Raw genomic sequence first — 58,224 nt, 5'->3', positions numbered from 1 at the left:
TTGAACCTGTGGCCCCTTCAGTGGAAGCACGGAGTCTTAACCACTGGACCGCCAGGGAAGTCTCCCACTCATTAATTTAAAAAGTCACTCATCCAGGGATGCACACATAAGGACTGGCCGCACCTGCGGGGGTTTTAGATTGCTGGAAGGAGAAACCGAGACAGGTAAAAGAGCTGAAATGACTCTAAGGTGACACCTTAGAGGAATTAAGCTCACAAACAGCACATGGGCCCACGATACAGTTTTCAGTAGTAATTTTATCCTGACAAACCAACTTTAAAATGTGGAATCGAGTTTCCCAAAAAGAAGGAAAGAGGAGCATTAAACAGCCAACCTCCAACTAACACCAGAGTCAGGTTCATGTATTTACAGAACTTACACTTTTGCAAGTACTTACTTAATTGGGAACTAAAGGAAATCCCACCCTGAAATGGCCAGGATGGAGCTCTTTCAACATTCCAAAACTGGTTTTTGCATTCTTAGAGAAATCGGTTTGATAAAACATCTTTTCAAAATTCTGAACCTAACAGAACAAAAGTCCTTCTAGGAGGAGCTTGCATTTCTCTCCCTGTGCCTTTGAGATGTAAATGTTCTACCAGGGCTCTCAGGAACTCTCATCTATCTAGACCGTCTCTAATTCCTGAGACTGGAGGGGAAAAAATGGAAAAGAGGCCTTTTTAAACTAAAGCAGGTAAACAACTTATTCTGTTATATAAACAAATGAGTTTTATATTGTAATATCCAATTCATGACTACATTTTAAACGAAGCTTTGAGATCTCTGGTTGTGTTGTCTACATGTTTGTGTGTATGTTATAGATATGATATGTTTCTACCTGCAGGTGGTATTGCCAAAATTAATTTGTAAATGAGTTCTATTTAATTGGCTTAAGTGAAATTAAGCACTTATATAAATTCTCAGAAATATAAATAAACTAACCCAAATGGATTTCAGGTTCATATGATCTGGGAAATATTCAGTATTAACTTAATATTTGGTATTAAGTTAGTTTAAGTTTGTTGGTTTAATTAATACTGGTAACTTGGTAACTTGAGATGTCTTTAAAGTAATCAGCATTAAGTGTAATATTTTTATTGTATGTAGGTTTACTAAAAGTCAAATAAGATCTTATTATCTCTCTTACAAAATTTGTCAGCAAGAAAAATAACTTGCTGTAGTAAGATTTTTAAATTAAGTAAATTAAATGTAAATGAGATAAGAGTTTTTAGATGAGCTCTTTAGGAAAAAATATGTTTTATCGTATGTCTTCTTAAAAATAGTTTCTCCAGGTTTTTGGTAACTTGAAACTTTAGAGTTTTGCTAAGTTAAGTTAAAGTTTATTGAATATCTAGAAGTTTATTGACTATCTAGATCCTTTACAAATAAAATAAGATACGGAAACAGTAACATAGGCTTCCCTCTACAGAGGAACTAATGATATTTAGAACTATTAATTGAGACTTTTTTTAAATAGGAAAGCACATGTTTTTAGAAATTATAAATAGAGTTAATAAGTTTGCCATTCTACAGAATGCTAATTAAGAGACAGTTCATAATTGCTTACTTCTTAGCTTTTACTAGAAATTAAGGTTTTTAAAGGTTAAAGAATGTAATTAAAATATATAATTAAAACTTCCAAAAATTAATAAGGAAAAAATATTTGTGTGCAAAGGAAAAAGAAGGTTTAAGGAATGGAAATGAATTTTGTTAAGGGAAAAGGAAGTAATTTTGTCCTAAAAAGAAGTTAGAGAGAGAGAGAGAGAGAGAGAGAGAGAGAGAAAGGGAAAGCATAGGACAAAATCTGAAGGTATAAAAGAAAGTTATAGAAGGTTATCTAGGAAAAGAGTTTTGTATGTGATAAGGACTGGTGAAGACTGGAATGAATTTAATTGGTTGAATGAGTTTTAATATTAAAAATAAGCTGGTACACAATTAGAATTTGGTTTTCTCTCTCTGTTAAGAGGGGCAAAGTTTTCTTGGAATATTGATCTGCTTTCGATAGCAGAATGTAAAGTTTCTCTACCTTTTAAACAATCTGTTGCAACTTTTTGTATTTGCCTTTGAAATCTTCTATTGTCACTTGATTAAGTGAATAAATATTGTTTCACAGTGACCGATGATCCTATTTGACCAAGTGTTTTGAAATCTTTTGATATCTTTGACAAACTTCCGTGCGTGCATCATGGGGTGTCTTACCAGGGAACTCCCAAAGTTCTTTTGACTTCTAGCTAAATTTGGGATACTTCAGAGAATACTAAAACATCTCAAAGAAAGAGATTAAACTAATATCTAACATAATATTTGGTATGTTTCGTGTGTTTTTTTAATTTTTAAATTTTATTTTATTTTTATACAGCAGGTTCTTATTAGTTATCTATTTTATACATCTTAGTGTATATATGTCAATCCCAACTATTTGGTATGTTAAATTACAGGGGAAGCATTGTCAACCTTCTTAGGTTATAGTTTATGGGCAATTGTTATTAACATAAATGTTCTAGAAATTATATGAAATTTGAATGTAGATATAATGTTACATTATAACATTAATAATGTTATCAGTCATAATATGTTATCAGTCATAATTCTAGTTATTATTTCAATATTCTATGTCACAAAAATAACTAAATTTCTCTGACAATTGCATTGTAATCAGGTCTTTAACTATGCCTTTTAAAGTCTCTTGTCATTTATAGATAATTACTGTTTTGCTCTGATGCTTTTGCAAAAATGCTTCATTTTCAAGAAGATTCATAGAAAGGACTTTCTGATAAGTACAGGTTTCTGATAACTTTCAGATTATACTGCTGAATTGGGTAAGAAATTAAAGAATTCGAATGGAAAACCTGACGGCTTCATAAAACTATGAAGTATCAAGATCAACAAGCGTGACTTTTTGTCTGAAATATTATTGACTTTTAATCTTTGTTTTCCAGATATATGCAAACCTTTCCCCTTAAGCTGTGACTTACAGCAATTTGGTAAATTATACCTGTGTAAGCAGAACTGAAACATTTATCTTTTCTCTCTACCTGATCCCTCCAGAATTTGGAAACTCTTAGTATTCTTATTTTCATGGCAATATGGTTATTTGCATAAGTTCAATAAGAATCTACTCTCCTTGGGCTTCCCTGGTGGCGCAGTGGTTGAGAGTCCGCCTGCCGATGCAGGGGACACGGGTTCGTGCCCCGATCCCGGAAGATCCCACATGCCGCGGAGCGGCTGGGCCCACGAGCCATGGCCGCGGAGCCTGTGTGTCCGGAGCCTGTGCTCCGCAGCGGGAGAGGCCACAGCAGTGAGAGGCCCGCGTACAGAAAAAAAAAAAAAAAAAAAAGAATCTACTCTCCTTATAACAGCACACAATTGGAAACATTCGTTATACTATCAAGGCTTTGATTGGAATGTCATAATAGAGAGAGATGTGCATAGGCTCAGATATGACCAGACAGCTTTAAGGAACTAAGATTGACCTTATGGAGCCATAAATCCCTTGAAAAAACAGTCTGGTATCTTGCATACAGGGTCCCCAACAGCCTTATGAGGTGAATAAAGAAAGCCACTTCCTGGCAGATGCAAGGACCTCAAGAAGAAAGAGATTCACCCAAATTTATAGATATTCCAAACAGAATCTGATGGCAAGTCCTTGGCATGTCTTTCCTGGCCTTGAGAGGACTTTTAAAGTTCAAATCTGAGATTCCTTATGAAAAGTTCCAACAAAGCCAATTTAAAACAGCATATATGATCAATTATACTTATGTAAATAATCAGGCCAGGTTTATTGAAACCAGACTCATTTTGCAAGCAAATTAGTCTTAATTTGGCTATATTTGGTAGAGATGAGGGTGGTTTTGGAGATAAGAATTATGTTTCAGTAATATACCTTTGTGGATATTAAGTTCTAGTGCCGTTAGTTGTCTTTGAGTTTTGGTATTTACTGCCGAAGACTCACTTCCTAGATGGCTCCTTTTTACTAAGTTGCATTATTGTAAGGTTTAATTGAACTATTAGAAGGACATTCTAATCTTGTTTCTGAAGCTTACCCTAGTTATGTTTGGATGAAGATCAGATGCCCCATGACCTGCAACAAGGAGATTGTGCATACTGGAAAAGACATCATTTAAAGAACTCTCTCCAACCTAGACGAAAGGATCCTTATCAGGTACTCTTAACTAGCCCATGTGCAGTGAAACTGAAGGGAATTGACTCTTGGATTCATTATCTCCCACTTTAAAAAGGGCCTCTGTACCAGACTGGTCTATAGAGAGGACTGCTGACCTCAACATCAACTTAAAACGACACTCAGAGGAGAAACTACACCCACACCAGAAAAAAAAAGACAACACCAGAAGTAGACAGCTATTCCAAGATGCTGGGCCTGACCTGTGTGATCATTTATAATGTTTTCTTGGTTTCTACAACTGATACATAAGTCCTATGCAGAGTTTAAACATCAATCCAGTTGTTGGGTTTATGGTCAATTACCTATGTCCAGTACTTCTGGTTTACCTTGGTGGATTTCTCCACTCCAAGGCTCTGATTGAATGACCCTTAGGAAATTTTTTCTAGAAGAAAGAAGTTATAGTTCCATTCAGGCCACTATTGATATTACTAGATGAGACCCCCTCACTTGGCCAATCAATCATACCTGCTCTGACCCTGGCCATAAAATACAATTTTTTTTAAAGGTTACTCACTCAAGCTCAATCGGAACAATGAGCTAAATTTCAGTCAAAAACCATAACCTCCTGCTTATTGGGAGAGACTGTCCCTCAATTATGGGATGGATTTATGTGGTTAACGCCAGGCTACAGTCATTTAAATTTAAAAGCCCCCTTATGTTGGGAACAATTAAATTATACTAAGGATAATCAGATTAATAACATTGGGAAATTGGGCTGAGTACCTTATGAACAATGTCACAATTTATCATTACCCTTAAATATAGTGACTGGTATGGAACAGACTGGGTCAGATGACCAGGGGCTGCAGCTAATGAAAGTTCTTAGTTTAAATTCCTACTTCAGACTTTATTAATGCTGCTAGCTATACTACTTGTACTCCGCCTATTCTACAAGATTGTTATTTCTTGTATTACCCAATGTGTAATTGAGCCTCCAACAAAAATAATGATGACTAAGCAACTTGAAACAGTTGACCAAATACATAGTTCTATAAAAAATTAAAATGATGGTAACAGTGTAACTCTAGATATGGGAAGAAGCAACAAGAGAGAATCATTTCCTGAACTATAACAGACTAGTAATACAGGTGGTTCAGATACTTCTATGGCTACAATTAACAGGGTCTAGTCCAGTAATTTCACATTAGGCGGCATATCCACGAAATCCTCGCCTGACCTAGAAATAAGCCTTACTGGCCCCATGGGACAAATTGGTTATGAAATGCCTCCCAAACCTTGGTTAAATTTATGACCACAGGGGGGCACTGTAAAACAAGGAATGCTACTCACCATCCAGTTCCACAAGTCTACTAAAGATTAGTCTGCTAGTCCTTAGCCACTGTACTTGTGGAACTACAGTACACCCTGAAGGGAATTCAGGGTGAAGGACAGGATGATCTACTCTGTGCTTTGAGAAAACAGGTAAAACAGGCCCTTAGATAGTTAGACATGACAGGAAAATTTTTTATGAACCCAAATTCTTGCATCTTCCCATACTTAGAAAAGCCCTAAAATCATGAACTGAGATACCTGTTCCTCATGGCTAGCGGTAACCTTCTGCTGAGACGTATGCTGGATTGCACATACCCTTTAGCCAAAGTCACAGATATACTGGCCTCTCCCACTACCTCTTGGGATCAATTCCTCAGAGCTATGGAAGGCTGAATTAGACAGCTGATTCAGGGAGGGAGGGAAAAAAGAGTTCTATTTTAGAGTGTTGAGTTTCAGAAACTGTTTTAACATCAAAGGGGAGCCTGCCTATGGCAGCCAATGTGATAAAAGCATTTGGACAGCTACTTGGATGTTTTTAAAAACATGTTCATTCCCCTTCATTGAATCGCCACACCTACTGTGCATTGAAGAAGTATTTTTAGGACTTTCTAGTACTTTATACAGTTAAAAAACAAAATTCAACCCAGTAAATTTCAAAGATCTAATTGGCTATAAAAGATTCATGAATCAGGCAGCATGCCATCTCTCCAGAGGGCTACAGTAAGGGAAGGGTTTTTAAAGGCAGGACATGGAAGTCATAAACAGAAAAAAGGAGATTATTTTAGGCATAGGTAACCTATCCATGGGGAATGGAAGGGGTCTATATAGCAGATTATCTCATCTTCCTTTGGGGGCAATAGAGAGCCCATGTGACAGATTGCCTCATTGGTGCTGACGAAAAAATTCCTGACTGACTAGTTAAGACTACATTTCTGGGGGAGGTTGAAAGTTCAACTAGGTCAGGTATTAATCCCCAGTTTGGGGGCTTGTCCTAGCAATAAGTGACTCCATTTCGAGCCTATAGTTTTCTTTCTAACAATAGCAAAGTTGAAACAAGGAGATCCAGAGAGATGAAGTGACCTGCTAGAATCACAAAGCAGACCAAAGATCACTTCATTCCAAATCCCCTGGCGTTCCCCCTCATAATGCTGCCTTTTAAAATATATATATAGAAATGGGTCTGGGAGTCGGTTTCCTTCCCTTTCTAAAATTCGGAGAATATTTAGGAGCCATCTGCAGAGTTTGGGTGTGGAAATGCTCTCAGAAGGAAAGGATGCATTTTCCCCGTTGTGCGCCTCTTACTGCTCCTCTAACACCCTTTCCCCTTGTGCCTTTTTAGCGCGAAAAGTTTCTCAAAAGACCAGGTGCTCTGATTCGCCTCTAGAACTACATTTCCCACAATGCCACAGGAGGCACCACGTAGCTGGAGAACTACATTCCCCGAAATGCCAAGGGGATTTTTTTAGAGGCGGATAAGCTTCCACTCCAAATTCAAGATCCAGTTTACCCACTCTATAGCCCAGATATAGTCACCTCTTTCCCCTTTCCTGCCAGAGACTTCCGTTCCCAGCTCGAACTTCCGACCCCATTCTTTCCGTGGGAGTGCTTGGGGAAAAAAAGGTAATCAGAGGGTAGGGCGCATGCGCTGACCGGCACGAGGTTTGGGCTGTGAGGGAGGCCGGCCGCCGGTCCTTGGGCGCATCCCGCCTAGCGCCTGCGCAGACGATAAACCAACGCCCCAGTATTGAGGCGCGGCTTTAGTGGCGCGGCTTTAGTGGCGCGTTTTAGTGAAGTTGCACGTGAAGAACAGCTGTGGCCGGAGCCCGGTGAGTGCGACCCGAGACCAGGGCTCCGGGGCTGTACCCGGGACTGGGTTGCGGCGGCGGCCGCTACAGGCGGGACCAGGGAGGAGCCGCGAGGCCTGGCGAGCACCAGTGGAGAGGGCTCCGACGTTGCGCGGCGGGGAGACTAACTGGGGACTCGGATCCTCGTTGCTATGCAACAGGGGGCGTCGTTAGTAGGTAACAGGGGAGGCGCGCGTTTCCGTGGAGAAGAGTTCCCAGCGCTGCTCCGAGGTCCGGTCAAGGACGGGTGGCTGTCAGGCTGGGGGACGAGGCCAGCGCTGACCCCCTCGCCCCCGACTCCCGCCCACGGCCCAGCCTGCCGGGGCCCCGCTCCGAGCCCTTTGGGGTACCCCGAACCCCTGGGCCGCGCCGCATCCCTTGCCGGTGACGCCACCCAGCAAGCTTGGCAGGGGACACGCGGTTCGAAATAGCACATGCATGCCACTGACACCCTGTCTCGGGGAGGATGGGTCCGGGGGGAAGGCGTCGTGCGCCTGGGAGGCTGCCCCTTTGCCCGTCGCCCGGTCCCCAAACAGTTGCTGGGCAGCAGCAGCTGTCAGAGGTTTAGCGGGGGCTGCCCCACCTGCTGGGACGCTGACTTCATTCTTCTCAGGGGCAGCTTCACCCGGTCTAGCAGCTTCCTTTCCACGCAGCTGTGCTTTTCGGGTGGCCGCTGCATATTTGGATCAACTTTAAAATAGCCTCCTCTCCGCACCTCTCCATGGCTCTCCATTGCCGCCCTCACCGCTTCTTGGCGGGCTTCTAATACTCATTTAACAAGCATTTATTAGTCATTGTTCTGTGCTAGGCGCTGGGGATTCCAAGAAAAGTTAAGTCTGACGAGGAGGTGCTCAAAGTCTAATGGGGGAGCCAGGCATAGAAACTGGTCAATGATGCTGCAATGCAATGAGTGATATATTGGCAATTTGTGTACTGCAACGTTCCTATAGATGTTTACAGTTTACAAAGTTCTTGCAGAAACATGTTAACTCCTTGCAATAACTCGTAACCTTGCTTAACCCCATTTTACATTTGAGGAGACTGAAACTCAGACAGGTTAAGTAATAAGACAGAAGCTTTTAGTGTGTGGCAGAATTGAGCCTGGGACGGAAGCAAGTCTAGAGTCCTCTGCCCACTGCTGCACTCTGGGGGCTTTGCCCAAGTAGACTTTTCCCTGCTGATCATTTGTGGCAGCTGTCCCATTATGCATCAGAAACCCCCGGGGAGCTCTAAAAGCAAAAGCCTGAGCCCGTCTCTGGGGAGGGTCGGAGTAAGGAAGCCCCGGGGTGGGGTGGGGCAGACCCTCTAGCTTAAACCGGCTCAGGCCCTTCTGATGGGCAACCAGAGTCGAGAACCGCTGCTCCAAAGGAGCAAGTCCCACAATGATGGTGGAGAACCGCTGCTCCAAAGGGGCAAGTCCCTCAATGATGGGGAAATCAGAGCCGGCAGAGGGTACTAAGTCAGCTGACCCTCCTGCCACGTCGTGATTCAGAGTGCAAGAGGAAGCTACCGGGAGGAAGGAGCCTTGGCAGGGGGTGTGGGGACCCCCCCACCCCGCCCTCTTAGCAAACCACAGCTAAACATATGTGGTTCCTCACTACCATAGTTCAATGAAGCAGTTTCCCCGGCTCAGCCCATCCCTTCCTGAGCCCCGTTGCAGCTGCCTGAACAAAAACGGCGGGTCTAGTCCCAATTTTTTTGCTGTCCTGAACCTCATACATCATGGTTCTACCTCATGTAGAACCATGATGTGTGAGCCCAGCAGGTGGGTCATCTTCTGGTGGGTGGTCTCCTCGTGGGAGTCTGGATAGTCCTGTAACTTTGTGATTGTTGATTTGGGGACAGAACTTTAAGCACCTTGAGGGCAGGGACCATGTCTTACTGAGGCAGAGTGGAGGTGTGGAAGGAGCAAAAGGGCAAGGTTTAGATCCTGGGTTCTGGAGTCAAGTCCCAGTCCCGATGTGTGTACTTTAACAAGTCACTTGATCTCTCCAAGCCATTGTTTTCTGAGTAAAACGTGGAGAGTAGCAGTATCTTATACGATTGTTATAGGAGTTAAATGAGATGGTGAAAGAACAAGCACTTTGTAAATTATAAAGCAACACACACACTATACACATCACACGCACTGTACACACCACACACACACAATTTGTTGTGGTTGTTGAGTGCCTGCTATTTTTCTGAGGTCAGGCATTGCAGGAGGTGAAGACGTTTAAGACATCCTTCCTCTCAGAGCTCAAGACTGCTTCAGCTCCTGACTACCATGGCTTCTCTTTATTAAAAGTATTTGATCGGGCTGAAGTGAGGAGGCGTAATGGTGGTGGGTTAGACTCTCGCTGAAGAAGAAATGAGAAAGATGTTGTAAAGCAGAAACTAACACACCATTGTAAAGCAATTATACTCCAATAAAAATGTTAAAAAAAATGAGAAAGAATCCTGTTAAAGAAAACAATTGGATGAAAGGGACGAGCCAGTAATCTGCTCTCTTATCTGCAAAGGGCACACTCCAGAATCCTGTTGGATTTGGTTTCCGGTGCCCTTTGGAAGGTCAGCTGGCACTGCAATGCCAGCCTCCCCATGGAGAGTTTATTTCAAGGTCCCCCAGCTCCCCTCGACTGGAGCAAATGGCCGCCTGAAAGTCGAGGCTGGCAAAGAACGCAGAAGTCTGCCAAGGGGGCAGCAGCTAGCAGCTCATGTCACCCTGACCTTCCAGAAAGGAGGAGATGACATCTGATCCCTCCTGGTGGAGGTCCTTGGATGTAGAATCCAACCCAAGATAGCAACCCTGCTCTTTATGTCCCCAGTGTGGTCATGACCCAGATAGACCAGGAACTGACCTATGCTTTCCTCATCTCTGACCACTGGCAGGCAGGAACCATCTGGTTCTTGATTTGTGCCAAAAAGAGTAGAAGGCTTCCCAGCCTGAGGTCGTTCCCTATGAACTGCATGTCTTGCAGCCCTGCTTTACCTACAGGCCTCAGGAGGGACTTAGAGCAGCTGTTTCTGGGCCAGAAAGGGCCCCGAGTGTGATATTTTTATAACCCCTTCTTGGACCCCGCTCCTTCCCACTAAACAAGAATGGGAATATCTTCTCTTCGCTCTCCTCCATCCTGATGGCTCCAGATTTCTGGCCGACTCCTGGAGTGCCCTGGTAACTATAAAAACTTCAAACACCTGGCTGCTCCTACCTCAGGGACATGGCTTAGCCTCTCTGCTCATCAGGTCTGAATCACAGAAACACCCTGGAGCTGCAGGTTCATTTCTGAGCCTGGAAGAGAGCGGGATTTGCTGGTGCCATTTGACTTTTCTCAGGCGTGGTGGCAAATAGAAGTTGGAACTGAAAACGTTTTTCTTGGCCGAATCCTCGTGTACTTCAATGAGTCGATACTTCCTGGGTCTTAATTTGCCTACAGTATCACATTACAGATGAGATCAGAGCACAAAGTGGTTAAGTGAATTGTCACCAGTAATTCATGGAGTGGATTGGTAGATGTCAAGTCTGTTTTAGCTCATGAATAATCTATTGTAGGACTTTCCAAATCACTTCTGAGACTGAAGTTGGAGAGGATACAACACAGTGCTGTGTGTGAGCGGGTCTGATGTCAGATGCACCTGGATTCAAATCCTGGCTCTCCCGCTTACTACTTATCCTCCCTCAGTTTCTTCATCAGGAAAATGGGGGATAAGAACAATACCTGACTGATGGGTTGTTGTGAGGATTAAACGAGATAGGTGGCGCATGGTTAGCTTTCTGTTAATAATAATAATATCTTTCTGTAAAAGTTGTGCTTTAACTTCTTGCCTACGTTAGGGGCTGGGGAGTTGAGCTCATCTCTATCAGTGGGTCTCAACTTTGCACAGTGGAATCCCCTTGGGCGCTTTTGCAGGTCGAAGCCCAGGCCACACCCAGATGGTGATATCAGAAGCTCGGGGCTTGGGGCAGAGGTATCAGAACTTCGTGAAGCTTCCAGGTGGTTCCAATGAGCAACCACCTTCACTTCTGCATTTTGGAAGCAGAAGTTTGGGTTTAACGCCTGGCCTTTCTCCTTGGGCAAATGCTTAACTCCTAAGTCTCAGTTTCTTCTCCTCTCTCCCCTTAGCGGTGAGGAGGATAACACCCACCTCATGTGATGGTCCTGCAGAGCGAATGGCCTATGTGCAGTGGGTTCTTATTTGAGCACCTAACTGAGCACTTTTCTTTACATCGTTACATAGCGATAATCCTATTCGAGTGCTATTTTTTAAGGTTTTTTAAAATATAAATATCAGCTTTATCTTAAGTAGATTATAACCTCCTTGAGGACAAAGCTGTATAGTCTTTTTCTTTTTAATAAATTTATTTATGTATTTGTTTGTTTTTATTTTTGGCTGCGTTTGGGTCTTTGTTGCTGCGCGCAGGCTTTCTGTAGTTGCGGCGAGCGGGGGCTACTCTTTGTTGCGGTGCCAGGGCTTCTCATTGTTGTGGCTTCTCTTGTTGCAGAGCACGGGCTCTAGGCACACGGACTTCAGTAGTTGCGGCTCACAGGCTCTAGAGCACAGGCTCAGTAGTTCTGGCGCACAGGCTTAGTTGCTCCGCGGCATGTGGGATCCTTCCGGACCAGGGCTTGAACCCGTGTCCCCTGCATTGGCAGGTGGATTCTTAACCACTGCACCGCCAGGGAAGCCCAAAGCCATATAGTCTTATAATTTTTTTTTTTTTTTAATGCCCAAAGCACCTAAGACACAAAGGCAGGCCTTTGGGTTTTTAGAACTGGAATAAGCCTTAAAGAGATCTTCTCATCCACCTGAAGGCATTGACTGATACTTGCTGGCTAGTTAACATGCAAGTGATAAGAACGTGAGAGAGGAACCCGTGAATGAGACGGTTGTGCCCGGCTTAAGTTGAAGTCCGAGTTCTGCCTCTGTCAGCTAACAGGGAGGGGCGGAGGGGGGTGCTGGGGCCCGTCATGCTCGGGACAGTGGGTTTCTCGGCCAGTTCGGGTCCTCTGCTCACGCCATGCTTCTTCTCTGGCAGACCCAGCCATGGCAGGCTCAGGCAGCACTTCACCGTGGGGCAAGCATCTGTTCAAAGCCGTCCTGGTGTTCCTAGTGGCCCTCGTCCTCCTCCACTCAGCGTCATCCCAGTCCCATCGAGACTTCGTGTCACCAGGCCAGCAGAAGAAGGAGGCCCCAGTTGATCTCCTGAGCCAGATCGGTCGATCTGTGCGGGAAACCTTGGATGACTGGATTGGGCCAGAAACCACGCACCTAGCTTCTGAGGTAAGGAAGGTGTTCCCTGCTGTGGCTACGCGCATTGAGGACAGGGGAGCCATTGTTCATGGCCGCCCGCCTCGGCTCCGCATCCTCTGTGTATCCCAATCCCTGGGGCAGAGCCCCCAGTTCCACAGAATGAAGCCAGACAGCCCCGGCCTTTTGCACTCTCATTGTTTCATTCCTACCCCAGGGCCTTTAGCTCCACCCCCATCTTTGCCTTTTTCCTGCCCTTTCTTGCCAGAAAGGCTGGGGAAAGAGCCATCTTTATCAACCTATGTCACCAGTGACTATAGAGTCTGGCTTTGGTCTAAATCTGACCTAAAGTCTTAAATTGGCAAAATATCAAGACCTGAGTTCATTCTTTCACCTTTAGAGGTGGCGGTGAGGATGACTCAGGGTTCTTAGGTAGGGCTGTCTCTTCTACCTAATGGCATCCCAAGCATGCTGGTGCATACTTTTGATAGGTCGTACTAAACGGCTGAAACAATCATTTATAAAATGCATAATATAGAAGAGCTGATTGACTTCTTTTTCACTGAAACATCCTAGCCCTCCACCGATGTTACTTCACACACCTTCATGATTCCCTGGGAGGCTAGGAGGACCCCAATTTTACAGGGTGATTACTCCAGGGATTGGATGATCCCCCCCACACGCCCACGTTCACCCACTACTACCACCAAAGTATTCCAGCACATCAGTTGAACTAGGGCCCAAGTGTCCTGGGTTCCAGTTCAGACAGGAAGGAGAAATGGCCCACCGTCCATCCCCATGCACTGGAAGGTGGCTGTGGAAGGGACCCCTCAGCCAGGCTGAGAAGCAGGTGGAGATGTTCGTGGGCAGCGGTGGTAAGACTCAGAAGAGAAGAGCATCATTAATCATGGCCTCAACTCATGCCCTGCTCTTTCCACAGACCTTGGCTCAGGTGATCTGGGCAATCTCATCGGCCATCTCTGTGGCCTTCTTCACTCTGTCTGGGATTGCCGCACAGCTGCTGAATGCCTTGGGGCTAGAAGGTGAGTGGCAGAGACCTGGTTAGGTCAGCTGGAGCTTAGCCTGTCCCTTCCTGTTTGTGGGAATTTATCTTTTCAGGGTCTAGACCTTTCCCTGGCTGTTCAGCATCTCCCAGGTCTCCCCAGAGACGAGCATAAGAGCGGGCTGCTAACTGCCGCATCATGCTAAGCCATAACATCTCATCTAACTGTCACCCACAGCCCAGAGATTTACTCCCATTTCATAGATGCAGCAGGCTCAACCAAGGGAAGTAGTCTACCCACAGTCAGCTGGGACCGGAGCTGAGATTTAAGCTCCGTGACCCCGTGGGAAAGGATTTTTCCTTGGCACGGGGGTTTGGCCCCTCCCCCTTTTGGTTCTTGACCAACCCTCTCCTTTCACGGCACCAGGTTGGCTGATTCTGTGACTCTCTCCCCTTCCAGGAGATCACCTCACCCAGGGCCTGAAGCTCAGCCCCGGCCAAGTCCAGACCTTCCTGATGTGGGGAGCGGGGGCCCTGGTTGCCTATTGGCTGCTGTCCCTGCTCCTTGGCTTGGTCTTGGCCTTGCTGGGGCGGATCCTGTGGGGCCTGAAGCTTGCCCTCTTCCTGGCCGCTTTCGTGGCCCTGGTGAGGTCAGTGCCCGACCCTTCCACCCGGGCCTTGCTCCTCCTGGCCTTGCTGACGCTCTACGCCCTGCTGAGCCGGCTCACTGGCACCCGGGCCTCCGGAGCCCAGCTGGAGGCCAAGGTGCGGGGGCTGGAGCGCCAGGTGGAGGAGCTGCGCTGGCGGCAGAGGCGAGCGGCCAAGGGGCCCCGGGGCGTGGAGGAGGAGTGAGAGGGACCCCGGACGCTGCCACCTTCGTCATACCAAAGAGCCGAGCTGCTTCCAGGTCGCACAGCCCTCCTCCCAGCCCCCTGCCCCTTTCTTGTTCTGTCTCCGAACCCTGTCTCTGCACCAGCCCCCTTAGCCGAGAGAGGGAGAGAAAGACCATCCTCCCCCGCTGGTCCTCAGGGGCCCTGTCCTCTGTGGTTCTCTGTCTGGGGTTGGTTCTCCTCACCCTTTCTCTGCTCCCACCTGTCTCAGCCAGGGGAAGGTGGGGGTCCTCCCGCCAGCTTCTGCATCTCCTCTCAGCAGACACCTCTGATCACTTCCAGTGGCCTCCCATGACTCAGCTGCTGCCTTGCCTTCCTCCGACGCTCTTGCTCTCCTGTCCTTCTCTAGCTCCTCCCCTGCCAAGTCCCCAGCTTCCTTCCTGTTTGTCTTCTCCTTCTAGCCCTGTACTCCAACCAGACCACAGTCCCTCAAGGCATGCTCCCGTCCCCTTCATTGCCCAGCGTGGGGAAGAGGCAGGGCATTTGGGGCCTGAGGGGAAGGGAAGTGGGGAAGTTCCCGCCTGGGGCCCGGGCCGGGATGTACATTGAATCTGTTACAAGTGCCTTAATCCGAGCCAGCAGGGCCCTCTGCTTGCCCGCTGCCGTACTGTATGTAGGAAACTGCCCTGTAGCTGCTTTGTGTCAAGAGGAAAGTGTTTCCTCTCAGAATCTTGACTTTCCTTCAGCCAGAGCAAAAGATGACTGCTTCGTAGGCTTGTGCCTGCAAGCAGGACCCTGCAGTGGCCATGAGATCCCCTGTGGGGATTTCAGAGACCCTGAAGGAGGAAGGAGGGTTCATCTTCCTGTCTGCGCAGCTCCGGGCGGTTCTCCATCTCTCTCTCCATCACTGCCACCAGGGAGCTCGCTGATCAGTCGCCTAGGAGGAGCGCAGAGCAGACGGCAGAGATGCACCTCACATCCCCTTCCCTTCTCGTGCTCTGCAGCTGCACGCTCCCCACCAGGGCGCTCATTCTTCCTCCGAGGCTTTGGTGGAGGTGGGTGGCCTCCTCTGCCAGGCCCCACACGTGATGTGAAGAGTAGAGAAATGCCCAGTTCTTACTGTTGAGGTTGGATATGGAATCACAGCTGCAGTGAAATATATTTTTATCAGCGCTTGGTTGGTTTTAAATAAAGTGCACGCTATTTTATTATCTAGTTCCGGATCAGATGTATTTGCTCGAAGTCTGGCTTGCTTTGATTGCTCCCTCTCCAGCTAAACAAACCCATTTCTGTGGAGCTGCTCAGCTTTCACGACTTCTCCCTGCAGGTGTCAGGTAGTGCGAAGCTGGGAGAAAGGGAGGGAGTGCGAATGGAGGCTGGTACCAGGCACCCTTCCCTCCGGGGTGTGAGGAGTGAGGAGGGCACGCGCCCCCATTACCAGACTTCCAGGAACTGACCAGCTCTGTGGCAGTAGTGTGCTTGTGGGGGATGGGGAGGAGGGTACCTCCTCCAGCCCTGTGTGCAGGAGTGGCGAAGGCTGGCCCGCAGCCAGAGAGAGGCTTGCCTGCCCTCCCTGCTTCCCCACCAGACAGGAGTTTCTGCGTTGCGGTTCTCAACCCGGCCCATAGATTGGATCAGGCATTTCGGGGAGGGGCCTGGGTGTGGTTTTTCCTTTTTACGCCGCCCAGGAAAGGCTAACGTGCAGCCAGGTGCCCCTCTCTGGACCTTTCCCAACGCTGCCTGGCGGGCAAGTCTGCGCTGAGAGGCCGGACCTGGGAGGCAGGCCTTCCCTCAGCAAAGATAGCAGCCCTCCCTCTTCATAGACCCACAGGCTTCTCCCAGGGATGGGGCTGCCTGCATCTGGGGCTCTTCTTCTGTCAGACCAGTTGTCACCTGGCCCTACTGGCCCCTCTCATCCCCTCTCCACCCCGAGCTCGGTTCTCTACATCCCCCCCCCAACCCCGAATTCTGGTTCTGGTTCAAGTGTCAGATGCCTTTATAGGAGAGCTGCTTGTGGGGTGGGGGTGAGGCAGAGGAGGTGCTTTTTCCTCATTGGTCAGGAGCTTCCGAAAGGGAGCGAACCGAACACGTCATCGTGTCCCTTTTGGCAGAGGCAAGTCAGTCCCTGGGGAAGTGGCCTTCTGCCCGACCTCTAGCACAGGGGCGCTTGGGGCTTCGGCATCCGTAGGGCACTAGGACCCTGCGTGGCTGAGGGACAGCCCGTGAGCCGCGTTCGCTCCCTCCCACCCTCCTGCTCCAGCTCTAGCTCCCGCTCCATTGTCTGGGAACTGCAGCCGCGGGGCGGGCGGGCCCGGGGATTGGCGGGCGGCGGGGACCCAGCCGGCCCGGTAGGGCTGGGAGATGCCGGGAGGACCCCGGCCACCTGAACCGCCCGCCTAGTCCCGGCCTTGCGTGGGAAGGATGAACGTCTGGATGGCGGGGCGCGTGGCAGCGGCTCCCCGGGGGCCCTGCGGCCCCTGGCTCTGCCTGCTGGTGGCCCTCGTCCTGGACGTCGTGAGAGGTCAGCGGCAGGGGAGGGGCGGGGCGGGGCGAGGGGCAGCCGGGCCCGAGCAGAGGCCGAGAGCGAGGGATGCTCGGGAGCCGGGAGCCCGCGAGTTCTGGGACTAAACCCCGAGCCGGGTCGCCCCGCAGCGTGCCCTGAGGGTTGGAGAGGTCTTACCCCAGGGATCTGGCCCCCAGCCTCGCGCCTCTGGCTTTCCTCACTTGCATATCCTGGCAACTTCTTCCTGACCCAAGGCCAGCGGGGTCCCCGGGCTCTCACCGTCTTCCCCCCATCCTCGCCGTGTCCCCGCACCTTCCACGAGTTTCCCCTCCAGTCGCGACGTCTAACCTGCTGCCCCCTGTCCCGCACGCACCAGCTCCCTAATCTGCGGTACAGAGAGCTGTAGCCCCGTGGCTCCTGGCCTCCTTCCCTCAACCATCAACCCAGCCCCCACGGAACGGGAAGCAGCCCCTTTGCCCAGGACCTGCGAGATCCGCAGCCGCCTTCTCCCTGCCCCAAGGAGCTCTTTGACCTTGGAATTACTTCATCGGTGCCTTCCTGAGTATGGGGATCACTGGAGGAAGGGGCAGCGCCTCCCCTGTGCCCCTGCGTGGGAGACAGACTGCCCTTGTCGTGGGCTGAGGCTGCTAGGTGGATGATGCCACAGAGAGCGAGGCATTCTCTGCCCCCTCCCCCCACCAGAGAGCTGAGCTCTGAGTGATGCGAGTCCGTGGGAGTCAGGCCACAGAGCATGTTGTAATTATCCAGGCAGTGGAGTATGGAGTAGGAGAAGGATCAGAAGCCAGGGTCTGCCCCCAGGGAGCCATAGTCACTCACCTGTTACACTTGGGGGTGGGGGGCGCGGGGAGTGCAGCTTCTCAGCCACATGCTCCTTGCTGGGGAGGGTCCAGAAGGAGGTTGAAACCGTCAAGTCCCCCAGCCCAGCAGTGGGGCTGAGAGCGAACTGGCTCTAGGGCTGCTTTCAGCCACCTGCTCCCCTCCCCAGGGGACCCAGCAGGAGCCCTAATAACCCTCACACAGAGAGAAGAGGAAAGCCTTGTCACATCTATTATGCAGCAGCAATAATCCCTCCTCCAGACAGCGCACCATAGTTTACAAAGCCCTCCCCTGTCCACCGTGTCACTAAATGCTCGCTCGTTCTACAGGTGAGGAAACTGAGGCTCCAGGATGTTACATGACTGACCCAAGCCTAATCGAGGAAGAGTTAGGACGTAAACACACGTCTCCAGGCTCCCAGAACATCCTCTCCAGGGATGGGGGATGCTGGGATGAGTAAGACATGGCCCCCAGCCGACAGACAGGAAGATGACTAATTCAGGGGTGCAGAAGACTGAGGGGACTGGTGGGAGGACAAGCAATCAAGGGGGGCTTCCTGAAGAAGGAGGTGACAATGACTCTTGACCCTGAAGGAGGAGGGAGGCGCTGCCCAGCAGAGGAGGAGAGACCCACACTCTAGGGAATGAAGCCTACAGGGTGCACGGTGGAAAGCAGCCCAGGGTGGAGAGAGGTGGAGGGTGGAGAGGCAGGGTGTGTAATGGTTGGTGCCTGGGCTCTGACTCCCAGCTCCATCACGTTCCTGCTGTGGGACCCCGGGAAAGTCCCTGAACCTCTCAGCTTCATTTTCTACAACCATAAAATGGGATTAATATTAATAGAACCTAGTTCTTAGAGCTACTACAAAACCCGAAATAGTTAATACATGTAAAGTATTTAAAATAGTAGCCAACATATAGCTTGCTGTCAAAAAGTGTTAGCTATTATTTTTAGGGCTAACTAATAGTCAGTTGATACAAACCAAATATGGTCTTAGGGGTCCTTTGCCCTTCTGACTGTTGGTTGAATACTTTGACTCTCTCCCCAGGCTTATGGTTCCCGCCCCCCTCCCCCATCCTAGACTTGCACTCCAATACCCAGTTGGGATGGGGTAGAAAGGAGCAGGTTCGGGAAACCAGTGCAAGGTTGCCATGGTGATGATGCAGAGCGAGCGGAGGGGGGGGGGGGGTGGATGCCCAGCCAAGTCTGGCCAAGGATCCAGGGGCTGAGAAAGGGTCTCTACTTCTACAAAGATCACCTCATCACCATCTTTTACTACATAGACCCTGTCTTGGGAGGTCTGTACCCCACAAATGCCTTGGTGTCAGAGGCAGGTAGATAGCGGGCAGGAATGGGGGAGGAGGAGACATTGAGAAGGTTCTGCTGGCCTGAGGAAGGCCTGGGTCTGTGGAAGGCAGAAGAAGGAATGACTCAGAAGCTGGCAGTCAGTCCTGGATGTAGATTCAAATCCTGGTCCCAGTTACCTCATCTGTGAAATGGGGAGACTCCCCCTGACACCCTGGGAAGATGGGACATTTACAACCCTTTTCTTCCACCATCGCCCACCACTGCTGTGCCCCGGGACAAAGCTGAGTTCAGCCCCCGCCTGCTCTAAAGCTGTCACCATCCCTCCCCCTTCTCCCTCTTCAGTGGACTGTGACCAGGACCCCCTGGACCCAGTCTACCTGCCGGCGGCCCTGGAGCTCCTGGATGCCCCCGAGCACTTCCGTGTGCAGCAGGTGGGCCACTATCCACCTGCCAACTCCTCTCTGGGCTCCCGATCGGAGACCTTTCTGCTCCTGCAGCCCTGGCCCAGGGCCCAGCCATTTCTCCGGGCCTCCTACCCACCCTTCGCCACTCAGCAGGTAAGGAGGGGCCACCAGAGTCTCCTGGGCTTAACCGGACTCAGAGCCAAGGTCCGCTGTGTGTGGCTCAGCCCTAGCTGTGCTCCCCATTTTCCAGAAGGGGAAAAGGAGGCCCATAAAGGCTCTCTCCTGCCAGCCTGAGTTTTTGCTTCTCCCCACCCCTTGCTTTGTTGAGCACCCCCGTTCTCCCTCCAGGTGGTCCCCCCTCGGGTCACTGAGCCACACCAACGGCCAGTCCCTTGGGACGTGCGGGCCGTGTCAGTGGAAGTGGCTGTGACTCCAGCGGAGCCCCACGCCCGCGTCCTCTTCCATCTCAAAGGGCAGGATTGGCCCCCGGGGCCTGGCAGCCTGCCTTGTGCCCGGCTCCACGCCACACACCCTGCAGGCACTGCTCACCAAGCCTGCCGCTTCCAGGTGAGTGGGAGGGCCCCACCTGGGCTGGCCCTGCTGCTGTGTCCGCCAGAGGGTGGTCCCGGAGTAGGGAAGAGACGGCTCACCCCTCCTGGGAGGTTTGGAGGTTATGGACCACCTAACTCCATTCCTGCTCTGCTGGCTTTTGCGGGTCCCTCTTATTTAGGACCCGTTAAGGAGTTCAGTCCATTGCACGTGACTTTGGGCAAGTAACGTAACCTCTCTGAGGCTCAGTTTCCTCATCAGTAAAATGGGATAATAACAATTTTTACCGCATATTGAGTTGGAATAAAGAATAAATGGCACAATGCCTGGCACAAGAGCAGTCCCTCAGTGAGTGTTGTATTACTGTTAGCATTACTTTTATTATTGCAATTTCTGCTCTTTTGCAGTCTAGCACAGGATTCCACTGGAGAGAGGTGTTCTGTGGGCTGTGGGATTCTGAGAAGCCTGAGGATTCTGAGTGGTCATCAGGGCGGTCCTGGAGCATGATTAGGGGCAGGCGTTGGGGTTGGTTCCCTCTGGAATGAGACTGTTCCCAAAGGTGGAAGAACGGCCAGGGGACGCGTTCTGAGACCTAGCCTCAGTCGCGTTGCCAGATGGCTGTGTCACGTGGCAGGCGCCTGTGGCCCGTGCTGGCCCTGCTCTCATGGACCCCTGCAGCTCTGGGTTTCCCGCCCTAGGTCCTGGGACTCCCCTCCCCCGCCACGCTGACCATGGCCGTTGTGTCTTTGCAGCCATCCCTGGGCGCCTGTGTAGTGGAGCTGGAGTTGCCCTCCCACTGGTTCTCCCAGGGCTCGCCCACACGGGCCGAGCTGGCCTACACACTGGAGCCGGCAGCCGAGGGCCCTGGGGGCTGCGGCCCCGGTGGGGAGGAGGACCCCGGAGAGCAGGCCCTCCCAGTGGGCGATGTGGAGCTGCGCCCCGCGGACCCCCCACAGTACCAAGAGGTGCCCCTGGATGAGGCAGTGACTCTGCGGGTGCCTGACATGCCCGTGCGGCCCGGCCAGCTCTTCAGTGCCACCCTCCTGCTTCAACACAACTTCACAGCCAGCGTCCTGACCCTGCGGTGAGCACCGGGCCCCTGGGGGCGGGTCAGAGGCCGGAACCTCTGCAGGAAGACTGCACAGGTACCTCTTCCTCTCGGGGTCTTTAGTGGAATCTTTGACCTCTGCAAAACATGGGTCCGCCATACCCACTCCAGGCCAAGCACTGTGGTTGCCCTGGCAGCAGGCAGGACCCGGCGATTGGGCACGGCCCTGAACTTGGAATCAGAAGGAGGAAGCTCCCCTCCCCTGGCACTTCCCTGAGACTCCTTTGTCCAGTGGACTAATAACGTTGCCCACAGGGCAGTTGCAGCTCCAGGGAGGGGAAATGGGAGAGGGCTTAAAAACTGGAAAGTGCAGTGCCTGGGAGTGGTTAATGCTCGGATGCCCGGCAGAGGTATTTGCCCTAGTCCCATTCATCTGCATCTTTTCCCTCTTGCCACCCTCACCATGGGTCCTTAGCCTTTGGACAGAGCTGGCTCATCCCTGTAGGAAGGCCCTCCTTTTGTGTCCCTTTCTTCAGGAAGTGCCCCACCCCCAGCCGTCCCCCACCCCAATCTTTTTTTTTTTTTTTAATGTATTTATTTATTTTTGGCTGCGTTGGGTCTTCGTTGCTGCGCGCAGGCTTTCTCTAGTTGTGGCGAGCGGGGGCTACTCTTTGTTGCGGTGCGCGGGCTTCTCATTGCGGTGGCTTCTCGTTGCGGAGCACAGACTCTAGGGGCGCGGGCTTCGGTAGTTGTGGTGCGCAGGCTCAGTAGTTGTGGCTCACGGGGCTCTAGAGCGCAGGCTCAGTAGTTGTGACACACGGGCTTAGTTGCTCCGTGGCATGCGGGATCTTCCCAGACCAGGGCTCGAACCCGTGTCCCTGCATTGGCAGGCGGATTCTTAACCACTGCCAAGGATTTGCAGAGCGTGACTTGCCTATCCCATAATCGGGTTTGTGTGTGTCCCATCCCTGTGTCTCACAGGTGCCCGTCGCATCTCCCTGTCTCTCACGCCCTCCTCTCTCACTCGTATCATTGTTAGATCTCCCTAGACACTTAAAATATGCCAAGCCCTGTGTCTCCACTCTGGACCTTAAGGAAAGAGCAAGGCCCTGTCCCCCTCTGGCACTAAGGGACCCCTAGTGGTAGGGAAGGGGACTGGATGGGCATGGACTGGATTATATGCTCTGATGAAGGTACAAAGTGCTGCAGGGGCCGGGGTTAGGGGGTGTGGAGGCAGGGGAGATTCATCCTGCCACAGGGAGAGCTTTCTAAAGGAAATGGTATCTGTGTTGCTGAAGTCTTGAAGAATGAGCAGGTGAAGAAAGGACGGGCAGACCAGGCTGAAGGCACAGCCTGAGCAAAGGCTTAGAGGCACAAAGGGCACCGTGCTCGTGTACTTTGGGCGCAGCTCAAGCTACGAGTGCGTGGAGAGATGTCACAGCCAAAGAAGAAACTGGACCAGACCCCGGAGGGCCTCGGATGCCAGGCTAAGACTTGACCTTGTGGGCAGTGGGGAGTCATAAGTGGTCTTTGAACGGGGGAGAGCTGTGTGGCGGGACCTGCAACGAGATGAGGTCCTTCTGGGTCAGAGGATGGCGAGGAGGAGATTCAACCTGGAGTCCCTTATCTTCCCGCTCTGATCCAGTCCACACTTCAGCACCCCCCTGACACACTGGACCTGTGTCCCCTTCCCCAGGATCAAGGTAAAGAAGGGGCTGCATGTGACAGCTGCCCGCCCAGCCCAGCCAGCCCTCTGGACTGCCAAGCTGGACCGCTTCAAGGGCTCCAAGCATCATACCACGCTCATCACCTGCCACAAGGACAGGCCCGCGGGGCCAGACTCCAGGTGGGTACTTCCCTCCCACGAGGGGTAGAGCGGGGAGGGATGGTACTAGAGTGCTAGTGGGCAGATTTAGGGGGCCCGAGGGGAGGGGGCTGCCGGCCCCCATATTCCCATGTAGGCAGGCACAAGAGTAGACTCCTTCGAGGAAGCAGCACAAAACAGATATATCTTTTGTTCATTCAGCTACTATTTATCCATCCCCAGGTACGTGCCAGGTACAGTGAGTGTCTGTGAGTCTTATTCCAGATGATGACAATCTATCCTGGCCACCCAGTCACAACCCTCACTGCTGCTACCCTGCCTCCCACTACCAGCAAATGGGTCCCTTTTTCCTGGCCATTAATATTCCCCCAAAAGCCCAGTTGCAGTTCTTAACACTTAGGAACTCTTCTTATTCATGCCCTGAGTCTGGGTCAAGGCCATGCGCTTTGTAGCCCCTGTTTGAATCCTAGTTCCGACACTTTTCGGATAAATAACTTGGGCAAGCCAGTTAAGCACACCCCTGCCCTACCCCACCAGAACCTCTGTTTCCTCACTTGTGAAATGGGGATAATGATGCATCCCTTAGGGTTTGTGAAAATAAGGTACCACCCAGCAAGCATCTAGGCTGGTTCCTGGCACATAGTAGGTGCTTGATCAAAGGAAACCGTGAGGTTATTTATTATTCAAGGTGTCAAGTGCCAGTTCTGGGACTGGGAAGTGAATCTTCCTACTTGGTAGAAATTGACATTGGTGCTTCATGCCACCCCAATGGCTGTGGAAGACAGAGGCCTGAGTGCAGGGGGCCCAGTTAGGCAGGAGAGCCAGCAAGCATTCTAGGGGTTGGTAAAGTGGCTCCATGGATCTTGAGCGGATAAGAACTTAGGCTCTGGAGCCAGGATGCTTGGGTTTAATCCCAGCCCTACCACTTTTCGCTGTGTGACCTTGGGCGAGTTACATAACCTCCAGACCTCAGTTTCCTCATCTGTAAAATGGGGATCATCGTAGGACCTACCTCACGAATACAGGAAAGTGCTCACAACAGTGCCTGGCCGCTCTCAAGCACTCAGATTCTCTCTCTTCTGGCCAGCAGCCCCCTTGAACTGTCCGAGTTCCTGTGGGTGGACTTTTTGGTGGAGAATGGCACTAGTGGGGGCGTGGCGGTCACTCGCCCTGTCACATGGCAGCTGGAGTACCCAGGCCAGGCCCCCGAAGCAGAGAAGGACAAAATGGTGTGGGAGATCCTGGTGTCGGAGCGGGACATAAGAGCCCTCATCCCACTGGCCAAGGTAAGGGGTCCCCAGCTCTTCCCAGCCAGGCTGGGGGCCAAGTGAGGTGAAGAGCTTGGGGCTGAGCTCCTCCTGCACCCCCAGGCTGAGGAGCTGGTGAACACGGCGCCGTTGACTGGAGTGCCGCGGCACGTCCCTGTGCGCCTTGTCACCGTGGACAGTGGCGGAGCTCTGGTGGAGGTGACAGAGCACATCGGCTGCGAGTCAGCCAACACTCAGGTCCTGCAGGTGAGTGGCACGTATGCGTTTGTGTACGTGTGGCGCCCACAGCGTTCCTCCTTCCCCACTCAGGTCCCCAAGAGAACAGCTTCTTCTTCACACCAGTAACCTCATGAGGGGAACCACAGCTTTGGTCCCACCAACCCCCTCCAGAGTCAAGTGGGAGCTGTGCAACCCCCAAACCCTCAGCTTAGGCACTTTCACATTCTTACTGCACTGGCAAATGAACTGACGTGGGAGAGTTAAGAGCATGTACTTTATGGTGGGAAAGTTTTCATTTGAAACCCATCTTTGTTATCAGCTAGCTGCGTGATTGTGGACAAGTCTCAACCTCTCTGAGCCTCCGTTTCCTAAGCTTTAAAATGGGAATCTATTTTAGGGATGTTGTAAGAATTAAAAGCACTCTAAGACAGTATCCAGCAGAGAGCAGGGGCTGAACGGCAGCTACTGCTGTTATAATACAATATAATCATTATCGAATGGTAAAAGTAATGACAACTATTATTACTGGAGCCTCATAATGACCCATGAGGTTAAAAAAAAGGCAGGGCAACATTCCCCATTTTGAATTCCCCTAAGAGGGGAAGCCCAGAGCCTGCATTTCCTAAATTCTGGCCGCCTGAGTGGAGGTGTCTTTGGCTACCTGTGCCAGCACTTTGCCTCTGTGTAAGTGGTTCCTACCTGAGGGTTCACGGATGGATAGGTCTGCCTTGCCCTCAGCCTCTGCCTACCCACTCGTACCTGGTGGCTCCAGCACCAAAGCCAGAGGCCAGCACTAACGAGGAGCCAGAGTTGTGGATTCAAACCCTCCTCTGCCAGGAGAAAGATTTTCTCCTGTGCAAATAGCCAGTTCCCCCAACTGAGCCCCAGGTGAACTCAGGGAAGGGCCGTTCCTGCCAGGGGAATGTATCTTGGCAGCATGGGGAAATCTTAATCTGAGGACACGCATTACAGAAAAATACAGAATGAATTTCCACCGTACCCCTTTCTTAACGGTATGGGGGTCAAGAGATGCCCCCCGGTCCATACCTGTCCCGGGTGGCTGAGCCCACCCCGTCCTCTGCCCTCCCACAGGTGTCCGAGGCCTGTGACGCTGTGTTTGTGGCTGGCAAGGAGAGCCGGGGTGCTCGGGGGGTGCGGGTGGACTTCTGGTGGCGCCGGCTGCGGGCCTCGCTGCGGCTGACCGTGTGGGCCCCGCTGCTGCCCTTGCGCATCGAACTCACCGACACCACCCTCGAGCAGGTCCGAGGCTGGAGGGTACCTGGCCCAGCGGAAGGGTAGGTGGAGCCCTGGGGAAGCTGGCAGGCCTTGGCAAAGTCGCTCTGGGACTGAGGGTGCAGGGGACGCAGCCATAAGCCCGAGCTGGGGTCTGAAACACTGCCCCATTGCCTGCGGTTCCTTTTCCCCCTGCCCGCCCATCGTCACCCAGCTTCTGACCGCTGTTTGTGATTGCCGACCTCCACTCCTCCTTCCCTGCCTTATTTCTCTGTAGTACCTATCACTTTCTAACATACCACGTGATCTGATTAGTCTTGTTTGCGGTCTGACTACCCTCCCCACTCCTCCCCTAGAATGTAAGCCCATGAAGGAAGGGATTTTGTCTATTTGGTTCCCTGCTGTGTCCTCAAAGCCTAAGATGGCACTTAGTAAATATTGAGGGGATCCCACCAGAGCGCAAGGACGAGGTGGCCTCAGGCCTCTGGAATCTGAGCTCCCAGGCCCTCCAGAGAGTGGGCACCATGGATCTCCCCCATAAGAGAGGGTCTCGTCACGCATAACCAGAGTTCCAATTAGGAGTAAGAGGAGGGCGAGAGCAGCTCGATGCATAGGCAAAGGCACCACTGGGGCGCGGCGCCGGCGGGTGGAAGGACCTGACCACCGAGGTGCGGCTGCGAGCGGGGCTTGGGGAATGTGCGCCCACTAGGAGCCGGGGGCCTCCCTTGGGCGGGGCCCTCGGCCGGCTAGGGGCGGGGCCCGCGCTGACGCCCCGCCCCCGGGCCGCCGGTTCCCGCAGGGTGCTGGAGCCCGAGGCGGCAGGGGCGGAGGAGGCCGAGCGGCGCGGCCGCGGCTGCCGCCTGCAGTACCAGCGCGCCGGCGTGCGCTTCCTCGTCCCTTTCGCGGCCCACCCGCTGGACGGCGGCCGCCGCCTCACCCACCTGCTCGGCCCGGACTGGCTGCTGGACGTGTCCCACCTCGTGGCGCCGCATGCCCGCGTGCAGGACCCGAGTGTCGCCTCGCTGGAGGGAGGCCGCGTCCTGGTGGGCCGGGAGCCCGGTGTCACCTCCATCGAGGTGAGCAGACGGCCTGAAAAGGGTGTAGGTGGCTCCCATCATGTTAATGGGCAGGTGTGAAGAGTGTCGGGAGGCCCAGGCTGTACCTGGGGAGGTAGGAACCCAGGGGGGTTGGGGATTGGGCCAGAATAGGGCAGCCCGTGTAACGGGGGAAGTCCTCGAAGTATGAAGGGCTGGGGTTGGGTATGTGGGAGCCTGGTCTTGAGGTGCCAAGGGTGGGAAAGCAGCCTGTGCAGATGCTGGGAGCACAAACCAGATCCCTTTGTAAGGGTGCTGGGCTCTCAGAGGGCCGAGGCTGTCTGTGTACGAGCACCGCCCCCACTTCCAACTCCCTCTCACCCTCAGGTGCGCTCCCCGCTGTCTGACTCCATCCTGGGGGAGCAGGTGCTGGCTGTGACGGATGACAAGGTCTCGGTGCTGGAGCTGCGGGTGCAGCCAGTGATGGGCATCTCACTTGCCCTAAGCCGGGGCACTGCCCACGCCGGGGAGGTCACAGCCACGTGCTGGGCACAGTCAGCCCTTCCTGCCCCAAAGCAGGTGACAGCTGGGGGGTCAGGGGGCTGAGGTCAACATCTCCAGCTGGGGGTTGATAACAGGGGGATGGGAGGTACCTCCACCCTTCACCTTAGGGTTTTCAGGATGAGGAGTGACTCCCTATAAGGTAGTGAGCTCTCTGTGGCTGGAGGTGATCAAGCAGTGGCTGGCTGGAGTGTGGCAGTGGGAGGTTATTAGATGGCTCTAAACTGAGTACCCTCCCGATGACTCACACCCCGGGGCCGAGTAGAAGGCAGGTGATTGACGCATGTCCCCTCTCTCCCTGTGTTTTGTCCCTCTGCCTGTGTCTGTTTTCTCTCTGGTCTCTCCTCCTCCGTGTGGCCTGTCTCTGTGGGAGTGGTCTCTGTGTGCATGCGTGCGTGCCCTCGCGTGTCTCTGCCTGTGTCTGTGTGCCCGACAGGAGGTGGCCCTCTCCCTATGGCTGTCCTTCTCTGACCACACCCTGGCCCCCGCTGAGCTCTACAACCACCGTGACCTGGGACTGTCCGTCTCGGCCGAGGAGCCCGGCGCTGTGCTGCCAGCCTATGAGCGGGGTGCCCAACTCGGGGTGGTGGTGAGTGGGGTGGGCGTCAAGGGGCTGCCCCTGCATGTGGCTCTGCACCCGCCTGAGCCCTGCCGCCGGGGCCGCCACCGTGTGCCCCTGGCCTCTGGCACCGCCTGGCTAGGGCTGTCCCCCGGTCCCACCCCTGCCCCTGCCCTCCCATCCAGCCCCGCTCAGAGCTCAGCGGCCCCAGAGGCCAGCGTGGGTGGAGAACGGCGGGCGGCAGGCAGTGGGGGGGGCAGCGGGGAGGGGAGGCGCAAGTTTGAGGAGGCACAGGAGGAGGAGGCCCGGAAGGAGAAGGCAGAAGCTAGGGAGGAGGCGGAGGAAGACGAGGAGATGGTCCCCGCCCCGCAGCGGGTCACCGAACTAGAGCTGGGCATGTACGCCCTGCTGGGCATCTTCTGTCTGGCCATCCTCATCTTCCTGGTCAACGGTGTGGTCTTCATGCTGCGCTACCAGCGCAAGGAGCCCCCCGACGGTGCTGGCGCCCCTGCCGCCCCCCAGCCCCACAACTGGGTCTGGCTGGGCACCGACCAGGAGGACCTGAGCCGCCAGCTGGACCGGCAGTCCCCTGGCCTGCCCAAGGGGGAGGGGGGCTGCCCCTGCGAGAGTGGGGGAGGAGGGGAGGCCCCGACCCTGGCCCAGGCCCCTGCCGGGGGCACCACCAGCTCCTCGAGCACCCTGGCCAGGAAGGAAGCCGGGGGGCGGCGGAAGCGAGTAGAGTTTGTGACGTTTGCGCCAGCACCCCCAGCCCAGCTGCCCGAGGAGCCCGGGGGGGCCCCTGCCGTGCAGTCCATCCTGGTGGCAGGCGAGGAGGACATCCGTTGGGTGTGTGAGGACATGGGGCTGAAGGACCCCGAGGAGCTGCGCAGCTACATGGAGCGGATCCGGGGCAGCTCCTGACCCTCCCTGGCCTGCCTGGCCCGGCGCCGTCGGCCTCTAGCCTGGGCAGCCTCCTGCTCATCCTCTGGTGCTTGTTGATGCGAGTCCCCTGCCTGGTCCCTCGCAAGGACTCCCACCCAGGCCCCCTCTGCCCTGCCCCTTGTCGTGGACCATGGTCGTGAGGAAGGGCTCATGGCCCATATTTATGAGAACCATTTCATCCTGATGTTGGGTACAGAATAAACTGAGAAGGAAACCCCAGCTGGGCCTGTGGCTGTCTGTTGGGGGAGAGAGGCAAGCGGGGAGTGGGAGCCGTGTTCAGCCACTGTCCCTCCTGGGACAGCTTTGGGAGGCTGGGCCCTGGGCCACCCTCTCATAGCGACTAGCGATCCCGATATACAGCAAGGCTGTGGCAGCCTGAATGCCGGCCAGCAGGAAGAAATAGAGGTCCATCCGGCATTTGTTGATGTTCCCTGGGGAAAGGAGGGGTTGGCATTCGGGTCAGGGCAGGGCTCCCCCAGCGCTGGCAGCTGAAGCCAAAGCGGGCAGTGGGGTGGGGTCTGAAAACACAGGGCAGATAGCCCACTAGCATTGGGCTGCCCTAGGTGTCTCCTGTGGCGTCTACAAGGCCCTGGTGGCTTTCTGTTCTTTCAGGGGCTTAAGACATAAGTACCACAGAGAGAGGTGACCCTTAGCCAGAATGGCAGAGTTCCAGAAGCAGGAAGGTGCCTTGGAGGTCTGCTGAGTTCACTGATTCCTTTTGGACGGTTAGGGTACCTGAGGCTCAGGACAGGACCGTGCTGTGGGCGCTGGGCCAGGTTTGGGCGAGAGCCCTGTTCTGAGTCTAGCATGCCATTTCCATCTGCCTGGGGTCAAAGCACTTGGCAGTTGCCATCACCTTTCCAAGTCGCCCTCCACCCACGTCCCATTCCCGGGGAGGCCCCCCACACTCACCAAAATCCTCCGGGCAGTGCAGCCAGCCCCCCGGCAGTGACAGTAGCGCCACCAGGCTGGAGCCTAACAGCGAGCCCACCCCAGACAGGCAGAAGAAGATGCCCATCATGGCGCCCTGCATGGAACGCGGGGCCTCTGAGTACGCAAACTCCAGGCCTGCGGAGAGGGAGGAAGGACGACCCAAGGGGCTGGTGGAGGAGCAGAGCCTGCTGGGCCACGGCCCTCCCGTCCCCCAGCCAAGCCTCCCTCCTGGCTTCCCCTGGGTGACCCCTTGCCTCTGCCCTGCTCATCCGCCCTGAACACCTCCACCTGGATGCTCCCACACTGCTCTGTCTCCCCTCTTCCCCCTCCTCCTGGGTCTCCCATTTCAGTGACAGAAGCCCCGTCCTCATCCTCTCTCTCTCCCACCCTCTCTACCCACCTTCAGCAGCATCATCAAATCATTTTGATTCCACCTCAGAAATCTCCCAGTGTCTCCCCCGCCCCATTCCCTCTGCCCTGGGCCACATGGACAAAGGGAAGACAGAGAGGACCCCCTTTGCCCAGAGGCCTTGGAGAGGGCCTCATGGCGGAGAGGGCAGTTAGACTGGGAATTGAAGGGGAAATGGGAGTTCACTTCCAATCTGGGAAATGGGAAGGCAGAGGGAACAGCAACCGCAAAGTCACAGAGGGTGGGGAACATGGCACCAGGGGGACTGTGGGGGAAGGCGGTATGGGAAATGTCTTATTCACCTCTAATCCCCACTGCCTATCGCAGTGCCTGGCACAAAGCAGTGCTGATAAGTCCCCACGGGGTGACTGCAGCCCCGCTCAGAAAACCCTGCCTTCCTCCATGCAGACAAGCCCCAGAGGCTGTGCCCGTGAGCCCTCTGACTTCGAGGCACCACCAGGCAGAGCCCCTCACCTATGCGAGAGCAGGGGAGGGGTCCAGGATACCTGGGATGCTGGCAAAAATCTCACTGATCCCGATGAGCAGGTACTGAGGGGTCTGCCACCAGATGGACAGTGGTGCTGCGTAATATGTGTTCTGCCCAATCTGCTGGGACACCGTCTGGTTGTGACTGATGTACTCTAAACGCTCCATCTCCAGGACTCCTGGTGGTGGGGAGAGGGGCTACAGTCAGGCCCACTGCAGGCAGCTTAGCCCATGACAGAGCTTGGCATGTAGTGGGTATTCACTAAGCAGCCAGTCATCGACTAGGCAGCATGTAAGGAAAAGAACACTGGCCCTCCATCTCTTCCCTTTTTGCCTTGGCTGCTAGGACGCTCAGAACTAGGTTTTGCACTCAATAACCGTAACAGCTCTCGTTAATTGAGAGCCTGTTATAGGCGAGGCATTTAATATGCATTCTTGTAAGTAAGAAAGAGAAATTTAGGTTAAGCCATCAGCCCTGGTAAGTGACTGGGGCTGTATTTGTGCCCCAGCGTGTCTGGTTTCAAAGCCAGCCCCATTCCCATGATATCACATGACTCCTCTACTGCAGCATCAAGTATTACAATACTGTTTCTAACCTGGCTTTCAAGTTTAGTTTATCTCCTTCCCCTTCACTGCTTAGGAGACAGCTGTGCTCTAGGGGAATGAACACCAGATATGGAATTAGGTGACTTGGGTTCCAATCCTGGTCCTGCCACTGGCTAGCTGTGTGATCTTGGGCCAATCACTTAACCTCTCTGAGACCCAGTTCCCTTATGCAAGAAGTAGGAATAAAAATCCCAGGATTATTGTGAGGATGAAATAGGACAAAATGCACTAAAGCATGTAGCTGAAAAAGAATCTAGTTTGGTTTTCATACTTGCAAGACAATACTACTTATTGAGCTTTAATTCCTCTGGCTCCTACTTGTGTTCCAGGCATGGTGCTGGGTGCTTTACCGACTTCATCTTGTTTAATCCTCACAACAGTCCTGCTAGACCACATTCCGTGAGGGTAGAGCCTGGCCTCTGCACAGGGTCTGAATGAGTCACTCTCCCCATTTTAAAGATGAAGCTCAAAGACACTGAGTAACTTCAGGATCATTAAGTCACAAAGTGAAAAGGGCTGAGGTTTGTGCAGTAGCATGCAAGGCTTCTTTACCAGAGCTTCTTTCTTATGAGTGGCTTCAAATCCTTTTGAAATGGAAGAGGGAAGAGCATAAATAATAGATACTTTTTGAAAAATGTCCCCCAACTGCTAAATGGCTGTGTGTCTTTGGAAAATGCATTCAACACATTTTTTGAGCACCCATGTGCATCATTCATAGCAGTGAATAAAAAAGAAAAAAATCCCCTGCCTTCAGAAAGCTTACATCCCCCTGGGGAAAATCTTTTTTCCTCTCTTGGCCTGAGTTTCCTCATCTGTCAAAACGAGGGGAGGCTGGACTCAAGGAGGAGGGTCTCTTTCAGCTCACATCTTCCAGAAGCCAAGACTGGCACCCACGGGTGGAGGGTGTACTTGGCCCAGGCCCACAGCTTCAGCATCAGCCCCTGGTGGATCCAGCCTCCCCCCAGCCCCAGACAAAGGCCAGCCCCCTCCCCAAGGCCCTCCACTGAGACCGACATACCTGCCACAATGACCGAGGTGAAACCAAAGAACATCCCCAGCGCCATCTTCTGCAGAGCCGAGGGAAGCAGCTTGCAGCGCAGCAGTAAAGGATCGAGCAGGTGGTCCTTCACAGGCACCAGGATCAGCAACACCACGACATTGGCCAGGAGGAGCCAGGCTTCTGGGATCTGGGAAAGAAGGAACCAAGAGAGGCAGGCTAGAAGAGCAGAAGGAGCTCTGGGCTGGAGTCCGGAGACCTGGACTCCATCCAGACTGTCCCTGGGTGACCCAAAGTCAGTCCTTTCCCCTCCTCTGAATACACACTCCTCGGCTGTGTAACTAGGGGATGGATTAGATCAGGGATGGCAAATAGGTTCCTTTGACTTCTGTCAGTTGGTAGTGGCTGCCTGGAATGTTCATGAGCTCAGCATGAAAGAATGCCATGATCGATTAATGATGTCTGCCATGGGCAAGGAAGGGAGGTCTAGTAGCAGATATGTCATTTATCTGCCAGCTCTGAAGATCTTTGATTTTAAGAGTCTCTGAAATGCCAAGGAACTGGTTTGGAAAGTCCTGGTGAAAGGCAGAGATCTGAGCATCCAGGAGTCCCACAGAGGGAGGGAGCAAGATAGAGTTGAGAATGCCCCATATGTGCCTGATCTGAGGGCCTGGTGCAAACTGGGCAGTGAGGCCCGCTTCAGAGCAGCAGGGGGTGGGAGTGAAGCTGACCTGAAGTCTTGTATGCACTTGAGCCTTTTGGCAGGATGTCTGGGCCTCCAGGTGCGTTTCCTGTATCCTGAGGATGCCGTGCCGCTGGGGGACGGGAGTGTGGCGGCAGCTTCATTTCCTCCTTTTCTTAGAGGAAGCCCCCAGCCCGGCCTGAAGTGGGGGCTGATCACACGTGTGTCTCTCACCTTGTAGCCACCGCTCTGGGCCCTCAGAGCCGCGGATCTGTTGGCAGGGTAGTCTGGGAAGATGTCCGGGATTTGGAGGTGAAGACCTTGCAGGACATAGGTGGACTGCATCTGCCGAGAGAGCTGGAGGTGAGGCTGGAACAGAGATGGCCGCCTCACCTCCATCCCAGGATGCTCCCAGCTCCAAGGCAGGCATTCCTCCGCAGTAGCACAGGGCAGCTGGGCAGTTGTCCCCTCGCCCAGCTTCAGGGGGCAAGTGACCTTCCCACCCTCCTCCCTCCCCGGGAGTTTCCTTTGCTCTGTTCCCAGGCCTGAGGGCTGTGAGTGCAGCTTTGCGCCAGAGCCCAGGCCCAGCTGGTCTGGCTCACATTCTTGTCTCCAGGGCCTGGCACGGAGTAAGCGTGGATAAATATTTGTTGACACGGGGAAGATAATGCATGGCTGTCCCCGCAGGGAGTGCTCATCTGACACTGAGGCCAAGCTGAGCCCCACAGGTTGACACAACTGGGGACTGTGTAGGCACTGACCCACCAGAATGGCCCTGGACAGCAGCAGGGGCAGGCTTCAGGGGTCCCCGCCATACCGGCCGTTATCCCATTAGTTGCTGTATGAGGGAGGGGGCTCTGGGAGAATCCTGCAGGAGGGCCTGGGGTCAGAGGAGGGCACTTGGGTTGCTCAGGGCAGCAGCTGTTTGCTGACTGGTATGGAAGGATGTCAGTATTCTGACAACTGGTACGACTAGGGATCAACCATGCACACACATGTCCCATCATAGACACCTTCTGCCTCTGTGCCACCCCCAAGTAGCAGGCTGGCCCTGCATGACCCTCACCCCCTGCAGCTCGCAACAAGGTTCCTGCAGAGCATGTGTGGGAGGCAGTGACCTTGTGGACTGGGGATTAGAGGCTGGGGTTAGGCTGCTGCCCACCCTCCACACACCCGCACACACATTCACTGCAGTAACCTTCCCCTTGGGGAGCGGGCGGGAAGCAGCGGTTTTCAAACCTGGCTGAGCGTCAGCAGCATCTGAGAAGTTTATTACACTAGAGACTCCTCCAGCAATTCTCTTTCAGTAGTCTGCGGTGGGACCTGGGAATCTGTATTTTTTAAAAGCTCTGCAGGGGATTCTGAGGCGCGGTCAGGGTGGGGAACCACTGTTGCAAAGCACTCGAGGGACTGAGCTTGCCCCTAACTTGCTATGGGGCCTCGGGCAACCGACACACCTTCTCTGGGCCTCCGTTGCCAAGCCGGAGAATCTGAATGCTGCAGAACTGTTAGAGCCTCTAGTCTAACAGGAAACTGAGGCCCGGAGAGATGGGGTGACTTATTCAGTCACTGGGCCTCAGGCCCGTCTCCAGAGTTCCTTGTGCTCTACCACCCAGAGTGTAATTACTGGGATGGCTTAGCGCCAGGCGCCACCCCAGCTGCTACGTGGCAGCAATTCACTTTGTGAGTCGCCCCCCGCCCTTTCCACATACCCTGAGCATCTACCGTGAGAGATGAGACCAGTCAGGGGCCTGGGGAGCCAGTCCCCCCGGAGAGAAAGGGCAGGGGTGCTGACCTGGAAGTATACCATCCAGTAGGGCACCAAGGTCACCATGACGGGCAAGATCTTCACCAGCACCTGGAAGTTGGCGATGTCCTCCTGGGGGGAAGGGCCAGGCTGGGGAGACCTCTGGTCAGGCAGCAGCTGGGCACCTCGAGGGTCTCTGAGGGGCCATAGAGGCAGCAGATAAAATGGCTGCTACCGTCACGACCACCATGGCCGCCTTCCCACCTCCCCCATCATCCCCTACTTTAATCCCACTCCCCTATCACCAGCTATCGCAGACATCATCTCAGAAATTGCCACCCTCATGTCCTCCACTCCACCATCGGCATCCCTTTCGCCGTCACCACCATCATCCCCAATGCCAGCATGCCTATCATCACCATTAGTATGGTCACCAGCATCACCAAAGCCATCCCCTCCATGGGCTTCTCATTCTATGACCATTATGTTTTCCGTGCTGGCACTGCCACTGTCAATGCTACCACTGTCATCCCTGTGGCAGAGTTGGCGATCAAGACCCATTCCATCCTAGAGCTGTGGCCTCTCGGGTCCTGGGGGACGTAAGACCAGAGGCTGTGGCGAGCAGAGTCTTGGGGGGATGTTTTTGGCTTGTAGTGTGGATGTGCCATGGGAACCAGGGAAGCCCCAGTCCGTGCCTGACTCAGAGAGAGAGGCTGTCACAATTTGAGACACCCCAGTCCCCCCAGCGCGCTCTCCAAGTCCATCCTCCTCAACAGGCGACATGGGAGCCCTCTCCCTACAGAACAAGGGATGGAGAGGAAGGGGTGGAGGGAACATTGTTAGGAGACAGGAAAGATCAACCTTTACCCTTTACCCTTTGCCCTTTGTCCTGAGAGGCTTCTAATCCCTACTCGCCCAAGAGCCTTGCCTCATCCTTTGAGATTCCAAAAGGGACGATACCGGTGTGGTGTGACAGCCACCATCAGCTTCTCCCCTACCCAGTTTGTGATGTTGCTCTTCCACTAACAGGTGGATTTTAGCCGCCCTGCCCTTGAATCTGAGCTGGGCTGTGACCGTACTGACCAACAGAAGGAGGAGGCAGTGATGCGTTGGGACTCCAAACCTCCAAAAGGCCTTCAAGGGACCGACAGCTTCCACTTCTTGCCCTCTGGAACATTCCCTCTTGGAATGCTCCCTCCTCTCGCAGCCCAGACACCTGGCCGGGAGAGGCTCCAGCCACCTGGGGGGCAAGGCCACACGAAGCGGAGCCGAGGTGTCCTCGTTGACAGCCAACATCGACTGCCGGCCAGGAAAGTGAGCCGTCTTGGATGTTCTAGCCCTCTCAAGTCCTCAGCGACTGCAGCCCCCCGTGATATCATAAGAAGCAGGACTGTCCAGCTGAGCCCAGTTATCCACAGGATTTTGAGGGGTAAAAAAAAAAGGTGGTTGCTTAAGCCACTACGTTCTGGGGTAGTTAGTTAGGCAGCAATGGACCATTCAAACAAAACCTTACAGCGATGCACCAGGTTGGGGGAAAGCATGTTCTATACCTTTTCCATCTAGATCCCACTGACAGGAGCTGTAACTGGGTCCAAGGTCTGGAGACAGGTTTGCTTAGCATAAGTAGTCAATTAACTCAGGGAAGAGAGGGGCAAAAGGAAGCCATTGTACACATGCAAGGCCATTCAGAACCTTCCTCCCTTGAATGCCAGCTAATGGGAAAGGGAGCCCGTTTGGCTGACATCTTAGCCTTTCTTATACTTAATATCCAGGTAGCGTAGACTGCTATCCCGACAACCTTCACTGGTAGGTCATCTTGGTAACCACCACTCTACTGCCATGGTTATCACCATTGCCAGCGTTTATCTTCATTGTCGCTGATTACACCATCATCCCTATCTTTATCACCAGCGTCACTGTCAAGACCACTCACATCCTCATACTTTCTACAGTTAGTCCACTGCCAATACCACCACCATCACCCTGACCTCTGTCAACAGCCTCAGTCATGGCGGGCAGCTCTAGCCCACTGGGGAGCTGGTCATCATAAAGGGCTACCACTGGAGCTGATCCAGAATGCCTTTAAACTGGATCATGTGGCCCCTTCACCCAGAGCCCTCCCCTTACCTGGCAGAGTGTCGGCGCCACCGCCTGGGACAGCAGTTTTGGAGAGCAAGTTTGAGCATGGAGGACACTTGGCTGCCTGTGGGGGGCTTGGTAATGAAGCTGGGGGTGGCGAAGAGGAAGATGAAGAAGGCCAGGCCCACACAGCCCACGATGATGCTGTAGCCCAGCAGGAAGTTGATGTTCTGTTGGATAAAAGCCACCACCAGCAAGGACAGCACGGCACCCACATTAATGCTCCAGTAAAACCAGTTGAAGAAGCGGCGGTTGGCATGGCGTCCAAGATCCATCACCTGCCAGGCAAGGGTGAGAGTGAGGGCCAAGGAGGTGTGAGGGCACCCTGCCGTGTGCCTGTACCCCCTCTCCCACAGAGACACTTCTTGGATCAGTGGGTGGGTGTTCTGGCACCTTCCTCATCCTGATCACTAAATAGATGCTCAATAATATTTGTTGAATGAATGAATAAACCCTTTTCTTGGGAGTCACCTGTTAATGATCAGGACATTTTGACACAGCTGTTTCTTCCTGCCCTTGACACACATTGCTTTTTTTTTTCTTCTTTTTTTTTTTGCGGTACGCGGGCCTCTCACTGTTGTGGCCTCTCCCACCACGGAGCACAGGCTCCGGACGCGCAGGCTCAGCGGCCATGGCTCACGGGCCCAGCCACTCCGCGGCATGTGGGATCTTCCCAGACTGGGGCACGAACCCGTGTCCCCTGCATCGGCAGGCGGACTCTCAACCACTGCGCCACCACATTGCTTTTTTATTGTCACTAACTAGTACACACAACAGATGTCTCTGGTGCCACTTTGTTCATTTCTAGCTGATTTATCCCTTTGTCTTTGAGTAATCCATACTGTGCATCACCTTCATAGTCAGAAAAAAGCCAGTCAAGGTCTTAGGTCTGTTCCACATTATTAAATATGATTTGTGCATATTACTGAAAGAACAGTTGGAAGTCTAATTGAAAATTTCCTCTGCAGTTTGAAGATGCAAATGGAGTTTTCCATTGTGCTCCCACCACAACTTGCCTCCCAGTCAGACAAAGTTGGCATAATCAGGGAAAGCAGAAGTGGTCCCAGACATGGCCCCAAGAGCGAGTTCTGGCCTGGTGAACAAAAAAATTTGGGCCCCCCAGCAAGGGCAGTAGGGCTGAAAATCTTTACACAGGATTTGGATCAATCTGCAACAGCCAGGCCCCAGGCACCCTTCCGGTCTGCTAGCTTGGATCAACTGCACTGGCTGCCCATACCTCTCCTAGACCCTGGTCCCAGATTCTGACTCAGCAGGTCTGGGTCAGGGCCCGGGCATCTGTACTTTTTAAAAGCAGTGATGTCTGGAGGTCACCTCTCTAGATAAATGATTCTGTACCCCATCACCGTTTCATTAACTCCCCAAATCTCAGAATCCATTATTCTCCTTCCACCCAGAGATACATATATCCATTAGTTAAGATTTTATCAAGCTTTAATTTCTGTAGTTGCATTAGGAAAAAGGTAACTAGGTATTTTGTTCATTTTCCAAATGTAAAATTTTAGTCCACACAGGTGTGCTTAAAACTGCATCCCCTTGGAGATTCTGAGGGGTCCTCTTGGAGATGAGGAGGGAGGGGCCTGTCCACTCACTGAGAATTCTCACTCACTGAAAATCCTTGCTGTAGACTTTCAAGCAGAAAATTGAATAAGTCCCATTATGAGCAGGCACTCCATTTATTAATTGGATATAAATGAATATGACAATTGCAACTCTAAGGGGAAGACCAGGCAGCCCATTCAGGATATAAATGAGCTCTCCCAAAATGAGCAGCCACTTTGTCGAGAATGATGGATGGCCCTTTCTGAAATCAGCAAGTGTGTTAAACACTCAGTTCCTGGGTATGGCTGTCTGCCAGATGGTGCCACCCCCTCCCACCTGCACTCCCCATCTGCCCCCCCCAAATTCTGCAGCAGCCCCCTCACTGCTCTGGTGTGCCCACTCGAGTTACCCCCATCCACTGCCTACCCTGTAACCAGAGCCATTTTAAAGAACTCAAACCTAATCTAATGATGTCCATCCCTGCCTCAAATCATTTTAGTGTTTCTGAACTGTCCTAGGGATCAGGCCAGACCCCCAGGCAGCCTTCCAGCCTGGCCTGGCCCCACCCAGAGTCCATGCTACCCAGTGGCCGAGCCTCTGAGAGACCAATTCTGCCACCAAGAGGAGAGACAGACAGGAGGCAGTAGATGGCTGAGGCCCTCTGGAGGTCAATGGAGTCAAGGGCACCTGTGGGTGGAGTGGGATGTCAATGAAAGAGCAGAATTAAGGGAAGATGAGAGATTCTCACTGGCAGATATTGGGGGTCTCCTGGTCTGCAGGAAGGTCAGTGGTGGCTGAGAAATGGACAGGGCTGTCCTGGGGGCACTGACTCCCCCATCATCAAAGGAATCCAAACAGGATGGATGAGTCACTCCTTGGTAAGGACTCTGGAGACTGTGTTGGATGCTGGATTGTGGATGCCAGCTGGATGCAATATTCCTTCCAAAATGTCCCCTTTCTGATTGTAATACATGCAATTAAAGAACATTTTAAAGCAATTAGGTCAAAAGTACAACTAGTCCAGTGGCACCTGACCACACTACTGTCACAATTTTTTCCAGTTTCCCCCTTTTGTTGACACCTGCTCTTTTCACATGGCTGTACGCATATTCTGTATTCAATTTTGCATTGCTTTTGCTCATTAACACTGTATGTGGTTTTGCTCAAGTCACGTTACATATTTTTAAAAATTACTGTCTAATAGCCCACTGAGTAGAGCTATCAAAATATAGCCATGACATATTTGACACGGTATTTACTCATTCATTTAACAAATATCTATTGAATTTCTCCTATGTGCCATGTTCTGTCCAAAAGGGTACAGAAAAAGGCGCAGAGGTTAAGATATTGGCCCGAGTGCCTCTGGCTGGTGAGTGGCAGAGATGGGATCTGAGCACGTGGGCCTGACTCAACCTCTGGCACAGCAGGCAGGAAGAGGCTCCCGCCTGCCTCTAGATCCGTACAACACACAGAGATGGGGCCCAAGGTGTGGGACCTGAAGTGCAGCTACCCTTACCCTGCTCTTCGACCTGCTGTCTATGAGACCTCAGCCAGGCTGATAAACGTCCTGAAACGTCAGTGTCCTACTCCGTAAAATGGACATAAAAATACTACCTACCTTCTAAGTAAAGAGGATGAAATGAGCTAAAACACTGAAAGTGGCACATAGTCCAAGGCCAACCATGGTTATCATTATTGTTGCCATCGTTTTTGTTGTAGGGGTCCACACCCCCAAACCCCCAACCCCACAGCTTCTTTCAAATAAAGAAACTGGGCCCGGAGAGGGGTCACGCTGGCTGGCAGCCAGGGCCTCTTGCCTCCCGGGTCCATCGCTTTCCCTCCGCACGCCCCGGGCCTCCCGACGGGGCGGGCCCTCTTGCTACTCACCTGGTCGGCACCGAAGGAGGTGAGGTTGCTCCTGACGGAGCTGGCGGCCAGGGCGAGCAGCAGCAACACCGCGTAGAGGGTGGGGGCGCAGTAGGGGGTGGGCGAGGTGTGCAGGCAGCCGGGCGAGGGGCAGGCGGGCCCCAGCGGGAGGGAGAGCATCTCGCCGCAGAAGGAGCTGCGGCCGTCGGGGAAGGCGGTAGCGGCCAGCAGGCCGGAGGCGGCCAGGTAGAGCAGCAGGCTGAGCGCGATGGCGCGGTAGCGGCCCAGGTATACGTCGGCCAGCCAGCCGCCCACGGGCGCCAGCAGGTAGGAGGCGCCCAGGAAGACCAGCGCGGCGCGGGACGCCTGCTCGCCCGCCCAGTGGAAGTCGGCGCTGTTCAGGTAGAGCACCAGGTTGCCCGCGACGCCGAAGAAGGCGGCGCGCTCCAGCATCTCCACGAGCAGCACCGCGGCCGCCGCCGCCCGCCACCACCGTCGGGGCTCCCGCGGCCTGCGCTCCAGCAGCGGCCGGCGCTCCCCGGACTCTCGGGGCTCCACTCGGGCGCGCGACCCGGGCATCCTGGGCCTCCGCTGCGCTTCTCAGACCCCGCCCTGTCCGCAGCCCTCCGGCCCTCCCCCGCGGCCTCCCTCTTCTCGTCTCCTCCCTTCCCTCCTTTCTCACCCCTTTTGGTCCCCCTCCCTCTCCCTTTTCCCCTCTGCTCCCCTGTCCCCTCTCCCTGTCTTTCTCGCCCCCTGGGGCCTCTGGGGCTACCCGGATTCTACTTCCCGTTCTTAACAGTTGTCCCCTCCCCTGGTGACACCTGGCCCACACTCCGGAGACAAGGGTCCTCCCACAGGGGCTCCCTGTGCCCCCACCGCCCCGCTGTCTCCTCCACCTCCTCCCCTTCCCGAGACTGCCTCCCCTGCCGCCCCTCCCAGGCCCTTTCCCTTCGAGCTCAGCCTCTGTCCAGCTCTCTGCTCCTTGAGAAACTCTGGGAGCCCCTAGCTTCCCCTTTCGCTGCTTCTGTGGCCAGGCTGCATCACATGGTGTTCTGGGGTGTTTAGGAGAAGCGAAAGTCTGGGTCACAGGAACCCTGCCAGGCCAGCTTTCTAAAAACCTCCCTCCCCGCCCCCATTACCGCCCCCCCACACCCCCAGCTCTGCCTACTTTTCCATCTTTCACTTTCGTTTCTCTCCTGGATCCCACTTCTGCTGCATCCTCTTCCAGTCACAAACCAAAGCTAGAGTGATAAGACTGGAAACGCCATATGCATCATTTGGTTCTACCCGCCCACTTCGTGGATGCGGAGACTGAGGCCCAGTGGAGGCGGGGAAGGGAGGTCCGGGGATGACTGGTTCATGGTGGCTGAACTAGGGGTAAACCACTGCTCGGGCTCCTGAGAGACACAGGAAGCTCTCAAATGCAATTCAGATTGTGCAAATGCTATCATGAGGAAGGAAGTGGGGGCACCTTCAAGAAGCTTGTGGCACCATAGAGGGCCCACAAGTAAGTCGAGATTGAGAGAGGCTGACCTCAGACTAAATCAAAATCAGGCCTTAGCCCTCCCCTCCTCAGAGCTCTGCAGTGCACTTGGGTTAAGGGCCAGCCTTCACCCTGACCTAAAAGCCCCACGGCATCTGGTCCCTGCCCTCCTCCAACATCACGCAGCTCCACGTCCACTCAGGTCCAGCCACACTGACCTACTTTCTCTGTTCCTCTCACATACTGAGCCCCTTCCTGCTTCAGGACCTTGGTCTCTGCTGTTACCTCTGCCAGAACTGCTTTTCCTCCACATCTTGGCATGGGTGGCCTTTTCTCTTTATTTAGGTTTCAGCTGGAATGTCTCCTCTCCATGGAGACCTTCCCTGGTATCTTATCTAAGCAGTTGCCTACTGGATTCTCAGCATCCTCTCTCTGTTTTAATGTCTTCGGAGCACATAATACTTGTTCAATTACCAGTTATCACCTCCAGTGGAATAGAAGTGTCATTGGATCAAGGAACTTGTTGAACTTTTTTTTAAGACTATATTTTTTTAGAGCAGTTTTAGGTTTATAAGAATATCAGGAGGATGGTACAGAGATTTCTCATATGCACCCCGCCCTGCCCCACACATGCATAGCCTCCCCCCTTATCAACATCACTCACCAGAATAGATACTTTTTTTTTTTTTTTACCGAGGGTGAACCTACATTGACACATCATAATCACCCGAAGTCCATAGCTACCTTAGTGTTCATTCTTGGTGTTGTATGTTCTGTGGGTTCGGACGAATGTATAATGACATGTATCCATCATTACAGTATCATACAGAGTATTTTCACTGCCTTAAAATTCCTCTGTGCTTTGCCTATTCATTCCCCCACCCTCCCATCCCACGGCAACCACTGATCTTTTTATCGTCTCCATAGTTTTGCCTTTTCCAGAATGTCATAGAGTTGGAATCATAAAGTATGTAGCCTTTTCAGATTGGCTTCTTTTGCTTAGGATTATACATTCAAGATGCTTCTATGCCTTTTCATGGCTTGATAGCTCATTTCTTTTTAGCACTGAATAATACTCCATTGTCTGATGGACCACAGTTTATTTATCTATTCACCTACTGAAGGATACCTTGGTTGCTCCCAAGGTTTGGCAATTATGAATAAAGCTGCTATAAACATCTGTGTGCAGGTTTTTGTGTGGACGTGCGTTTTCAGATCCTTTGGGTAAATATCAGGGAGTGTGATTGCTGGATCAGATGTCCAGCTGTTCCAGCACTATTTGTAGAAGAGGTGTGTGTAACTTTTCACTGTTTTAACCTAATGACTGCCCAGTGCTTGGCAAATAGTAGGTGTTCAATAAACTTTTGGTTGAATAAATAAATGAAAGACTATCCCAAGCCAAGATTTGTAAGAATAGCCTCAGGAAGGCTAAAAGCTAAAATAAATGGAGTCTTGCAAAAGCTGTAGATACCACCAAAATCTGGGTTGTTAAAATTTTCTATCGGGTAAGAAGCCAAACTGTGATGGATGGGACAAGACCATGCAAGGGCAGGGGTAATGCAAGGTGATGGAGAGAAAGCAGAGCTCTCCACCCTGGATTCTGTTTCAGTCATGTCAGTCAGGGACAGTGCTGTGGATGAGGTGGGCAGAGACTGGAGTCTCCCAGTCCCTCCCAGATACTTGGACTAATCTGCCTCTACCTCTAATTGGTAGAAGCTCAGGATCACCAGGGCGTGGTGACGAACTGCACATCTCATTTAGACTCCACTCTGCCCTCTCTTGACAAGGTCACTAAGGTGGCAGAGGTGACAAATGCCATCCCAGAGAGCTGGGCCTTGCCAACGAGAGTGGTGACCTGCCACCAGTGACCTTTATGGGGTGGTGAACGAAAGGAAAGATCCTAATAATGTAGCCAGCGGAGAAAAACCAGGAGAGGAAAGCAGCCAAAAAAAAAAAAATAAGTGCAGTTTCTTCCTTGTTAACCAGTCTCCGTCCCCGGAGGTGTGTGGTGACCAGGAACTAAGGCGGGGTGACTGGGGAAAGTCCTGGAGACCTGGTTTGTTGGGTAGGGGCGATTTGTGTCCTGCAGACAGCAGAAGTAATGTTCCGGAGATACTTGTGACTACCACCCAGGCACGAGTTGACATCGATTACCCATGTAGTGGACTAGAGAGCAGACTTTTAGTCTGAGGAGACCCAGAGCCGGTGGCCCATGACCGTGACCCATAAACATATGTGGTTTGGCCCAAACAGCCTTTGGCCCCATGGTGTGTAATTTTAGTTCTTGTTTCGTTTTTTAATTTTAAAAAATGTTTAAATTATGTCCTTAAAAATTCAGAAATGTTCACATGAAAATCAGGCTTTCTGGCTGCTCTGGAAATTGGGGATGGTCTGCAACTCTACCCCGGTCTAGAGAGGCCATCACTGAATCACTGAAGTGGCTCTGCAGATGTCGCAGTCGGAGGCTGGTGAAGGAGCCTTTTCACATACACACCGAGCGGCAGCTACTGGTGAACGTGAGAAAGGCAAGGACGGCACTGTCTGCAAGCTGGGGATGTTTGGTGGCAGTGGCTTCACCCAGATCCTCCTGACAGCCTCCGCCAGGCCAGGTGAGAGACGCCAGGTTGTGGGAAGTCCCAAAGTGGGGTTTGCCTAACTTCTTAGCCCTCCAGCCCCACCTTCTAAAACCCAGCACAGTTACTTTATGTGGTCGAAAAAAGGAAGCGGTGACACCTAGATCTAACTTCTAGCTTTGCAGGTACGGTTTCTTAGCAACGCCCCAGTGCTGTCCTGCTACATCACCTGCAGGTGATACAGACCTCGGTAAGCATCATATATGCACAGCCTCACTGCAACTCTGTAAGGATGACCAGGATGCAGCCCCTGAAGTGGAGCCAATTTTGTCTCCCAGGCCCACCCAAGGCCTGCCACACACGTGCAGGACAATTTGGGTTTTTCTTATACTGGGCCAACCTAGTCCCTGTACCTGTAGGGGATCCTGGGTTAGAGGATAGGTAGGAATCAAAAACAGAGCTGGATGAAAGCATAGCAGCGGTGGAATGAGGAGGGGCGGATGAGAAGGAAGGACAGCGACAGCCCGGGGCAGTTCCTGGACAGCTGTGCAGGTGTCCACCCAAGGCAGCTTCCTATGCCAGGGGTGGCCAATCCCAACACATCCTGGGGTGTAGCAGGCGCACCAGGAATGGCATGTAACCTGCAGCTGACATGTCTGTGTAGGACTCACATTCTCCACGAGGTGGGTAGCAGCACACGGAAGACCCTAGTTCCTAGTTGGGTTGTTGTAGGACAAGGTTGAAAACTGCTGGTTTATTCCATTCCCATGACCATCAGGAGAGCCAGGGGCCTTTAAAGGAATGGAACAGAGTGGACGCCTTTCCAAGGCGATGAATGAAAGCAAGACATTCCCAGGGCTGAAGGTCTGACATGGTTGCGGACTGGCCTGTGGAAGGCCGTGGCCCCCAGGGGGCAGATGGCAGTAGGGGATGCGTCCTCGCATTGTCTTCCTGTCCCCTTAGCACCCATGAGTGTGAACATCCATGGATTGGGGTTTGGGTGGGGCGGCAACACATGGCAGATGACAAGTTGTTACGTATTATTTCCTTTTACTAAATGTCCATTCTCAACCTTTTACAAAACTGATGGGCCAGCAAGCCTGCTCCTCTTTCAGAATTTCCAAGGGTCCTGCCCCCAAGTCCCAGTGATTTTGCCAGACAACCCTGTCTCATCTCCACCCACCTCTCTCTGTCCCGTGGCACTTGGCCCATTCAGGCTGCGTCCTTCTGTGCCTGGACCACTGCAGCGATGCCTTCTAGCTCATGGTCAGCATTGCAGTTAGTGTGCTCGAAACCCTGCAAGGGCTCCTCCCACCCCTTGCCAACTCCTGAGTCTCATCCCTCGCAGCTCCCTCTCCACAGCCCCTGCCCCCACTCTGCCTTCAGCTTCTAGTCCTGTATCTCATCTAGAAATTGGCACATGCTGCCCCAGCCTCCCCAGCCTAGAACTTCCCATGACTAATGAATCCTGGTCCCTCAGGACTTGACTGAGATGTCACCTCTTCCGAGAAGTCTCCCCTGATTTCCCAAGGTTGTGTTAGTCCTCAGAGCCCCCTGCATAACTCATGTCATAGTTGTCTGCTTACTTGTCTGTTTCTCCCACTGGACTAGAGACTTCTGGGGACAGGGATTGTGTCTTCTTCATCTCTGTGTCCTAGAGCCTGGCACTCTGCCTCCACAAGGGAATATACCCTGGGGTTGGACACCTGAGAAAAGGCTCTGTCTTGACCTCTTAAGAGCTGTGCGATCTTCAGTAAGCTACTTAACCTCTTCAGTTTCTTTATCTGAAAAATGGGGGAGAATAATACTCCTTATCTTACGGGGTTTTTTGTGAGCATCCAAATGAGATAACCCAGCACTGTGGCTGGTGTACGGTAAAGGAAATACCTGCGCTTTATTTAATTAATAAATTAATTAATGCATGTTTTGAGATTGCTTACTATGTGCTGAGTGCTGTTCAAGGGGCTGAGGACATAACAGTGAACAAAACGAACACAAATCTTTGTCTTCATTGAGTTGACATGTTGGGGGAGATAAACAAATGAATAGAAGAGAAGAGAATAAAAGAAAAGAGAATAAGATGTATTTAGTGTCACATATAATAAAGACTATAATGGGAAAGTTGGATAAAGAGATGGAGATGACCATGGAGGTTTCTTAGAGAGAGTATAATATATATAATAATAATCATCTATTATAAATCAGAATTTCTCCACCTCAACACTACTGACACTTCAGACCGGTTAATTCTTTGCTATAGGGCAGTCCTGTGCATTGTAGGGTATTTAGCAGTATCCTTGGCTTCTATTAACAAAATGCTAGCTGCATCTCTCCACCTCCGTGTGACAACAAAAATGTCTCCAGACACTAGCAAAATGTCCCCGGGCGGTAAAATCATCCCTGGTTGAGAACTATGGCCATAAATAAATGTCTGCTGTGAGAGGGTATCATGGGCTGAATGGTGGCCCCCCAAAAGATATGTCCACATCCTAATCCCTGGAACCTGTGAATATTATCCGATAGGGCAAAGGGTATGATTAAGTTAAAAATCTTCAGAGGAGGAGCTTATCCTGGATTATCTTTTTGGGTCCTAAATGCCGTCACAAGTATCTTTATAAGAGAAAGGCAAAGACAAGAGATAACAAGTATTGGTGATGCTGTGGAGAAAGGTAACCCTCACACACTCTTGTTGGGAATGTAAATTGGTACAGCCAGTATGGAGGATTCTCAGAAAAGTAAAAAATAGAACTAGCAGATGATCCAGCAATTCTACTTCTGGATGTCTATCTGAAGGAAATGCAATAAGTATCTTGAAGAGACATCTGCACCCCCATGTTCACTGCAACATTATTTGAGACATGGAAGCAACTTAAATGTTCACTGATGGGTGAATGGATAAAGAAAATGTGGTATATATACACAGTGGAGTATTAGTCAGCCATAAAAAAGAAGGAAATGCTGCCATTTGCAGCAACATGGATGGAACTTGAGGGCATTATGCTAAGTGAAATAAGTCAGACAGAGAAAGGCAAATACTGTATGATTTCACACATATGTGGAATCTAAAAAAAATGAATTCATAGAAACCGAGACTAGACTGGTGGTTGTCAGAGGCAGGGGATGGGGAGTGGGGAAATGGGTGAAGAGGGTCAATTTAAAAAGGGAGAGAGGGCTTCCCTGGTGGAGCAGTGGTTAAGAATCCACCTGCCAATGCAGGGGACACGGGATCGAGCCCTGGTCCGGGAAGACCCTACATGCCGCGGAGTGACTAAACCCATGCACCACAACTACTGAGCCCGAGTGCCACAACTCCTGAAGCCCAGGCACCTGGAGCCCGTGCTCTGCAACAAGAGAAGCCACCCAATGAGAAGCCTGCCCACTGCAACAAAGAGTAGCCCCCGCTCGCCGCAACTAGAGAAAAGCCTGTGCGCAGCAACAAAGACCCAAAGCAGCCAAAAATATAAATAAGTAAATAAATAAATTTTTTAAAAAAAAGAGAGAGAGAAAGGCAGAAAGGCAGAGGGAGATTAGACAGACCCATACAGAGGAGAAGGCACTGAAAAGACAGAGGCAGAGATTGGAGTGATGCTGCAACAAGCAAGAAATGCCAAGGAACTCCTGTTGTCACAAGAAGGTGGAAAAGGCAAGGGACAGATTCTCCCAAAAAGCCTCTGCAGCCCTGCCAACACCTCGATGTCAGATTTCTGGCCTCCAGAACTGTGAGAAAATAAATTTCTATAGTTTAAGTCGCCAAATCCTTGGTAATTTATGACATCAGCCACAGGAAATATGTCTAGAAGAGATATATCATCAGTGAGTGTGGTTTCACCGTTAAACGTTATAATCCAAGATTCACATTTCCATAGGAGAATTTATGAAAGAGGCCGTTGACATGGATGATGGGGACCCCATCTGCAGGTCACACAGAGCTGTAAAAACTTTAGCCAGTGGGCTCCAGACACCAAAAGATGTCTAAAGGGCAGCTCTATATGGATGAAGTATACAGATTTGAATGTCAGGCTCTCTTCTTGGGACCCCAGATCCAGCTAGAAAGGGCCAGGATGACGTGGCTTAGCACTAGTAGGAAAAAAAAAGCCTTAGGGATTTTCATCAATGGTAAATTCAGGATGAATCAACATTGTTTGAGGTCACCCTTGGCTACAACCTAACAGTGGTTGTCAAGGTGATGAGATTATAGTGATATTTTTCTTTTCTTAATTTTCAGAGTTCCTCTACTGTGCTTCTAAGGCTTTGATTGTTCACAAAGGTCAAATCTGGTATCAGGGGTATCATTCTGCTCAACTCCAGGCTGATCAGACCCAATATGGAGTGTTGGGTTCAGCAGGTACCACATTAAAATTTCAGTGGGGAGTGATCAGGAGGGGGAGTGGACTCGAAATCCTGCCCGTGGGAGAGGAAAGACACCTGGGCAGCATGTCTCCATTGTCAAATCTCCACAAGGCTGCTCCTCTGAGAGGGCTTACATGTCACCGGCAATGCTTGGGAGAAGAACCAGGATATTCAAGATGCTGGGTTTCAGCTCTAAGTACCATAGCCCTTCCCACTGAACCAGCAGTTCTCAAAGTGAGGTCCATGGAACCCTAATGGGTCCCTGAGACCCTTTCAGGAATCTGTGAGGTCAAAACTATTTCCATAAAGAAAGTAATTTTGAGATAACCAACAAGGACCTACTGTATAGCACAGGGAACTCTACTCAATATTCTGTAATAACTTATATGGGAAAAGAATCTGAAAAAGTGTGGATATATGTATATGTATAACTGAATCTCTTTGCTATACACCTTAAACTAGTACAACATTGTAAATCAACTATACTCTAATATAAAATAAAAATTAAATTAAAAATTTAAAGTATGAAGACATAATTTACCTTTTTACTGACGTAATTTGCCTGGTACAAAAGCAGTGATGGATAAAACTGCCGATGTCTTCGCATGAATCAGAGGGGGGGCATTAAAGTTTACTAGTAGTCATTGAATTCTTCACCCCCATGCACCCAGAGTAAAAAAAAAAATTTGCTAACTTTACTTAAGCATGTCCTTAAGGAAGCAATTAAAATGATTAATATGATTAAATCACATTTCTAATGTACACAATTTTTAATATTCTACATGACAAAATGAGCGGTATAATATCATAATAATGTATAAAACATTTCTGCTGAATATTGCAGTATAGTGGTTGCCTCTGGGAAGAGCAATTGTGCTAGTTTGCTTTGCCAGCTGAACTAGGTGTTTTTTTTTCATGGAACTCCATATTTACTTGAAACTATGGTAATTCAGACTTAAGGACTGGCAGACAATTTTTTGAAAATCAGTGAAGTGAGCTTGTCACTTCAGAGAAATCAACTGACAGTATTTGTTGCCAATGATGAAACTGGAGCTTTTAAGTGAAAATTGGAATTTTAGAAAACTTGTAGTAGCCACCATGATCTTGACATCCTCCCAATACTTAAAGTTTCCTGATGGGATCAGAGATGATATTAATGAATGTGATTTTTTTTTACATTGTATAACGAAATATGTCAACCTTTGGAAGATCTACATAACTCTGTGAACCAGTATGTTCCAGAATGACTGATGCGTGTTATTTCAAAATCACGCATGGATAAAAGTTCCATTCAAGTGCAAGACAGACCAATGGATTTTAATTTAATAGTGTATTAAAGTTCATTGATATGATTTCAGATTCCATATTGCAGCTAACCTTTAGAAATTATCACTTAAGTTTTGTAGTAGTGTCAGAGAAGACTATCTAAAATTACCTAAAAGACAATTAAAATACTCCTTCTTTTTCCAACTACATATCATGAGGCCACATTTTTTCCATACACTTTAACCAAAACAACATATCTCAGCAGACTGAATGAAGAAGCAGATGTGAGAATCCAAGTGTTTTCTATAAAACCAGACACTAGAGAGATTGGTAAACATGCAATACAATGTTACCCTCCCCAATAATTTTTTTTTGGTTTGGAATATATATTAATGTTTTCCTAAAAAGTGTTACTTATGTTGATATGTAATGAGTTTATGGTTACTATTTATTTACGTTTTTTTTTTTTTTTTTTGTGGTACGCGGGCCTCTTACTGTTGTGGCCTCTCCCGTTGCAGGAGCACAGGCTCCGGACACGCAGGCTCAGCAGCCATGGCTCACGGGCCCAGCCGCTCCACGGCATGTGGGATCTTCCCGGTCCGGGGCACGGACCCACGTCCCCTGCATCGGCAGGCAGACTCTCAATCGCTGCGCCACCAGGGAAGCCCTATTTACCTTTTTATTGAGGTATAGTTAATTTACAATGTTGTGTTAGTTTCAAGTGTACAGCAAAGTGATTTAGTTATACATATATGTATTCTTTTTCAGTATTGTTGCTATTTTTGAGCAAATCACATAACTATTTTAAATCTCTCAGTTTAATTTCTAACATGGTAAATATGGACAGATATAATCCACATAAACAAAAGTTCTTTGGTGTGCTTGATAGTTTTTAAGAACATCAAGAGATCTTGAAACCAAAAGAGGTTGAGAGCTGCTACCCTATTTGTGCTGAACGATAGCAGATAAACCACACAAAGATTTAGGTGGCTGCCAAATTGAGGAAGATTTGGGAGATCCAAAGGTTTGGGGCGTGCTGGGGCATTGCCTCTAGGGTAAAGAACAAGCTTTGCACCTTACATACCCTGCCACTAAGAACAGCACAGTACACGGTGGACCTCTTTGGAATTTGGAACATAGATCGCCTTTGGGGATTCTGTTCTGACTACTTCTCACGTGACCTGGGGAGCTGCTCATTCTGAGTGGGGCTCAGAGCAAGAGAATGTTCTTGTAGCAGGTCCAGGCAGTGGGCAAACAATTGTGCCATTCTGTACCTAAGACCCATACAGTTTAATCATGCCAGAGACACCAAGGTGGATAAGGATGCTGTGTGAAGTCTCTGGAAGGCTCTAATGGAGGAGAATTTGTAGCACAAACCTTTAGGGTCCTGGAGCAAAGCCATGACTCCTGCCACAGAGAAGCACTTGTCATTTGAAAACCATCTCCTGGTATGTTACCGGGCCCTGGTAGAGATTGTGCCTGATGATGGGTCACCAGTGACCAGGCAACCTGAGGGCCCGTCATGATCTGGACATTATCATACACACCAGGTTGTAAGATCTAGGGAGAGGGTAGCAGTGATTCGCTGTACAACAGCTTCAGGCCCAAAGAGGCCCAGAAGGTGCAAGTTAGTTACATGAACAGAAGGTCCCCACCTCTGTTGTCTCCATGTTTCTCTTTTAGCTCATACCTCTGGCTTCAAGGGACCTGCCCTCGTTGGAGGCAAACTTCAGGCCTGGTTCACAAATGGGACAGCACAATGGTTGTTACTAACTTGAAATGGACAGAAGCTGCCTTAAAAACCTCACTTAGAGGTGGTCCTAAAGGATAATGATGAAGGGAAATGCTCCCAGCAGGCAGAGATATGAGAGTACAGTTGGTCATCCACTGCCCATGGAAGGAAGAGTGGCTGGAGGTGTGGATATACATGGACTCCTGGGCAGCAACCTGGAAGGAGCATGACTGGAAAATCAGAGATAAGGTTACTGGGGTAGATGAATAGGGACCTGTCTGTGGGAGTGAGCATAAAGCATGCAGTTCTTGATGTCTTATGTTAATGCCCAGCAGAGAAGGTGTACACAGGGAGACCTCCAACAAGCAAGGGGGCATGATGTCTTTTCCTGCAGGTGTTTCCAGCGTCTCTCCTTTGGCCACACCGGTGCTGCTGCAGTGGGTGACAGGAATGTAGGCCACATGTGGGGTGGACATTTCTGAGGACCATCTCATAAGTCTGAGATGGAGCACTAGCTGCACATAGTGTGACCCACTCAACGGTGCATCCTTTTACTGACTTTCCTTCTTTTCCTATTTCACTGCTTCTTGCTCCTCTCTCTGCTCCCTGGGATCCCATTCCCAAATAACCTACCTGCAAGCAAAGGCTCTATTTTGGGGGGGTGGGGGCAGGCTAAGATATTACCCTATTTAAAATTATAACCTCTTCCTGGCACTCCTAAACTCCCTTACTCAACTCTGTGTCTTTTCTCCATATAATTTATGTATTTATTATGTCTACTGTTTATTATGAGATTCTCCCACTAAAATGTGAGCTTTATAAGAACAGGAACATCTGTTTGTTTTGTTCAGAGCTGTGTGTCCCCAGCACCTAGAACACATGATACAGTTGTTTGAATGAATGGCTAAGTGATTAGGGCTAATGGCATGTACATTAAGGGGCTGAATATTTAGACTGTGGTAGAGAACTCTGGACCTCAGGAAAGACAAGGGTTGGCTGTGGCTGGTTTGAAGATTGTGGTCAGGACTCAGGAGTCTCAGGACTTGAGACTCAGCAGTAGGCTTGACTTGGGCTGGGGGCAGGGCTGGTCCAAAATTCAGAGTCCCACGGAGCCAGAGCCTTTCCTGGCAGAGGTGCTATGTTTCGGCCCAAGTCTTTATTGTTGTCTAGTGACAACTCCCCCCACCACCACCCCCAGCAAGGCTGAATTGCCTGTGGTTAGAGGCAGGGTCTTGGGTCAGACAGACCTGAGTTCAGAGCCCAGCCCTACTACTCTTACGTATGGGAACTTGAGCAAACTACCTCTCTAACTTCAGTTTTCTTGTCTGCAACGATGTGTTAAGGTTGGTACCTATTTAGTTGGGTTGTTGTGAGACTTGAGGGGGGAATCCCATGTCAAGTGTTTAGTACAATAGGAAGTGCTCACTAAGTATCAGTTGGCATTAAACTTTCCCCTATGTCACATGGCAGGGGGTGCAGCCCTAGGGCCTCCCTTCCTTCTGGTCAGAGTCAGATTTCCCTCAGTAATGTTGCTTGTTCTTCTCTGCTGGGCCAAGGTCAGGAGAGAGATTCAGTATGGATGAAAAATGCCTGGTTGTCCACATGATGCAGGAAAATAAGGTGTTCTTGCAAATTGAGTTTAAAAAGTCCTGGCTCCAAGAGTTCTAAAAATGAGCACATAGATTTGGGCACCCAGCTGGGTACATCTGCCTGCTTCCTGTTCAGAGTTTTGTGTCCATGGAACATAGGCTACTTCAGGTGAATCATATGAGTTCCCAGTGATGCTTCCACCATGTGGTCCTCCCTCATCTTACCCTGTACCCTCCGCCAGGAGCACCCTTCCTGCCACCCTACACCTGTCTCTACCTGATGAACCTACCCATCCTACGGTTTGTCCTGCCTTTCTTATTTCATTTCTTTTCCTTTCCTTTCTTGGTTTTATAGAAGGCTTTCCCCACTAATTGTCCCACATTTAACATGCACATTTAATTTAACAAAGTTAAAAGCTACTTAAAAATTTGTGTGCCTGCAAGTAATAGACCTTTTTTTTTTTTTTTTTAACTCTGATCACTCCTTACCAATTCCTTTGTTATTGTTTCCTGGTTCTTTGTTTTTATCTTTTTTATTTTCCTAACTCAACAAATTAGACATTCTTACAATTATTTTATTTATTTATTTATTTATTTATTATTTATATTTTAGTGGCTCCTGTCAGAGGCTATTTATTTATTTATTTTTTAAATAGACACCTAGCCATTTTATTTTATTTTATTTTGCCACACCATGCAGCATGCGGGATCTTAATTTCCCAGCCAGAGACTGAACACGTGCCCCCTGCAGTGGAAGCATAGAGTCTTAACCACTGGACCGCTAGGGAAGTCCCTGTCAGAGGTTATTTAAAACATAATCTTAGGGGGCTTCCCTGGTGGCGCAGTGGTTGGGGGTCCGCCTGCCGATGCACGGGATGCGGGTTCGTGCCCTGGTCCGGGAGGATCCCGCATGCCGTGGAGTGGCTGGGCCTGTGAGCCATGGCCGCCGGGCCTGCGTGTCCGGAGCCTGTGCTCCACGGCGGGAGAGGCCCACGTGCCACAAAAAAAAAAAAACAAAAAAAAAACAAAAAAAAAATCCCATAATCTTAGACCTTCAGGGTCCCCTAGTTCAGTGGATGAGACACCATGAGGTTCATTCTTTGCCCAAGGTCCCCTTTGCTGCCACTGGGGTCCCCTGTTCCCAGCTGTTCTCAGACCTACTAAGAACTGTCCTTACAATTATTTTATACCACTGATACTTATTTAATTTATCTCCATGTTCACATATTCCTATGGTCAGTATTCCTACTTGAATCTTATACTTTCCTTCTGGGATTATTTTCCTTGTCCTTGAAGAACATCTTTTAGAATTTCCTTATGTGAGGGTCTGTTGTAAATGTTTTCAATTTTTATCTGAAAATCTATCTGAAACATATTCAAGGTTAACAGTTATTTTCTCTTTACACGTTGAGATGTTATTCCACTGTCCTCTGGTTTCAATTATTGATATTAAGAAGTTAGCTCTTTGTCTGCTTTATAGTTTGTCTTCTCTCCAGTGATTAGCAGTTTCACTACTGTAGGTGTTGGGTGCAGATTTCTTTTTATTTATCACACATGGATTGGGGGAGCTTCCAGGATCTGAAGATTTTGTCTTTCATCAATTCTGGAAATTTTCCATTTAGACCTTTACAAGTCCTTGCTCCATCTTCTATATCTCTTAAGCTCTGTTTCCCATTTTCCATCACTTTGTTTCTCTGTGTTGCATTTTCCATAAGTTCTTCAGATATATTTCCAGCCCATGAGTTTTCTCTGTAGCTATGTTATTCTGCTGTTTAATCTGTCCATTGGATTGCTAGTTTTTTTTGAAGATTATATTCATCATTTATAGAAGTACTATCTTGTTTTTTTTCAAATTTTCCTAGTCATTTAAAATAGTCTCATTCCTCTTTTTAGGATCAAGTACAAGGTTGAAATGTTCCTTCTTTCAGGTTTCATGCAGCATGGTCTGGGGAGGAACTGGGCACTGAGTGGGGCTGAGGAGGTGACCCAAACCAGCAGGTCAGCTTAGCCCTGGGTCCAGCCTCAGCCTGAGCTCCACCTTGGTCCTCAGCATTCCCCATGTTTCTCCCCCTCCTCCCCAGTTCCATTGGGAAAGTCCAAACCTCCAGATCTACTTCTCCCTACAAGACCATCGATTGACCTGACTGGAGAACCTGAGTGTAAATCAACATCAGTCCAGAGGGGCCCGGTGGTAAAGCAGAGTCCATGTCTGTCTGAAGTGCTTAGCAATAAAGCAGACATGGTGAGTTTTAAAAATTAATGATAATAAAAGAATAAAATAATCTCATTCCATATATATACCACTGATAACTAACTTTTATTTCTTTAAGCATATGAAACATCCTTATTTTATATTATGTATACCATAATTCCAATATCCAAAGTTTATGAAGGTTTGAGTCTATTATTTTTTGCTATGTGTAATTCTCACTTAAAATGACTTGTTGTGATGGTTAATTTTATGTGTCAACTTGACTGGGCCATATGCCCAGATATTTGGTTAAACATTATTCTGCGTGTGTCTGTGAGGATGTTTCAGAATGAGATTCACACTTGAATTGGTAGGCTGAGTGAAGCAGATTGCCCTCCCCAGTGTGCATGGGCCTCATTCAGTCCATTGAAGGTCTGAATGGAACAAAAGGACTGAGTAAAAGAGAACTGTCTCTCTCTGCCTGTCTTTGAGCTGGCATACTGATCTTATCCTGCCTTTGGCCATGGACTCAGACTGTAACTTACACCATCAGCTCTGTTGGTTCTTAGGTCTTCAGACTTAGACTAGAAATACATCCCCAGCATTCCTGAGTCTCCAGCTTGCCAACTGAGATCCTGGGACTTCTTAGCCTCCATAATCACGTGAGCCACTTCTTATAATAAATCATATACATATATCCTACTAGTTCTGTTTCTCTAGAGGACCTTGACTAATACACTTGTGTTTTGCATTTTATGATTTTTTTTCTTTTTTTTGGGCATATGAACTCATGTTCCTGTGAAACTTTTCTGTGGGGGTTCTTTTTTTTTTTTTTTTTTTGCGGTATGGACCCAGCTGCTCTGCGTCATGTGGGATCTTCGTGGACCGGGGCACGAACCCATGTCCCCTGCACTGGCAGGCGGACTCTCAACCACTGCACCACCAGGGAAGGCCCTCTGTGGGGGTTCTTTGAGGCCTAAGTTTAAGGTGAGTTACTCCAGAAAGGATTTTCCTATTTGATTCTGCTGAGTACCTAGGGAACAAATATCTACTTTCTTTAAGTTCTCCCGTTGTTTTTGTTTTCTGTTTGTTTGTTTGTTGTGTTGTTGCCACACACGTGCTGTGAATTCCACCTCCAGGCCCGTTTGGGGTCAGGCTGGTGGTTAGGAGAATTCAGGGGTGACGTTCCTTTTTCTTTCACTCAGTATCAAGGCTGAGCTTAGCAAGTTCTGCATCAGCTCCCTTCCAGAGGTTTTCCTCTCCTAGGTCATCCACTGTGGGTGTTATTTTTCATCATTTTGCTTTAAGTGGGAGCTACTGATTCTGCTTTTCACTTTGCTCAAGCTCTAGGTTTTGACCCATTAAACTGAAGTTCTTGGCCAAGTGGGGTCAGTAGGTCCCACAGAACAACCTGTGCTTATGCTCTCAGTGATCTCTTTGGATGTTTGCTTTTTGTTGTTTCTGGCCTCTGATAATTATCCTTAATTTCTTGCCACCTCTGCTAGGCATTTCTAAAGATGCTTTAAAATATTTTTATCCAGATTTTTTTTTTTTTTTAGTGGTTTCTTTCAGGAGAACTTTCCAGCACTTGCTATCTCCTGTATTGCCAGAAACGGAAGTCTAGCCGTCTTTCCTGTGCGATCAAACATGTGTCTCTCAGGATGCTGCTTATTAGCAGGAGACCACCCACTGTGTCCATCCTACCCTGGCCTGCGGTTGGTCACCTGTGTTTGTGAACTACCTGTTCTTTGAGGGTGGGGCTGTGGTTTCCTCTCTTCCTCCTGAAGGAGGTCTCTCTAAGCGTCGGTTGAATGGAGTTGAGAATGGAAGCGGGAGGTATCCACCTGCTGCCTGTGCTACCAGAACTTTCCACAAGAGGGCAGCCTCAGCTGGTGCCAGAACTCCATCCACCCTACAGGGAGGGGTGGGGGGGGCCCAGTTCCCTGTGGCTCCAAAACCTGTAACTTCAGATACTCCCTCTCCATTCCACAGGGCGGGGAGATGAAGACAAGCAAGGATGAGGGAAGTGTCGAGCCAGGCCAGGTGAGTCTGAGATGTGGTCATGATGGGGAAGGGTCAGGACAGAAGCAACCTCCTCTGGACTCAACTTCTTCAAGGGTTCTGTTTGGACAACCAAATTAAGTGACCTGTTCCTTCGTCCACTCAACAACATTTGTTCGGCATCAACTGTAGGCCCCACAGGGAGCGCAGTGGTGAATTAAACACCCTTGGGGCTTCCCCGGTGGCGCAATGGTTGAGAATCCGCCTGCCAATGCAGGGGACACGGGTTCGAGCCCTGGTCCGGGAAGATCCCACATGCCGCAGAGCAACTAAGCTTGTGTGCCACAACTACTGAGCCCGCGTGCTGCAACTACTGAAGCCCGCGCGCCTAGAGCCCGTGCTCCACAATGAGAGAAGCCACTGCAATGAGAAGCCCGCGCACTGCAACGAAGAGTAGCCCCCGCTCGCCGCAACTAGAGAAGGCCCGCGTGCAGCAACGAAGACCCAACACAGCCAAAAATAAATAAATAAATAAATAAGTAAGTAAAATTAAAAAACAACAACAACAAAAAACCACCCTTGGTCCCTGCCTCTTTCCAGTGTCCACTGCAGCCCAACTGAACAGCTCAGCATTTCCCAAACAGCCCTGGGCGGCCTGCCCCCGCCCCTTTGCTGCTCCTGCTGCTTCTGGCCCAGCGATGTCTGCCCGTCACTGCCTGTTGAAATCCTGCTTATGCTCCTGGGCCCGCCTCCCGTGCCTGCTTCCACAGAGCAATGAACCTCCAACCCAGGACCCAGGGGAGCGGGGACTGGAGCCTTCTGCGCCATCACCGGGGATGGTTCCAGCCTGCAGAGGGGGTGGGGAAACCATCTATCAGACCCTTCCTGCTTTACCATTCTCTGAGGGGAGGTGGAGGTGCTCCCTCTTGAAAGTGCAAGGCCACGTCCTCCTTCTTCCCAGCCATCTTT

The 58,224-nt window shown here is 50.9% G+C and overlaps 3 protein-coding genes across 6 annotated transcripts; 2 read left to right on the top strand and 1 right to left on the bottom strand.

The window, feature by feature from the left end:
• The first annotated feature begins 7,107 nt into the window (after nucleotides 1–7,107).
• TMEM109 (transmembrane protein 109) lies at nucleotides 7,108–15,573 on the top strand. Of its 2 annotated transcripts, none has more exons than XM_060103825.1 (4): nucleotides 7,108–7,278; nucleotides 12,314–12,558; nucleotides 13,466–13,568; nucleotides 13,989–15,573. In XM_060103825.1, exons 2-4 carry the CDS (start codon nucleotides 12,322–12,324, stop codon nucleotides 14,378–14,380), a joined length of 732 nt encoding a protein of 243 aa, XP_059959808.1. In that variant the 5' UTR covers nucleotides 7,108–7,278; nucleotides 12,314–12,321; the 3' UTR covers nucleotides 14,381–15,573. The 2 variants fall into 2 exon arrangements, with proteins under 2 accessions (XP_059959808.1, XP_059959807.1); XM_060103824.1 differs by lacking the exon at nucleotides 7,108–7,278 and adding an exon at nucleotides 7,285–7,473.
• Nucleotides 15,574–16,508: 935 nt separating this feature from the next.
• Nucleotides 16,509–28,858, top strand: TMEM132A (transmembrane protein 132A). Of its 3 annotated transcripts, none has more exons than XM_060103306.1 (11): nucleotides 16,509–16,879; nucleotides 19,346–19,560; nucleotides 19,756–19,974; nucleotides 20,709–21,040; nucleotides 22,701–22,850; nucleotides 23,917–24,115; nucleotides 24,200–24,343; nucleotides 25,409–25,611; nucleotides 26,349–26,625; nucleotides 26,971–27,162; nucleotides 27,581–28,858. In XM_060103306.1, the coding sequence occupies exons 1-11, from the start codon at nucleotides 16,780–16,782 to the stop codon at nucleotides 28,622–28,624; spliced, it is 3,075 nt and encodes a 1,024-aa protein (XP_059959289.1). In that variant the 5' UTR covers nucleotides 16,509–16,779; the 3' UTR covers nucleotides 28,625–28,858. The 3 variants fall into 3 exon arrangements, with proteins under 3 accessions (XP_059959289.1, XP_059959290.1, XP_059959288.1); XM_060103307.1 differs by having other exon boundaries at nucleotides 16,511–16,879; nucleotides 23,920–24,115; XM_060103305.1 differs by lacking the exon at nucleotides 16,509–16,879 and having other exon boundaries at nucleotides 19,177–19,560.
• SLC15A3 (solute carrier family 15 member 3) lies at nucleotides 28,825–40,649 on the bottom strand. The gene is made up of 8 exons (XM_060103308.1): nucleotides 40,092–40,649; nucleotides 36,633–36,922; nucleotides 34,554–34,701; nucleotides 32,993–33,103; nucleotides 32,098–32,266; nucleotides 30,494–30,652; nucleotides 29,558–29,713; nucleotides 28,825–29,076 (listed from the first exon to the last, which is right to left on the bottom strand). Exons 1-8 carry the CDS (start codon nucleotides 40,647–40,649, stop codon nucleotides 28,922–28,924), a joined length of 1,746 nt encoding a protein of 581 aa, XP_059959291.1. The 3' UTR covers nucleotides 28,825–28,921.
• Between the last annotated feature and the right edge of the window lie 17,575 nt (nucleotides 40,650–58,224).

The sequence above is a fragment of the Mesoplodon densirostris genome, chromosome 7 (genome assembly GCF_025265405.1).
Source record: "Mesoplodon densirostris isolate mMesDen1 chromosome 7, mMesDen1 primary haplotype, whole genome shotgun sequence".
Classification (NCBI taxonomy): Eukaryota; Metazoa; Chordata; class Mammalia; order Artiodactyla; family Ziphiidae; genus Mesoplodon; species Mesoplodon densirostris.
This window is presented reverse-complemented; position numbering and strand designations above follow the sequence as displayed.

Bases quoted from the DNA above. Each gene is read 5' to 3' on its own strand.
- TMEM109 (XM_060103824.1), top strand. From the start codon at position 7,449: ATGCAACAGGGGGCGTCGTTAGTAG. The intron at 7,474-12,313 runs GTAACAGGGGAG...CTTCTCTGGCAG, and splicing joins ACAGGGGGCGTCGTTAGTAG to ACCCAGCCATGGCAGGCTCA. The intron at 12,559-13,465 runs GTAAGGAAGGTG...CTCTTTCCACAG, and splicing joins CCACGCACCTAGCTTCTGAG to ACCTTGGCTCAGGTGATCTG.
- TMEM132A (XM_060103305.1), top strand. From the start codon at position 19,192: ATGGGGAGACTCCCCCTGACACCCTGGGAAGATGGGACATTTACAACC. The intron at 19,561-19,755 runs GTAAGGAGGGGC...TTCTCCCTCCAG, and splicing joins CACCCTTCGCCACTCAGCAG to GTGGTCCCCCCTCGGGTCAC. The intron at 24,344-25,408 runs GTGAGTGGCACG...GCCCTCCCACAG, and splicing joins CCAACACTCAGGTCCTGCAG to GTGTCCGAGGCCTGTGACGC.
- SLC15A3 (XM_060103308.1), bottom strand. From the start codon at position 40,649: ATGCCCGGGTCGCGCGCCCGAGTGGAGCCCCGAGAGTCCGGGGAGCGC. The intron at 34,702-36,632 runs GTAAGGGGAGGG...ATGGCCCCTCAG, and splicing joins TGGCGCCGACACTCTGCCAG to AGACCCTCGAGGTGCCCAGC. The intron at 30,653-32,097 runs GTATGTCGGTCT...CCCCACCACCAG, and splicing joins CACCTCGGTCATTGTGGCAG to GAGTCCTGGAGATGGAGCGT.